This window comes from Panulirus ornatus, chromosome 15 (assembly GCF_036320965.1).
Source record: "Panulirus ornatus isolate Po-2019 chromosome 15, ASM3632096v1, whole genome shotgun sequence".
NCBI classification, from domain to species: Eukaryota; Metazoa; Arthropoda; class Malacostraca; order Decapoda; family Palinuridae; genus Panulirus; species Panulirus ornatus.
Window position 1 is genome coordinate 11,923,384 of NC_092238.1, and position 72,089 is coordinate 11,995,472.

Sequence of the window (72,089 nt, forward strand, 5' to 3'; positions counted from 1 at the left end):
CGAATAGAAATCTGTGTCAAAGAAAATTTGAAAGCTGAACTACTTTCTCCTGGATGATCTCCAGCAGTTAGGGGTGAATTTTACCACTGCTATTACAGGCTACATGGTACTTACGCGTCTATCCCTTTGCAACAGGATGAGTTACGTAGTACTTACTGGTTCTATAACAGTGAGGTTAAAAGATTTATTGGCATGCAAAACCCTTTCGTTAGATTGCAAACAAAACAATCAACTGAAAAATATTATATTTAGTTAGTAAACGTAAAAGCAGTCATCCTCCAGCTCACAGAATGACATCTAGTGGTGCAGCATATCTCATGAAAGACTCATGTATGGCTGATTGCTTTGCTGCAGTATTTGGACAACTTAAAGTAGGGGTGTTAAGTCTTTTTACATCTTGAAATTTCAAGTTCTTTGAATTAGCGGCTCCATATGAGTATTCAGTTTTATCTTGGTGAAGGTGTTAAGGGAAACTCCTTACTTTGGTTATCTAACTGATAGAAAAAGAAAAGTAAGGGTAAGGTTTCAAAAAATTTTTCTCATTACAGGACATTAGATTGTCACACCCCATGGAGACGTTTTTCAAGGCCGACTCTTTCAACATAACGGGTGCACTTGTGAATTCTACGTTACCCGGTAGAATCAATCTTGTTAATGCTGGCGACTTAGTGCTTCTTATCTGTGAAGTCCATGTCCTGGCCAGTGCACAGACTGTCTTTAACATTACCAAGAAAATGTTCTTTGATCTGGAATTGATAATCTCGGTTATTAAGTCCACAACACTACTAATAACGCTCCGTTTCTCAGTTTCGGGGGCAAAATATAAATCTTGATTGTTTACGTTTAAAGGTGTCTTAAGGTGTCGGTTGACAAAATGAAAATATTTGATAAGCACATGAAATACTACTTAAGGTATAGTCCAGTAAACATATTGAATGCGATGAGTTACGTTGAGTAACATGAGTAAGACCAGCCACACTGTTGTCAGGACCTACTACACTTACGTTATGAGGTCTGGTATTTGATTACTCCCTTCCTGCACTCGTAACATTATCAAGGTCCAAAGTAAAAGCTTTTGAGATAGCTCAAAACACGATGTGACAAGTATGCAGGAGCTCTGAACGAAAACGGATAAATTATAAATGTAAACACACCTCCAACCCTTAGTTAAAAATTTAATCTCTTCTTCCCTGGTTAAGACTCTACAGAGGTAAGGGCTGCGCTTTTTAAGAAGCAGACGGAGTCAGTCCTTACTGGGTGGACACAGTTACAGCACATTTGGAAACACAATGTACAACAGTCTTAGGTTCCTGGGTGTTTACTTTGACCTACTACATAGACGCAGGAACGGATCTACCAGTTCCAGGATTTGTCTCTGATCCCTCCAAAGGCCTTCCTGTTTTTGTCTTCCCATTATTAGTCACTCACCAACAAATCCTTAAAAAAATTATAGTTAAAATCACATGCTTTACTTATCTTTCGTCAAAACATTCTTCTAAATTCTGTGGTATATTTTACTAATGGTCCTGTGACCCAACAGTCCCTGTGTGCTGCTGCATCATCTTTTTATTCTGCTCTTGCCTCCACTTTGTAAATGACAATGTCTCCACATGACAGATGGAATTGAATGATCTTAAAATGAAGACTGTGAACATGCTACAACTCTTAATCATTACGTAGTGATACACGCTGATTCTGAAACCATTACTGAAACTTCGAAGCACATCAGTCCTACTATCAATTTTATCCAATTACAAATATGATTTTACAGTTTTGCTATTAGGATTTGCAGGATGTATGCGCTATATTCAATTGGGTTTCTATCCATATGAGCCTATACAAAAATGTGGGTGCTGACAACTTAGCCTAACAATGAACGCTCCGAAAGATGGTCAAGAACGAATCTGAACGAGGTTCGAATAAACTGAAACGAAGATTGGAGTCGGGTTGGAGACGTTGTCTGCCCGGACATAAACAAGTGACCCAATCCTTTGTGACTTTTCTCCAGCGGTCGCCTAGATATTTATCACCACCACCAGCCTTTTGTGACAGAATAGCCATGGTAAGAATCGCCTCAAACACCGTTCTCGCTTGGGCTATTCTTACTCTATGGGAGCTTATCTGAATCAATGAACACCAAATGACGGTAAGAAACGTAAAAACTGTGACCCTGTTTATGGACATTTTCAGTTATCATCAAAACAGTGTGATGTGTGATGATTTACATTGTGAAAATGAGTATTACTTAATCATTTTGCCATAGTGAGTGGAGCAAAATATGTTGAGATTATCTTTGTTTCCACAAAGTAGATTTCTTGTTCCAGTGTTATTGCTACTTGCATTATAGTTGTGAATAAGTCAGGAAGGTGACAGAGTTACAGGATCACAATTGGTACATAAGCCACTTTGAAAATCTTACAGTGGAACGATTCATAACGACTGATCCTGCATTTTTTGTCTTGTTTTACTTTTTTTCATTGTATAATCTGCTGTCATTTCTTGCTATAGTATAATGTCACTTTATTCTAACAAATGTCTTATTTTGATAGTAATCATGTTTGTTTATGTTTTTGTAATTTTCATGTGCTACTTGTAATAAGTTTATTATTTTGGTTCCTTTCAAAATCTTAATTTTTGATCAATTCCAGGGTTTATTTCGGTACTTCCATATCATGGTATTAGTGTATGACAGCCACTTTTTAATACTGTACGTTAAGATTATAAAGCTAACATAATAGTTGGTTGTTGCAAAGATTGATTATTGTTTTCGGTATATATATATATATATATATATATATATATATATATATATATATATATATATATATATATATATATATGTGTGTGTGTGTGTGTGTGTGTGTGTGTGTAATTCTTTTGTACGAACTGGGAGGGAGTTTCACACAAGTGGGGCACCATCTATTAAACCATATTATCGCTATCACAGAAATGTTTAAACTTCTGTATGCTATCAGCATATATTGTTTCTTCATGCAGATTACTCCATTAATCCACGATTCGCAAACTTTACTACTTTTATATCCTTACTAACAAATTTAGTTCATGTTTTGGCCTCTGGTTATTGTATCCCCGTATCTTTCTGAGAATTGTGCACAATTTACATCGCCATCAAGCTATTTATTTGATAACGTAAAATGTGATCAGGTCATCTCACTGTTCTCTTTCCATGGTGGGCAAATTTAAGGCCTTTGGCCTTTACTTGTAACTCAGCTCTCATAATACATAATACTTTATAAAACTTTTTTTTATTTTTGTATTGTCAACAGAAAAACAACACTAACATACAAAGTTACAGCTTCAACTACACGTGGCAATTAAATTATTGTGTGCAAAAAACGAAATTAGGGATACTTAGCACAGTTCCAGCTTAGGAATACCTTAGAAATATGCTCTGTATTTAAGAAAAATGCATTTCAATGGACTTTTTTTTACTGAAAGTAATTTTGATTGGGGAGTGAGACTTTTAACATTATTTGTATCCAATAATAAATATTAGTGGGGAGGGCTGTAATGTTCAGGGAAAAGTAGGGACCAAAATCAACAGAACCTATGAAAACTTCATGTACCTTACATTGGGTGAAAACTGAATGTTATGATGTATTTTGCAGTCAGTTGTTGAGATGATTTTTTGCCACGTTCACTGTGTTTACCTTCCTCTTCTTGTATCCTCGATGGCAGAGAGAAGATAATATTGTTACTGACATACTACGAATATATGGAAATCAAGGTATAGGACGGTGTTCACAAGTTCTTTGATAACTAACATATTCCGACTTGTGTGGAAATTAAGGATTTCTCTGTTTTGATGAGTTCATATGATTTTAGATCTCATTGACCCAGCACTTTTTTGTAATTATACCCCTCCCCCGGCAATTATCACATGAGTCCGGTGGGGGATGCTCCAAATCTCGCTCTCCCAGTTTTGATTATGTAAGTCATAATTTATGTAGATCCATTAATAATTTCTGTTCCCCAAACTGGAACTTTACAGCAACGGTAAAGTGTAATCCTGCCCTCTGATAGGAGATGCGATTTATAAATGCTCGTCATTTAACCATAAGCAGTTAAAAATCAGAAACACCAGATTTCATATCGTAGTTGATTGTAAGATATAACATTTCATAACTTAGAATAGTTTCTTTTTTTTGTCCTGTTCTTATATGAATATTTTAAGGGTCAACGAAATTAACGTGCAAGCAAATTCTGATAATAGATTATAAGGACATTGCTTAAGATGATATGGGAGGTGTTGAGTCTGAGGAATTTTTGGAGACAGTCCAACATTGTTTTCTACACACCACGTTTCCGAGGGGACCAAGGGTGATAGCATATTCGATTTGTTACTGACAAATGCAAACAACTATATAGATGAAGGTGAGGTGGTAGGACAGTTAGATAACAGTGACCACAAGGAAATCAGATTTGATATAATGAAGGATGTGAATAGGAGGGAGAATGAAATGTTCGTTCCAGACTTTCGTACAGGCAAACTTTGCGGGGCTACGTAGATACCTTGCTTGTGGTTTATTAGATGGGACTAAACGAAGGTGGAAAGGTCAAACGAATCAAGCTGTGCTGGTGGTGTGTGGTCAGGTCAGTGAGGTGACTCAGATCAGCTAAGCGGTAGTGTCAGGTCAAGTGTGGGTGAGAAAAGTTCCAGGAAACAATGAAAAAGGGACAAAAATTGAATATCCCATGTAGGTAGGTACAGGACTAACAATAATGACCCAAAATGACTAAATGATGGAATAAAACGCTAAAGGTACAAGGTAAACCCGTGGGGAAACAGTTTATGGATCAGCTAACTTAAATTAAGAGAATGGTAAAATCAGAGATGAGGAAGGCTAAAAACCATGCCGAAGGATTTTTCAAATATACAAAACGAAGGTTAGGGAGAAAATTTGAAACTGTTGATCAGGGTAAGAGTTATGGTATACTTAAGACTTAAGTAAGGCTTTTGACAGAGTACCTAATGAGCGTCTGTTTAGAAAAATAGCGGCACACGGCATTGGGGTTTGAGTATTTAATTGGATTAGGGCGTGGCCCACTGACAAAATAGAGGGTACGCATCAACTGAGTTATATTGGACTTGGGTAATGTAGTCAGTGGTGTTCCTCAGGGATCAGTCTTGGGCCCGCTCTTATTTGTTATATATATATATATATATATATATATATATATATATATATATATATATATATATATATATATATATATATATGGGAATAACCAGCGACATGAGTAAATTTGCTGGTTACAAAAATAGGCTGTAATTTGATGAAAATTCACTGAGTTTGCAGCGGGACTGAAATAGAATTATCAGAGTGAGCGGGTACATGGAAAATGAAATTCACCATAGATGAATGCACAACAATTAGTGTGGGTAAAGACATGAACAGTGATTACAAACCGGACTTTATCATTAATGGTAACATAGAATGCGAAAAAGATTTATGGATACTGATGAGCAAGGATCTTTAGCCGCGGCAATAATGTATAAAAGTGTGTATTACGGCTAATAGGCTGCTAGGGTTCATTTATAGGACTGATAGCAATAAACCTCCCAGAGTATTATTGTAGCGTTATCTTGCGTTGGTGAGACCACATTTGGATTATGCGGTACAGTTTTGGGCTCCATACTATGCAGTTGATATAGATTGTTTAAAGAGAGTACAAAGGCGAATGACAAAAATGATACCCGGAATTAGAAACCTCACCTATGAAGAAAGGTTACAAAGACTGAATTTACGATCACTTAAGAGGAGTGCTAGAGAGGATATGATTGAAGTTTTTGAATGGGTGAAGGGCATTAATAAAGGTAACATGAACAAAGTTATTAGAATGGCGCCATCGGATAGGTCACGAAAAAATGGATTTAAATCAGAAAAAAAAAATCAGGCTGGATGTGGTTAAATATTGGTTCGGGAATAGGGTGGTAGATTTATGGAACAAGCTGCCAAGTACTTATGGCTTTGCTATCTACACTCTGATCTGTTACCTTCCCCTTGATGACCTACACCTATATGATTAACAACTTGCTTCTCTATATACTAGCCCCTTCTCAGTAGTTAGTTCCCTGTCACCCTATACTAACACTTAGCAATAGTAAAAAAGAAAAAAACTTGAAACGAAGGATGGATGTGTTTATGGGTTCAGGCGGATGGTTGCAGGGTGGACAGACTCAGGACCTGCCTAGCATGGGCCAATAGGCCTCTTGCAGTGATTTATGTCTGACAAACTTATCTTCGACGGCTACAGTTGCCGTGGAATTCGATTTTCGCCACATTGAAATTTGAAACGAAAACAAGTTTATCGTGAAGTGTATTTCTTACTCCGCGAAGTTATAGTGGCATCGATGTGTACATAAATTTAACATGTTAAAGTCTCTTTACGTGCGAGTCGTAGTAGCGTGCATGTGATATGTAGCCGAGTTCTGAAACTTAAAGAAGTTGGTATGCTCATAGTCATTACTAGTAGATGCGAATTTTGCGTCGATTAACTCAATGTTTGTATGATTTATCGTAATTTGTTTGATATTTTGCTGATCGTTTCAAAAATAACCATTCATTGAGGAAATGAGTACCTTCGAACGTAAAGTTTGTTGTTTGGAGCCGTGAATAACAAAGTTGTAGGGGGCTTTTTTTTTTGGGGGGGGGGGGGGGGACATCAGGTACAAAAAAACTATATGTATCTTTAGCGGGTGTTCTTGTAAGAGTGTTGGAGTGATATAGCTGAGATAGGGCCATGGAAACCATGAAACATCAACAGTGCTTTATTGGTTAGGATATAGAAGGTGAGGTAACAGAGGGCCATGAACTACTGGAGATGCAAGATAATGATGTAGAGATGAAAATGAAATAGAATAAATATGGTAGGTCGAGTAATACGAGACAGGCTGGTACGGGTCCTGTTATGCTGATGATGGTAAGAGACGTCTGATGAAGCTGGACCACGTAGAAGTGCATGGCTGCTGAGTCGACGTGGAGCTACTGTAGATGAGTGTGACACCTGTCGCGGTTCCTGGAGTGCGCAGCGGCTGGCGTTTAGTGCTTGGGTTGCAGGAGTGCTACGGGCGTGGCCGTAGGTCCCTTGTTACAGTTGCTGCTCGTGACGGGCGGAGGCAATGTCCCACGCGAGTGCTGTTGGAGATGAGCCACCACAATGAAACCTGCCAGGAAGATGGAACATCAGAAAGTCATGTTGTGACATCTACAGACGAAGGAGACTTCTTAAGGATGGCTTGAGTTTAGAATCACATCGCCAGGACTTCAGGTACCGGAATGGTACACTCGTTGTCTAGTGGTGAGTCAACTGCTTGACAGCCTTCCTGCGATGATACCCTGGTATATAATAAGCTTCGAGGCCAGGTCTGGGAAGGATAACTATTCCCAAACGGAATTAGAGACGTCGAAGCCGTATGTCAAAAGCTTTGCTTACCTCTCTACATGCTGTTGGACTCGGGGTTAAGTCCATAAGAGCGGCGCCTCAGATGGAAATAGTCTCTTCATTTATACAGTGGCAATTTTTGATCTGCTACCGCCGAACACCGAATATGGATTTCAGGGATTGATATTGCAGGTGCGCCCGATGGTTGGGCCACTCCTCCCGGGATTATTAGGTCAGATAAGGTCACACGCAGACCCCTGCCAAGCACTAGTCAAGGCGCCGTCATTAAAGTGACCTTGTCGGGCGACAGGGGTTGCTACACTGCTCCCCTTCTCTCTTACTTTTTTTTTTTTCAAGAATAAGGCTTGGATGTTGATGAGGCAGATGGTATAGTTAGCTGATCGTACAGTGCTGGCGGTAGTGGTGGGAAATCGGGTAGTGATTCTACGATACCCCCCCCCCTCCCCGGGTCTCGGCAGACTTATCGTCCATCGCTTCCAAGTTTGTTCTAAAGAGCCATGTCAGTTGAAGACGTTGTTACACGAGGCCCTTGCATGTTGAAAGAGACGGCCAGCTAGAACTAGCAAATACAAGACTTTCCTATGAGAATTTCCTACAAGGTATTTTTCCTGCGATGTGTGGCGGAGGATGGAGAGAGGGCCTTTGCTTTGCTATCCTTTTCTCCAGCTGCTCATAAGGGTTTTTTTTTTTTTTTTCTTCATTTTAAAGCATTATGGCAGGACCCCGTCGCTTGTACTTTGGGTCTGGGTATCTATGTAACTGCCGTATTACCTATCCTGGGCACTTGGGTTAGACATTGTTCAGTCTAGATACAGATGAAACATAAATCTTATGCAAATTTGGTAGACACAGCAAAGATAAAAGTAGTTTCAGCGGGATGAATTTGGAAGCTGAATCCAACTAGTTAGTCAGCTTATAGTCCATCATAATATGTGTCCACCCTATCCACGAGTTTTGATTTAGCCAACTGTGAAATTTTTCATTTTCAATTTACATTTTCAACCTCTAAAAGATGGAACAGAAGGAGGAGCCAAGCAGGGAGTGCTGCTCCTTATTGAAGGCTCAGGCATGGGTGTTTGAATGTGTGGATGTAACCAAGATGAGGAGAGATGGGTAGTATGTTTGAGGAAAGAAACCTGGATGTTTTGGCCTTTGTGTGAAAAAAAAAAAAGCTTAGAGGTAAAGGGGAAGAATGGTTTGAAAATGTCTTAGGAGTAAAGCCAGGGGTTAAAACAAGAGCTAAGGAAGAAGAAGCACTCTTCCTGAAGCCAGAGTTGTCAGAGTGTGTGAAAGAACACAAGGAAGTGAATTCTGGACTGATGTGGGTAAATTGAAAGTGGATGGCAAGATAGGGTGATTATTAGTGCTTATGCACCTGGCCATGAGAAGAAAGATTATGAGAGGCAAGTGTTCTTGGAGCAGTTAAGCGAGTGTGTCAGCACTTTTAATACAAAAGAGCACCAAACTACTGGCTTCCCACTTATTCAAAACACCAGCAGCAGCAACCAACTATCACTACATCTTCCCCTTGCCTCCGCATCAGCAAACTTCACACCTAACAATCCCCCACCCCTTGCAATTACTGTTTTCCGGGTATTAGGGACAAGTGATTGGAATGTGAAGGTGACTTATATGGCAGTAGAGTGTATAATTGAGGGGCATGGGGTATTTAGTATTATGAATGGAAATTGTGAACAGCTTGTGGAATTATGTTGAAAAAGGCCTGGTTATTGGAAATACTTGGTTTAAAGATAGGGACATCCACAAGTATACTTATGATAGCAGAAAAGATGGTCAGCAAGCATTACAAGATTACACACTAATTAACAGGCATGTAAAAAGGAGACTTTTGGATGTAAATGTGCTCTGATGGGCAGCTAGTGGGTTGTGTTATCAAAATCTTGTGGAGGAAAGTGAATATTTGCAGAGGTTTTAGGAAAAGAGGAAACAGTATCAGTGAGAAGAGAGTCATGAGAGTGAGTGAGCTTCAAAAAAGACTTCTGAATAAATAACAGGAGAGAATGAGTGTATAATGGTTAAAGGTGAGAGTAAATGACTCAAGGGGAGTGTGTGAGGGATGATAGTTATTTAAGGAAGCAGTATTGGCACATGTGAGAGATGTTTGTGGCATGTGAAAGGTGGGAGGTGAGTAGATTAGAAAGAGTAGTGAGAAGGGTGTCTAGGTTGGGGTAGTATGTGAAGTAAAAGAGTCATGGAGAGTGGTTTGGTGAAGAGTTAAGTAGTGAAAGCCTTATGTCGGATGAAATGTGGCAAGGTGGATGTTATTGCTGTTGACCTTATTAAGAAAGGGCATGATGACTGGGTTGATGATGGGTTTGTTAGGATTTTCAGTGTATGTATGGAGAATGGTGAAGTGCCTGAGGATTGGCAGAATGCATGTATAGTGCCATTTTATTTATGGAAGGGGGATAAAGGTGAGTATTAAAATTACAGAGGTATAAGTCTGTTGAGTGTACCTGGTAAGTTGTATGGGAGGCTAGTAACTCGAGAGGATGAAGGCATGTATAGAGCATCAGATGAGGAAGGAGCAGTGTGGTTTCAGAAGTGGTAGAGGATGTAAGGATCACGTGTTTGCTTTAAGAAATGTGTGTGAGAAATACTTAAAGAGATGGATGGATTTGTATGTGGCATTTATGGATCTGGAGAGAGCATATGATAAGGTTGATTGAGATTCTTTATGGAAGGTCTTAAGAATGTACACCATGGGAGGAAAGTTGGTAAAAGCAGTGAGAAGTTTTTATCAGGGTTTAAAGTATGTCCACAAGTAAAAAGAGATCAGAGTGAATGGTTCCAAGTGTAGGTTGGTTTGTAGCAGGGGTGTCTGATGTCATCATGATTGTTTAATTAGTTTATGGATGAGGCGGTGAGGAAGTTGAATATGAAAGGCTTGGAGAGAGGGGTGAGTATGCAGTTTATTGGGGATGGGAGGGCCTGGGAAGGAAGTCAGTTGTTGTCTGCTCATGGTACAACACTGGTGGCAGATTTGAGTGAGAAACTACAGAAGTTGGTGACTTAGTTTGGGGGAACATGTGAAAGGAGGAAGTTGAGAGTTGATTTAAATGAAAGCAAGGTTATTAGGTTTAGCACGGTTGAGGGACAGCTTAGTTGAGGTGTGATTTTGAATAGAGGAAAAACTGTAGGAAGTGTTTTAGATTCCTGGAAGTGGACATGGCAGTTAATGGAACCATTGAAGCGGATGTAAGTCATCGGGTGGATGAGGGGCTGAAGCTTCTTGGAGTGCTGAAGAATGTGTGGAAAGAGAGATCAATATCTGAAAGGGCAAAAATGTGTGTTTGAAGTTACAGTAGTCTCAACAATATTATATGGATGCGAGGCGTGTGTGGAGGAGGGTTGAGGTGTTGGAATTTTTAGGTTTAGAAGACAAAACGAGGTGTAAGGTGTTTTGATCAAGTAAGTAATGAAAGGGTAAGAGAGAGGTGTGGTAAAAAAAAAAGTGTGGTTGAGAGATTTTGAGGAAGGTGTATTGAAATGGTTTGGACATATGGAGAGAATTGTTGAGGAAAGGTCGACAAAGAGGATGAATGTATCAAAAGTGGAGGGAGCAAGGAGAAAGGAGAGACCAAATTGGTGATGAAAGGATGGATTGAGAAAGATTTTGAGCAATTGGGGAGTAAATATGCAGGAGGGTGAAAGGCATACACAGATTAGATTGAAGGGTTGACATGCAGTATATGGACTGAACTAGGGCGTATGAAGCATCCGGTGTAAACCATGGAAAGGTCTGTGGGGCTTGGTTGTGTACAGGGAGCTGTGGTTTTAGTGCATTACACATGAAGACCAAAGAATGGTTGTGGGCAGATGGAGCCTTTCTTAATCTGTTTCTGGCACTAGATTGCTAACAAGGGAAACTGTGATCAAGTATGAAAAGAAAAAATAGTGCAGTTATCATATAGCTTTTGAGAGATCTAATCATTGTACCATGTGTAATGGTGTGAGATTAATTGATATATTGTTATATTAGCCACAACAATTTCTTGATGACTTTAAGAACTAATTAGTGTCAGATGTTCCTCTGCTAAAGTTTAAGCTTCAATCTTCACTTAGTTACAGGACTGGGTAACGATTTATGGTGTATTATTATTGATTTCTATAATCTTTGAAATGAGAGCAAATTTTCTATAGTTCTTTGTGTGTGTGTGTTTACCATAAAACCTCATAAATCCTTCATCAAAAAGTCAAATAACTTGTAACACAACAAGGTAAAGGCTAATGGGGGTCTGTGGTCCAAATATAACAAAGACAAAGGACAAGGTAAAGGCCTGAAGTGTTGCAACGATTATGCAAAAGATAATTCATCCTTGTATGAAGTATTGCTCGCACTGAAGGCCTGTTCTCTCATCTCTGGGAGGGTGTAGTTCTGTATACTTACATAGAGATTCTGATTCAAGGCAGTCTAACTTGATTTGCCCAATTTCAAAACCTGACCTACTTTACCTGTGCCACAGTGTTGGTTCTCTTTCCTTCCTCTCTGCATATTTTTTCAGATACTGTTTTCAGGAGCTGTCTGCTTGTGTATCCTTGGTATTAATTAGGACTTACAATACTTGGTAAGGCACAGCATCACATGATTATATGTCGCAGTTATGTTGTGGTGTCATCTCCTATCCTTACACATATCTTATTATATCTTTCCAAATACCTAAGACCTGCCCCTTTCCAGAAGTTAAGTTTTCCAACTTAGATTAAATTTTTCCATCTCTTTTGCTTCCCTTATTAGCCTTTTTTGATATTTCATTTAAATTCTAGCCTTAGTGAGAACTCTGACCTGAGCCTTTAGCAAAAGGCATCCAATAATTTTCCTTAAACCATTTGGGTGAAGAAACTAAACAATGTAATGAAGAAGATGTAGTACAAGAATTGTGGCCAGAAACACATAAAATATACTCATTATCCCATCATTTTTGTTCTAGAAATAATAATGCTTTTAAATACATAATTAGTAGTACTCTTATATTAGTAAGAGATCTGAAGCTAACATTCCTAAATCTTTAAAACTAACTTCAAAAGATAAAGCAGTAAATCTTGTCAACTAGGATCATAAACTTAATAGGTTACTTTTATTTGTAACTTCAGTGCTTTCTGAAGCCTAAGATACCATGTAACTGCAACTATGAAAGCAAAATAAACGCTTAAGAATATTGTAATCCATATCTTCAGTGGACTGTTATTGTACTTGAGGAGAAAAATAGTTTCTAAATCACCTTCAACACTTTGCTTCCTCTAGTAGCACATCACACAACTATTCGGTTCTCCTCTTGACCTGAAATGAATTACTGCAATTAATAAGTAAGGTCTGACTCCCCGCACAGTGATACACTAGTTAGGTTATTGTTTTGATGAAGGGGCTCCTTTGTCAAACACATTACAGCCATTAGTAAAGCTGCATAAATTTTAAAGTAATAAGCTCATTCACTGTTTTTGCCTACCTCTCCTTCATATCATTACTCAGCGAGACTTGCACAAGCAGACAGTGTTGAAGTTTATAATGCTGTTAGCCAATGGTAGTCAGGAGAAATTGGGTTAATAACTACCCAATTCAGTTACCTATTCACACAGCATGGAAAGAGAGTTTTGCACTCTTGGGAGGCCATCTCTTGAACTTTCTTTTAAATCTATACTTTAAAAGAAGCATTTCTTATATTTGTGTACTGTGGGCAGTGATAGTTTCCTTGTTAAGTGTATTCCAACATTCTACCACCCTTTTGCTAACAAAGTACTTCTTTCAGTCCTTTCAACAGGTTTCTTGCCTAGTTTCTTGTCATAGCCTATAGTTACCATGGTATTGCGTTTTATAAAGAACTGTTCACCGTCGTCTTCAACCAGTTGGTTTAAAACCTGGATGGTGGAATTGGTTCACCCTTCTCCTTTCCTCTATGGTGGGTAAATCTGTAGCCCATTGCCTTTCATTTGTAACTTGGCCCTCTTAGTTCAGATGCCATGTTAGTTACTATTCCCTGGAATGTGACAATTAGATCTTTGTTTTTTATATAGGTGTGGTGTCCAAAGATGTAAGTCAAATCCAATTTTGGTTTATGTTGTGACTACCTTATATCAAACATTTCCATACTGATACACTATTGTTTGCTGGTATAATGTTGACAACTGTGTCTCTTTCACACACACAATCCTGTAGCATATTTCCTCCTGGGTGATAATCTTACCAAATTCCTCTTCCACTTTGTTCCATCTTCATTACTTTGATCTTACTCGAATTGAATTTCATCATTGATTTATGACACCAGCTTGTCCAACTTCCCCTGTAAGTTGATGCAATTACTGTCATTTTTTGTTTCTCTTGTGACCCTGGTATCATCCTTAAAAGTGTAGTCCATTAGAGAAATGTTATACATACACGAAAAATAGAAGTGAACCCAAGATAGAGCTCTCCAGCATGCCATTGATGACCACAGCTTATAATGGCAATTTTCCTCTGACCTGTGTCCTTTGCTCTTTTCTCTGATCGTAGTTGGAGTTTACTGTCATAGAAGAGAATCTATAACGCATAACCTTCTTCCCCTGAATCTGGATTGTCTGCCATTTAGGTACTTTCTCTTTTGTGAAAAATCATCAGTTTCCTTTATGAGTATCTTTTCCACTGTTTTACTGACCACACTTATTTGGGAGATCTGCATGTACTTCAACATAATTCCCCCGTCACCTTTATAAAATACAGGCTGTCAACAATGTATGTTGTGGTTGAACAAATGCCTTTGCACATTCATTCAGCACTTGTGTAATGGCTTCTTCCTAAGATACCAGCTGGTGATCTACTAATCAATACTTAGAGTGGCCTGGCAAGTGCCTCTGCCCATTCATTCAGCACACATGGGGAGATTTCATCTGGACAAAAAGTCTTTGGAGTCAGGATTCTAATATAACCTTATAAGTCATAACTTCTTCCCCATCCCACCTTGCCAATGTTGGGGATTTGTTTCCTCCAATGTGAAAAAGAAAATTCAACTTAGCCTTCAAGTCCACAGCAATTCTTCCCTCTGAGTTTCTTATCTGATTAGTGTCTCTTTAACCTATAATTTGCTTATGATGAAATTATGGAAAAGTTTTGGCAAGTGTTGTACCTTGTTCATAGTACTTTCAAAAATTCCTTTGCTTCTTATTTTGCAGTAGTAATTTGTTCCTCTCTTATATCTTTCATGTGCTGGCTAGCTACAGTGTTGCCTGCATTTCCTCAGTACATCTCTATGCTTTTCACTTTATGATATTCTTTATTGAACCATGCCTCTCTCCTTTTCAAGTGACCACTTCATTATAGATTTCACTGAAAATTCTTTACTGTTGGTCTAAACTGTGTTTAAAAATCTCTCCTTTCCCAACTGAAAATCCCAAAAGAACTGGATTAGCTCTATATTGTTGCTAAAATTATATTTCCTGTTTAGGCCCTTTCCACTCTCTCATCCTACTGTTGTGTCCTCTTCATTAAGATGCTCAAAAGAGAGCACTGTAATATTAGATCACTGGTTCTTGTATGCTCCATGACATGCTGATATGGGTAATTCACCTGTACATGTTTCAGCTATTTTTGTCTCCATGACTCTCTACCTACATAAGGGACTATGTTTCCCTATCCTATTTCCTTGTAACTGAAATCTCCTATTATCAAGATTTTACAGTCTGTAAGGAGGAAGTATGTTGCTTCTTCCTTCACCAACTGACAAGAATTGTTTATTAACAGCATCGCATTGCATATTTTTCATAAACTGGGTTATTGTAATGGGGGATTTGAATGCAAAGGTGAGTAATGCGGCAGTTGAAGGAATAATTGGTGTACATGGGGTGTTCAGTAGTGTAAATGGAAATATTGAAGAGCTTATAGATTTGTGTGCTGAAAAAGGATTGGTGACTGGGAAACCTGGTTTAAAATGAGAGATATACATAAATACATGTATGTAAGTAAGAGAGTTGGCCAGAGAGCATTATTGGATTACGTGTTAATTGATAGACACATGAAAGAGAGACTTTTGGATGTTAATGTGCTGAGAGGTGCAACTGGAGGTATGTCTGATCATTATCTTGTAGATATGAAGGTTTTCAGAAAAGAAGAGAAAATGTTGGGGTGAAGAGAGTGGAGAGTAAGTGTGCATGGGAAGGAGACTTGAGTAAGGAAGTACCAGGAGAGACTGAGTGCAGAATGGAAAAAGGTGAGAGCAAAGAATTTAAGGGGAGTGGGGGGAGGAATGGGTTGTATTTAGGGAAGCAGTGATGGCTTGTGCAAAAGATGCTTGTGGCATGAGAAGCTGGGAGGTGGGCAGATTAGAAAGGGTAGTGAGTAGTGGGATGTGAAAGAGAAGAGCGAGGCATTTGGATGATTTTTGCAGGGAAATAGTGCAAATGACTGGTAGATGTATAAAAGAAAGAGGCAAGAGGTCAAGAGAAAGGTGCAAGAGGTGAAAAAGAGGGTAAATGAGTGTTGGGGTGAGAGAGTATCATTAAAAGTTAGGGAAGATAAAAAGATGTTTTGGAAGAAGTTAAATAAAGTGTGTAAGACAAGAGAACAAATGGGAACATCATTGAAGGGGGCTAATGGGGAGGTAATAACAAGTAGTGGTGATGTGAGAAGGAGATGGAGTGAGTATTTTGAAGGTTTGTTGAATGTGTTACATGATAGAGTGACAGATATAGGGTGTTTTGGTCGAGGTGGTGTGCGAAGTGAGAGGATCAGAGAGAATGGTTTGGTAAACAGGGAAGAGGTTGTGAAAGCTTTGCGGAAGATGAAAGCCGACAAGGTGGTGGGTTTGGATGGTATTGCAGTGGAATTTATTAAAAAAAGGGGTGACTGTGTTGTTGATTGATTGGTAAGGATATTCAATATATGTATGGCTCATGGTGAGGTGCCTGAGGATTGGCAGAATGCATGCATAGTGCCATTGTATAAAGGCAAAGGTGATAAAGGTGAGTGCTCAAATTACAGAGGTATAAGTTTGTTGAGTATTCCTGGGAAATTATAAGGGAGGATATTGATTGAGAGGGTGAAGGCATATACAGAGCATCAGACTGGAGAAGAACAGTGTGGTTTCAGAAGTGGCAGAGGATGTGTGCATCAGGTGTTTGCTTTGAAGAATGTATGTGAGAAATACTTAGAAAAACAAATGGATTTGTATGTAGCATTTATGGATCTGGAGAAGGCATATGATAGAGTCGATAGAGATGTTCTGTGGAAGGTATTAAGAGTATATGATGTGGGAGGCAAGTTGCAAGATGCAGTGAGAAGTTTTTATTGAGGATGTAAGGCATGTGTACGAGTAGGAAGAGAGGAAAGTGATTGGTTCCCAGTGAATGTCGGTTTGCAGCATGGGTGCGTGATGTCTCCATGGTTGTTTAATTTGTTTATGGATGGGGTTGTTAGGGGGTGAATGCAAGTGTTTTGGAGAGAGGGGCAAGTATGCAGTCTGTTGTGGATGAGAGGGCTTGGGAAGTGAGTCAGTTGTTTTTCGCTGGTGATACAGTGCTGGTGGCTGATTCGGGTGAGAAACTGCAGAAGCTGATGACTGAGTTTGGTACAGTGTGTGAAAGAAGAAAGCAGACAGTGAATGTGAATAAGAGCAAGGTTATTAGGTACAGTAGAGTAGAGGGACAAGTCAATTGGGAGGTGAGTTTGAATGGAGAAAAACTGGATGAAGTGAAATGTTTTAGATATCTGGGAGTTTATTTAGCAACGGATGGAACCAAGGAAGTGGAAGTGAGTCACCGGGTGGGGGAGGGGGTTAGAGTTCTGGGAGTGTTGAAGAATATATGGAAGGCGAGAACATTATCTCGGAAAGCAAAAATGGGTATGTTTGAAGGAATAGTGGCTAACAATGTTATATGGTTACAAGGCATTGGCTATAGATAGGGTTGTGACTCACTTCCACTTCCATGGTATCATCTGCTGCTAAGTCCACTCCCAATATCTAAAACACTTCACTTCCTCCAGTCTCTCTTCATGTAAATTCAATTCCCAAATTACTTGTCCCTCAACCCTACTGAACCTAATAACCTTGCTGTTATTCACATTTACTCTCAACTTTCATCCTTTGCACACTTTACCAAATGCAGTCACCAACTTCTGCAGTTTCTCACCCAAATCAGCCACCAGCGTTGTATCATCAGCAAACAACAACTGACTCGCTTCCCAAGCCCTCTCATTCGGACGAGACTGGATACTTGTCCCTCTCTCCAAAACTCTTGCATTCACCTCCCTAACAGCCCCATCCATAAACAAATAAACAACCACGGAGACGACGCAACTCTGCCGCAAACCGACATTCACTGAGACCTAATCACTTTCCTCTCTTCCTACTCGTACACATGCCTTACTTCCTTGGTAAAAACTTTTCACTGCTTCTAGCAACTTACCTCCCTAACCGTATACTCTTAACACCTTCCATAAAGCATCTCTATCCACAGTATCATGTGCCTTCTCCAGATCCATAAATGCTACATACAAATCATCTGTTTTTTAAGCATTTCTCACATACATTCTTCAAAGCAAACATCTGATCGACACATTCTCTACCATTTCTGAAACCACACTGCTCTTCCCCAGTCTGATGCTCTGTACATTCCTTTAGCCTCTCAATCAAAACCCTCCCACATGATTTCCCAGGATATATATATATATATATATATATATATATATATATATATATATATATATATATATATATATATATATATATATGTATCATTTTTTTCTATTTTATTTTTTTCATTATACTTTGTCACTGTCTCCCATGTTAGTGAGGTAGCGCGAGGAAACGTGACAAAAGAATGGTCCAACCCACCCACATACACATGTATATACTTAAACGCCCACACACACACATATACATACCTACACATTTCAATGTATACATACATATACATACACACACATATATACACATGTACATATTCATACTTGAAGCCTTCATACATACCCGTCACCACCCCTCCACGCATGAAATGGCACCCCCTTCCCCTGTGCGCACGCTGTCATGTGTAATGCACCGAAACCACAGCTCCCTTTTCACGTCCAGGCCTCACAAAACTTTCCATGGTTTATCCTAGACGCTTCACATGCCCTGGTTCAATCCATTGACAGCACGTTTACCCTGGTATACCACATTGTTCTAATTCACTCTATTCCTTGCACGCTTTTCACCCTCCTGTATGTTCAGGCCCCGATCACAAAATCTTTTTCACTCCATCCTTCCACCTCCAACTTGTCTCCCAATTTTCCTCGTTCCCTCCACCTCTGACACATATATCCTCTTTATATATATATATATATATATATATATATATATATATATATATATATATATATATGTAAGTTCAGTATATATATATATATATATATATATATATATATATATATATATATATATATATATATATATATATATATATATGTAAGTTCAGTATATATATATATATATATATATATATATATATATATATATATATATATATATATACAATGATTGTTTATATTTCATTTTATTATATTTTGTCACTGTCTCCTGTGTTAGAGATAGCGCAAGGTAACAGACGAAAGAATAGCCCAATCCACCCACTACACATGCAAATACATAAACGCTCACACATGCACGTATGCTTACCCATGCATTTCATATACATATACAGACATATACATATATACACATATACCTATTCATACTTGCTGCTTTCATCCATTTCTGTCGCCACCCCGGCACACATGAAATGGCACTCACCTCCCCTGCGTGCATGGAAGGTAGCGCTAGGAAAAGGCTACATTCATTCACTGTCTCTAGCTGTCATGTGCGATGCACTGAAACCACAGCTCTCTTTCCACATCCAGGCCCCACAAAACTTTCCATGGTTTACCCAAGACACTTCACATGCCCTGGTTCAATCCATTGACAGCACGTCAACCCCGGTATACCACGTCATTCCAATTCACTCTATTCCTTGCACGCCTTTCACCCTTCTGTATGTTCATGCCCCAATCGCTCAAAATCTTTTTCACTCCATCCTTCCACCTCCAATTTGGTCTCCCACTTCTCGTTCCTTCCATCTCTGACACATATCCTTTTTGTCAATCTTTCCTGACTCATTCTCTCCATGTGACCAAACCATTTCGATACACAATGTAGCATTGTTTTATGTTTTATGTATGTATTATGACATGATGAAGGTCTGTCTCTAACTTAATGCTGTCTTTTCGCATTCCCTTCTTGCCACTGCATAGTGGATGCTGAGCGCACTAGGCCTTGGTTACCGAACTTTGCCAAAATATCGTATTTTTTTATTTTTTTTTTTCTATCCCCCCTCCGAAAGAATGATGAATTTATAGCCCAACAGTCCATTGCTCCACAATTAGCTATATGAATATTAGCTATAGGTCCGTCGATAAAGATTTGTACAGTCATAAAACAGATATATGATATATATATGGTAAGGTTTCAAAAGGTAATCTGAATACCAAGATTTCTAAAGTTATTTAATAAAAATGATAAAAATCGAAATATAGGCATAAGTAGTTGAAAAAGAATAAGGCGGTCTCTTCAACAGGCACCTTCGTTATAGGAATCAGAATTCAATCTACCTTGCTTACATATTTCTTGAGGGCAGTGCCTTTATTTATCCTAATGGTGAACTACCAGATCCTTAAGCCCTCACTGCTGAAACCTCCTCCAAAAGACCTTCAATACTCTGTAGGAGAACCATAGAACAAGCCCCGCCACCAGCACCATTCCCAGCAGGAGTAGCAGAAGAACGGGAAGTCTCAGACCAAAAACAACCTCAATCCTTTCTCCGTATCCCACGGGCACTCATTGCATGTCCAGCAACCCCTGCAGGGCCATGACGTTCCTCACTACATAGAAGAAGGTGACTATAACATTCAGGTCGGGGTCCGCCATGTGTGGAGGTTCGTCAAACTGCAAGTCCAGGGGAGGAGGGCAAAGGACCCCCAAGAAAAGCACATTCAGGGCATAGGCCTTTGCATGCCTAATCTGCAGGTTCCTTGTTAGTTTCCACTGGCGGAGGATGAGCACGGGTGTCAGCAGTGACATGAGGAGCACTAAAACCTTGAAATAAAATATCAGCGGAAAAACGTTCTCTATAACGCTGTGTTGCCTCATTCCTATAAGTATGCTGGTCATTCTTTGTTGTAATGATTATTATTCCCTGCGTATCATACATACTCATATCCCAGATGCAGAATAATCTGGTAATTTAGTTAAGTTTAGCCATGAGTATTGCTATTTTCTTGGTTTCTTAACATTTCCATTTTGTATTGATATAGTTATGTTCGGACACCGCAAATGACTCGACGTAGTGAAGATGAGTATCATATAGAGTCAAACTGTACGTGGACTATGGGGGATATAGTTCCACACTGTAGCCATTTATCTGTTAAGGCATTATGTAATGCGTTGATATAATTTGTTAGTGTTGTGTGTAGGTGATGACATTATGTTATTCTGTTTCTTCTATTTATTTTTGTTTCCATTAATCAGCGGCCTAACGTTGTTTCATAAAGATAATTTTGACATCTCCAATAGTAGTAAAGGGCAAATGCTAGTTCTGTCGAGGGTGCAACGAAGATGCCGTTCACCTGATACAAAAAGGGTCAGAGCAAAGGCCAGTGGTGCCGAAGATGTGATAAAGATGCATCAGACCTGACCCATAGAAGTCAGGGAAATGAGAATGGTCTTGATCGTCATCACAGTTAGCAAGAGCGTCTAGGGCACATATATATCACACAGAAGGAGATTGGTCCACCTGATATGGCAGCGGCATCATACACCGATGCGAGAATGTCACAAGACGTGGTGTCCATTGCTCACACATGTCACATGAGGATGACTTTCCTATTTGCCAAGATACTTTCGTCACAAATTAGTTAAGGATACTTGGGCCTTTCGACTCCTGGCTCAAGATGTGGATGAATACAAGTGATAAACATTTCAACGATGCTCACCAAACGTCTTGATCCTTGACACTTCGTGGTTGTCAAGGCCGCGGTTTACTTTCCCGGTGAACAGTAGACGATACTAGAGTGTTGTACAATTGTTCATAAATGAAATATACCATCTAGGGCGGGGATGGCCCGGAAACGTAGTTTGCTGTCAAATCAGGACCTTTAACTATTCCCATTGACTTGAAAGTATAATATTAGAGCTAGCCATACACTGTGCAACCAGTCGCCATCTATGGTGTTTTATGATATGCAACGTCATAGCTGATATGATTGAAATTGATTTTATGGTTGAGTTCTCATAGTCGCTTTTAGGATGCCGGTACATTGGAGAAGGTTGGTGGGGTGATCGTAGCAAAGTATTGTCCATGGAGATATATCGCTAACACACACACACCAAATAAAAGAAATCATACCTAGGTGATACGATTTGGTTCCCCTTTGTATGCATACAATGTTTGAAGATTCAAGGCTTGAATAATAGTCCTGTTTCCCACCAGAATATGCTGTTTTCTCTTATACGCAAATTGAACCCAACAGAGAAAATGGTCTTACCTCAGAAGAGAAGGGATGACTCGGAACGAGTAGACAAAATGGACCTGGGATTTTGATATTTATCTATCGTTCATTACCCTAATTAACAATTTCTGTGAAAGGGTCCTGGTGTTATCCAGTATCACCACATAGGAGACAGTAGTTTACCCAAGGAAAGTCAGAAAAGAATTTTGTAAGGCATTCCAGTCAGTTTTGATGAGGTGCTAGTATTTACATTTAGAGGGGGCTGCCGGAGGGGAGGTGCCGTTAAAATAGATAGTTATGAGAAAGTGGTCAGATGAACCGACTGAGGGCGAGATGTTTGGTTACAACAGGAAGATAGAGGTGAAAAACAGGTCCTGAATATTAGGAGAATGGTCACAGCGGTTAGGAATGCCGTTAAGGTAGGAGATAATTTGCTCCAGATCATTGAGAGTGGAGAACGTGAGGGCTTCAATCCCCCTACAACCCGCATGGGGGAATTCATTCATTCCTTATCTGAACGCTGAAATCTCCTAAGCAGAGGCTCTCGACGTGCAGGTGAGAGGACGCCGCGGTCTCATGGCGGGAATTCAGATAGTCCAGATCAGTGAGAAGACTAATGAAATTTGCGCGTCTAAAATCAGATATTTTTTTTTTTTCGCGACTTTCGTGTCGACCAGCATTATACGTTATGTTAAAATCTCTTGTACCAAACTATTCTCCCATTTCAATATCGTGAACAAGAGCCTCGTTTGTAGCTGAAACTAAATATATGTAATATGTTATCATCGCTTTGGCGATGGTAAGGTGTCATGGAGCTCCTGTTGGAGATATTTTATTTTTTCGGGGAATGGGACTCGTGTGTCTTTCAGGTTGGAATATTTTTTCGTATTTCATGAAATTGGAAAAATATAAATATATTAGGTTTCCTTATAAACAAATTATCAGATATTCTAAAAGAAAATATATCCATAAGTGTATATTTCGATGAACTAGACCCTCCTTTTCTGAATAAAATGATACACAACTCATGTCTATAAAGTGCCCGTTTTTAATTTACGCTATTCTGCTGGCAGGCATGTGAGGATCTCCAGGAGCACAGCTGTCAGGCATGCGAGGATCTCCAAGAGCACTGGTGCTAGGCTTATGAGGATCTCCAAGAGCACAGCTGGCAGGCATGTGAGGATCTCCAAGAGCACTGGTGCCAGGCATGTGAGGATCTCCAAGAACACTGCTGGCAGGCATCTGAGGATCTCCAAGAGCACAGCTGGGAGGCATGTGAGGATCTCCAAAGAGCACCCTCGAGCATATGAAGTAAGATGTATGGTAATTTTGGGAGTGTTTTTGCCACAAACAAGTATGATTGCCGGGGATTTCATCGCTGATATGTATCATCTTATAAGACTGTTACACTTTCAAAAATTCTTACAAAACGTGAAGATGTAGGTTTAGTACGGGCCTCCTTGACATGTCCACATAGCTTGAACAGTCTATGAAAAAAAAAGATATAGTGGTGTTTGCTGACAATGTATGTGATGCAATGAAAGGGTCATTTCGTATGGGGAATTCAGGTTTTGAGATTGGTAATAAAAGTTACTGATTTATATGGAGAATGGGACACAATTTAGATAGAGAATGGAGCTTAATATAGATGGAGAATGGGACATCATTTAGATAGAGAATGGAGCATGATCGTGGTTTGGGAAGAAAAATACCTCACAGACCAGTCACATTGTGTTCTTGCTGAAGAAGACGGTGTAAAAGCTTTATCGGTGTCCATCGGTCACAAGGCCGCTCAGTGAGCATTCCTGAAGGGCGAGTCTCATGTCTCTCGTCAGGGCTGGTGTTACATGACTTGTGAGGACTGCCTTGGTCGCCCCCCCCCCCCCCCACACACACACACACACACACCAAGTAGCGAATTATAATGTTCCATGCTAGAAGGGCTAATGAAGCAGCGTATCACTAAGGTGTGAATTAGGGCGGCAGCAGGTAGTGAGCCTTTATCTAACTCGCTCATGCCATCTGGGGTGTAAATTATGACCACAGTCCAGGTGGGCTTTTGCAGGATATGAGTGTGTGGCACCCAGGTCTTGGCCAGAATTCTACGTGAACTAAAGGGTGTATCGTGGAACAACACTGGAACATCACTGAAGTTTGGGGATGTTTTGTTCATAACGCTACCTCACTAATGCGGGAAATGGCAAATAGTATGACAGAAAGATATATATATATATATATATATATATATATATATATATATATATATATATATATATATATATATATATATTTATATATATATATATATATATATATATTTTTTTTTTTTTTTTTTTCATACTATTCGACATTTCCCGCGATAGCGAGGTAGCGTTAAGAACAGAGGACTGGGCCTTTGAGGGAATATCCTCACCTGGCCACCTTCTCTGTTCCCTCTTTTGGAAAATTAAAAAAAAAAAAACAAGGGGGGAGGATTTCCAGCCCCCCCGCTCCCTTCCCTTTTAGTCGCCTTCTACGACACGCAGGGAATACGTGGGAAGTATTCTTTCTCCCCTATCCCCAGGGATAATATATATATATATATATATATATATATATATATATATATATATATATATATATATGTATATATATATATATATATATATATATATATATATATATATATATATATATATATATATATATTTCTTTTTCTTTCTTTTAAACTATTCGCCATTTCCCGCGTTAGCGAGGTAGCGTTAAGAACAGAGGACTGGGCCTTTTTTGGAATATCCTCACCTGGCCCCCTCTGTTCCTTCTTTTGGAAAATTAAAAAAAAAAAGAAAAGAGAGGGGAGGATTTCCAGCCCTCCGCTCCCTCCCCTTTTAGTCGCCTTCTACGACACGCAGGGATTACGTGGGAAGTATTCTTAATCCCCTATCCCCAGGGATAATATATATATATATATATATATATATATATATATATATATATATATATATATATATATATTCGTTTATTTATCATACCTGACCGCCGCGCGCGCGCGCGCGTGTGTGTGTGTATGTGTGTGTGTGTGTGTGTGTGTGTGTGTAAATTTAGTTATTTCGGAATGGTTGATACCTCTGGTATATAGGAATATAGAAGTATCTGGTAAACCATTTAGGGAAGTTAGTTCATCCAGTTATAAACACACTCATATCTTGGTAGTGTCATTGCCTAAAGAGGAGAGCAGGTGTACCAACACATGTATAACACATGTGTGACGACTAATATTTATTGACTGTACACCAATTCATGGCAGGAATGGAATTTTCCTGACCCTTCTCAGGGGCTCTTGACCTTAATACTCCCTCCCACTCCATCCCACCCGGTCAGAGTTTGGGATTGTGTGTGAAATAAAGTTGGGAGTGAATGTAAACAAAAGTAGGGTAAAGAGTTGCAGCAGGGGTGAGACGCTCTTCCTTCCCAAGTGAGGCGTTTCAGTCTTTTGTAGTCTGCTTTTTGTCCCTGTCTGTTGCCACTGAGAGGAAATATCATGTACCTTCCTCTTCTCTTTATCAGACATTAATGTTAACCGAGAACGTTTTGTAGTAATGTTTCGTCATTTTTTCCATTGTGGGAATTTATTGTTCATTGGGCATTTAACAATCTCGATTTGGAGCTTAGCAAATAATGAATGAAATGGCATCTAGTTTACCTACCCAGTTTTTTTTTTTTTTTTTTTTTTGGGGGGGGGGGGGGGGGGCATTGGCATTTAAGACAGAATTACCGTGTCCGCAAAACACCATGTCCACCAGAAGAACCTGGCCTCCCCCCTCACAGTACCACAAAAATAAACAAATTAAAACGTCACACTTACAATTTAGTACTATTTCACGTCTTTGGCCTTCATTACCATCTGCAAGCGTCTGGGCATGGAATTGGCCAGGTTTCTGAAATCTAGGTTCAGGTTTTGGGTCCGTAGGGTCTTGATCTCCTGAATGAGGAGAGGCGCTGTTGAGGTGTTGCAGGAAGCAAGCTTGACTTTCATCTGGTTCCAGCAGTTCTCGATTGGGTTAAGGTATAGGAGGTTCTTAGAGATTCCAGCAGTTGAATATATATATTTTTTCTCTGGTAATCAATTCATCACCTCTCTAGCCTTATGGCAGGGGGCACTATCCTGCCTAAATTGACTACACTCGTGAACCTCGTAATAGAGAAACAGATGGTTCTCTAACACTTTAACGTATTGCTCTCCATTCATTATAGTTTCTTTTTCACGTACGAGCTACAACCCTCTCTTACCCATTGCACCACTAAAACAACCACTGTGAAACGAGATTAATACCGGCTGGCATCCTCCGTTCTTCTCACCTTCCCTTGCCTTACTCCACTGTTGCTCACTTCGGTCCTCGTATATCCTTGCAAACGAGAGTCGCTTGCGATTCATTTCCTTCGTAAGCTGGGGTTTGGCATCTGGCTTGTGGGAGCGAATGTGAAGGTCCTTTTGCAGGCGATGTTGAATGGTTCTTTACGAGAAGATTCGTAGAAGTTTTGGATGGCTTTTCCTGAGTTTGGCGGCTGAGATGCGAAGTTGCTTCAATACTTATAGATCCAGAAGTCCTCCTTGGGCGACCAGGGATAACTTTTGATAGTGGGACGACGTTATTAAGGAGGCCATGAGCACTGGCAAGCAGCCACCTGATCATGCGTTTTAAGTGACCATTGCACCTGGACATGTCACGTGAACTCACATTTTCTTGCTTTCAAGCGTGAATTCGGGCTTACATCTCCTTAGAAAGGTAAGAGCCAGCCATTTTGAAACACAGATGGAAGAAAAGAAGTGGCAGCTAAGAGGAGTAAAGAAAGAACATCTTTCCCTAGAGATAGCCTGAGGTACACTGAGGCGGGTTGCTGGTGCTCAGGCCGTTAGAAAAACTAGTCTCAGAGACCAGATGGACAGTCTAAGACACAACTATCTTCCCTGTGTTGTCCGATGATTAGTTGAATCTATCAAAACATTATGAGACTCGACTAGTGACAACATGTGGGTTGGTATACCTGATTAGTTGGATGTTTCGGGTTCCCATTCGGATAATCTTTTGAAACATTTGAGTACGATCACTATGCATGATTTGGAAACCTGACTGCAGAACAATATTTAATATGGAACGACGTAATTTTAAGGGCAATCATAAATCTGAAAGGTGTTTACAGATGAGACGTCGAAATGACGTTATCACTTGATAGTTTTACGTCATATGATTCATCGCCCGGGACAGGTTCATGTTAGCGGTATGGTGACCGAAGCTTGTCGAGCACGTTCCACATCTGTATTTCACTATACCTTTACCGTCTGTCAATGGTGAACTGGCAACTTGTTACACGGGTACCAGTCTAGCCACTTGCACTTATGTGTCACAGACGCGTGTGTGTGTAGATTGGCTCAGCCGTGAAGGTTTGACCAAAATCAGGGAAGAGATGGTTGGGTCTTGGATTGTACGTTGATTTCAACCTGAGAGCCATATTACTTATACCAACAATGAACCTTAGCGGTGTATCGCCTTTGAAGATATATATGAGGGTGGATTTTTTTTTTTTCGGTCACGTTAAAGCTGGATAGCGTATCCCTCAAGATTCTTTTGCTAAGCATTTTAAATTGAATGAAACATTTCCCTATCCCAATGCTAAGCTAACGAGTCAGTTCAGTGTAGTCACCTGCAGCAAGTTTGTCCTGTCCCCTTTACCAGTTGTTTTCACCTAGATTTGGGAAGCATTTGAAGATTCATCTTGAGTTATGGATTGAATCTTGTAGGCGATGATGGGGAGAACAATCGTCGAGGAACAAAAAATATGAACTGTAGAGAATTGGGTTGAGAACGAGAAAACAGCATTTAGGTGTAGTCAATTACGTCCAAGGATACGGAGAACATGGATATGTATATCTCAATTTATGTGTACTGGGTCTCACAAGAGTGGGTCATGGGGGTATGACTGCTGGAGACGGGAGGACTTGGGGAGAGGAAACCTAGACGCGTATGTCCAGCTGGTTGAGTCACTAGTAATGTCTTTCGTCATAGATGTCTCCCACTTTTTATGCCAGAGGAAGGTATTCACTCATACATGCACGAAAAAAGATTCTGCTTTTCGGGTTAAAGTCACAGTGGAGATGAGAGAAAGAAAACAGATTATAATACCTCACAACGCTACAGCATAACCTTGAGATCATAAACTAATAGTTGTGACCCTCAGCCTTGTTCTAAGGAGCCTGAGAGGAAGGCGTTTGGTGTGAGCAGGAGTAGTCTCTGAGGAAGTACGCAAGGGATTCTTTGAGCATGAACATTCCTCTGCACGGGCACGTCTCTGAATGAAGACTTCTCTGTATCAATAATCAGACACGACTACTTTTCAGCAAACTTACTTTTCCCATAATGCTGGCCAAGAATGGTGATCTACCTGACGTGGTTTACATCAAAATGTTTGTGGTGCTCAGCTGACGCAGAGACATTTCAAAGCTTGAATTTAGAACCCACGGTGCATAATCAGTGTAATGATCCCCAGAGCAGCAGCCACGAATTTTTGTGCTGAAGGATTTGTATCTCGGTGAAACAAAGTTGAATGCGTCAAAATGTTTTATTTGAAGGCATTCTATCGTTCGTCATAGGAGTGTGACCGCTCGTTCAACAGAATAGAATTGATTTCTTAAGCTTCGTTAATGAGCCGTGAACTATCATGAGATACAGACGAAAGAACGCGTCACTCATCTAGCGGAGATTCATGTACAGCTAGACCTTTCAACCGTTACGTTACGAACGATGCTGATTTTTCACATAAGGCCACAGGGCAGCCAGTGACCAATACAACATTTGCGGCATCCGCTGTGGCCTGTCCGCTAACTGCATAAATTAAAAAGAAATACTTTTTTACATGTAATTATTTAATTTCTTTCCTTTATTGGGTGGGGGGGAAATGAAACATGAAAATTCTAGATGTGTGTACACGCAAAAATTAAACTGTGATATAAAAAATATTGTGAGTGGGGATGATATGACGGAGGGCGAGGAAGGGGAGCGGCTGGTGCCGCCCTCCACACTGAACTCACTCGGCAACGGTTATAATAGTGAAGCCAGCAGCGAGGGTCGCTCCCTGACACCCAGTGTCGCTGCGTCTCCCTACCCATCCACTTTCCATTTTCCTGTAGCACTTGTTTAAGGTGTGAAAAGTTGCTGTGGGCTGAATCCTCTTCATTCTGTGGTAGTCTTCTCATTTACGTCTGTCTGTTTGATGATCGCTTGTACGTAAAGCTCACCACCTGTAAACTACATCTAGCAGGTGTAGTATTACTGTTTACACAAATAGACTCACTAGGGATTTTATGGAGTTGAAATAGAAATACTAACGAAAACTTCGAGAAAAGAGAAACCCGAATAAAGGGAAGTACACCTGACTGAAAGGTATTTGTTATATGCTTGTAACAACAAGAGATAAGGATGAAATGAACGTGATTCCATATCCTCTTAGCATTGATTTCATAAAGGGTATATTGCCGTCAACCAAAACACATAACGTGGCTGACTTATTGGAACACAGCATATTGACCTGTGAGACCTTAAAGAATGTACATATTCATAATGTTACATCTAATGAGATTGGAACCCCTGTCCCCCTTAGTGTAAATGATATGATCCTGACCTGGACTTCAGTGGCATGAGATATTGCCACTGCCGTAGGCCTAGTAGCTCCTATGGAGGCCGCCAACAAACTAGCCATTAGCATAGCCTGTAGAAGTCCATCACCGGGAAATATATATATATATATATATATATATATATATATATATATATATATATATATATATATATATATATATTTTTTTTTTTTCTTTTTTTTTTTACTTTGTCGCTGTCTCCCGCGTTTGCGAGGTAGCGCAAGGAAACAGACGAAAGAAATGGCCCAACCCCCCCCCCCCCATACACATGTATATACATACGTCCACACACGCAAATATACATACCTACACAGCTTTCCATGGCTTACCCCAGACGCTTCACATGCCTTGATTCAATCCACTGACAGCACGTCAGCCCCGGTATACCACATCGCTCCAATTCACTCTATTCCTTGCCCTCCTTTCACCCTCCTGCATGTTCAGGCCCCGATCACACAAAATCTTTTTCACTCCATCTTTCCACCTCCAATTTGGTCTCCCTCTTCTCCTTGTTCCCTCCACCTCCGACACATATATCCTCTTGGTCAATCTTTCCTCACTCATCCTCTCCATGTACCCAAACCACTTCAAAACACCCTCTTCTGCTCTCTCAACCACGCTCTTTTTATTTCCACACATCTCTCTTACCCTTACGTTACTCACTCGATCAAACCACCTCACACCACACATTGTCCTCAAACATCTCATTTCCAGCACATCCATCCTCCTGCGCACAACTCTATCCATAGCCCAGGCCTCGCAACCATACAACATTGTTGGAACCACTATTCCTTCAAACATACCCATTTTTGCTTTCCGAGATAATGTTCTCGACTTCCACACATTCTTCAAGGCTCCCAGAATTTTCGCCCCCTCTCCCACCGTATGATCCACTTCCGCTTCCATGGTTCCATCCGCTGCCAGATCCACTCCCAGATATCTAAAACACTTAACTTCCTCCAGTTTTTCTCCATTCACACTCACCTCCCAATTGACTTGACCCTCAACCCTACTGTACCTAATAACCTTGCTCTTATTCACATTTACTCTTAACTTTCTTCTTCCACACACTTTACCAAACTCAGTCACCAGCTTCTGCAGTTTCACACATGAATCAGCATTTATGGATTTGTATGTAGCATTTATGGATCTGGAGAAGGCATATGATAGAGTTGATAGAGATGCTCTGTGGAAGGTATTAAGAATATATGGTGTGGGAGGAAAGTTGTTAGAAGCAGTGAAAAGTTTTTATCGAGGATGTAAGGCATGTGTACGTGTAGGAAGAGAGGAAAGTGATTGGTTCTCAGTGAATGTAGGTTTGCGGCAGGGGTGTGTGATGTCTCCATGGTTGTTTAATTTGTTTATGGATGGGGTTGTTAGGGAGGTAAATGCAAGAGTTTTGGAAAGAGGGGCAAGTATGAAGTCTGTTGGGGATGAGAGAGCTTGGGAAGTGAGTCAGTTGTTGTTCGCTGATGACACAGCGCTGGTGGCTGATTCATGTGTGAAACTGCAGAAATATATATATATATATATATATATATATATATATATATATATATATATATATATATATATATATATATATATATATAATATTTTGTCGCTGTCTCCCGCGTTAGCGAGGTAGCGCAAGGAAGTAGACGAAAGAAATGGCCCAACCCACCCACATACATATGCATATACATACACGTCCACACACGCACATGTACATACCTATACATTTCAACGTATACATATATATATATATATACATAGACATATACATATATATTACATGCACGTAATTCATACTTGCTGCCTTTATTCATTCCCGTCGCCTCCCCGCCACACATGAAATGACAACCCCCTCCCCCCGCATGCGCGCGAGGTAGCGCTAGAAAAAGACAACAAAGGCCACATTCGCTCACACTCAGTCTCTAGCTGTCATGTATAATTAACCGAAACCTCAGCTCCCTTTCCACATCCAGGCCCCACAAATCTTTCCATGGTTTACCCCAGACGCTTCACATGCCCTGGTTCAATCCATTGACAGCACGTCGACCCCGGTATGCCACATCGTTCCATTTCACTCTATTCCTTGCACGCCTTTCACCCTCCTGCATGTTCAGGCCCTGATCGCTCAAAATCTTTTTCACTCCATCCTTCCGCCTCCAATTTGGTCTCCCACTTGTCCTCGTTACCCCCACCTCTGACACATATATCTTCTTTGTCAATCTTTCCTCACTCATTCTTTCCATGTTACCAAACCATTTCAAAACACCTTCTGCTCTCTCAACCACACTCTTCTTATTACCACACATCTCTCATACTCTTTCATTACTTACTCGATCAAATCACCTCACACCACATATTGTCCTCAAACATCTCATTTCCAACATATCCACCCTCCGCACACTCTTTCTATAGCCCATGCCTTGCAACCATATAACATACCCATTTTTTGCTGTCCGAGATAATGGTGGGGACAAAGAATTCTACATACGTATTACCTCCGTGTCGTACAAGGCGACCAAGAGGAGCGGGAAACTCCCTTCCCTTCTTGTATTTCAATTTCTGAGAGATGGAACAGAGGAACGAGCCATGTGAGGAGCGCTTATCCTCCTCAGAGATTCAGGATGGGGTATCTAAATGTGTGAACTGAGACGATAATGAAGAATTTCAAATTTGGCGGGAGTTTGATTGGTGCAGTATTGGGGAGTAGTTCTGTTTTTCTTTGGTAATGCTATGTGATATATTTTCCTTGAAATTGTATAAGATAAACACTGTTACTCTATATTAGATTTCAACTTGCATATATCGTGGTTATTGTTGGTAGTTGTGATATAAAGAATTAGTATCTGGAGAACTGCTGGGTTGAGTACTAGGATCAGTGGTGTTTTTGTTGATACGTGGAAAAGGCATGGCTCCACTGTGCTAGTGATTTTATGTAGCAACAAAGACTTGTGCATGTGAATTTGGACATTTTAGACTGAACAAAGGTATATTTAAGTATCATGTATTGATCTTAGATTAATTATGGCAGCGAATATTAGGAGTATAGGCTATGTAATCGGTTAGTTATGTTGAGTGAAATTAACGGTTATCTGGTCACCTCATCATCGTGGTATATATCTACCTGGCCTGGATGTCATTGTGGTAATATTTCCATGTATGGGTTTCAGTCGGTGGTAGGAGCGGTCTGTTGCCTTGACGGGGTTTCCAATGGTGGGAGGTACCGTGTAATCTAAGGCTGTTCTGTTACGTACTGTTATGTGCTATATAACTATATTTTTCTACTCAGTTATCTATTACGTATGATATTCTTGTTAATAGAAAGATTTTGAATTATGCATTGGACTGAAAATGGTCCGGGTGTACTGTTTAAGTGAATTACATTAGTGTACCAGTAGGTATTTCATATGTTGAAACTATTCTGCTCTAGGTTTTGTTAATTAATATTATGTTTTTGTTGCATTTTGAATACTTTTAGTTCTGATATGAATTTTGCAGATTAAAACATCAGTAAAGTCCCAGGAACAAGGATATTCTGAATATGAGTGAAACAATGCTCCAGAGTAAAGGGAAAAATGGTTTGGAAATGTCTTCAGTGTAAAGTCAGGAGTTGGTGTGATGGGAAAAGCTGAGGGAAGGGTAACAAGCTAGACTTATAGGAATGTGTGGAAGAGTGTAAGGAGATCTCAAGACTGATATAGGTAAAAAAGAAAGTTGATTGTAAGAGGTGGGTGAATAATGGTGCTTATGCACCTGGACCCGAATAGAAAGATGAGAGGCGAGTGTTTTGGGTGCCACTGAGTGGGTGTGTCAACAGTGTTGATGCGAGGGACTGGGTATTAGTGATGAGTGATTTGAATGCGAGTCAGTAATGTGGCAGCTGAGGGTATATATTTTAAGGCACGGGATACTCGATATTTTGAATAAGAATGATGAGCAGCTTGTGGAGTTGTGTGCTGAAAAAGTATTGGTGATCGGGAATAAGTAGTTTAAAAAGAGGGACATAAGTACATAAGTATACGTAGTTGAGTAGGAAAGAGGTATTAATGGATTACGTGCAAATTGGAAAGCGTGCAAAAATGAAACTCTTGGATGTAAATGTGTTTAAAAGGGACAGCTGGTGATATGTCTGATCATTACCTGGTGGATGCAAGGGTGATTTTTTGTTGAGGTTTTCGGAAAAGTCGAAATGATATAAGTGTGAATAAGGTGATGGAAGCAAGTGAGCTTGGAAAAGAGACGCGTGTAAAGAAATTACTGGAGAGATTGGTTACAGAATGGCAAAAGATGAAAGTAAACAAAGCAATGGGAGTGAATGAGGAATGGGAGATATTCAGGGAAGTAGGACTGGTAAGTGCTAGTGAAGTGTGTGGCTTGCGAAAGATGGTAGGTTGGCAGGAGAGAAAGGGTAGTGAGGTGGTGGGATGACAAAGTAAAATTACTAGTGAGAGAGCAGAGAGGCGAATGGGCGGTACTTCCCCGAAATGAGTGCAAATTATTGGGAGATGTACAAGAGAAAGCGGCAGGAGGCCAAGATGGATGAAAGGGGAGTGAGCAGTTATCAGTAAATTCTATGGAAAAAAATCTTTTGGAAGGAATTTGATACTTTTAGAAAATAAAGAAAAAACTTGAACATCAGTGAAGAGAATAGATGGGGAAGTGGTAACAGTTAGTGATGAAGTGAGGAGGAGATAAAGTGAGTGTTTTGAATGTTTGATGAATGTGATGATTGGGTGGCAGATGTACGGTGTTTTGGCTGGGGGAAGTAAGAGTAATGGAAAGTGGTTTGGTAAATAAAGAGGCGGTGAAAGCCTTGGGTAAGAAATGTGGTAGGGCGAATGAAGTGGATAGTACTTCAGTACTAAAGATGAATTTCTTAAAAAGGTTGGTTAGGAATTTCCGTGTATATATGGATTATAATGACGTGCTTGAGGGTTGACGGAATGCATGTAAAATGCCACTGTAAAAAGGCAAGACGTACGAAGATGAGTGTTAGAAATACAGAAGTATTAGTCTGTTGAGTATACCTGATAAGTTGTAAGGGAGGGTGTTGATTGAGAGGGTGAAGGCATGTGTAGAACATCAGACTGGAGAGGACTCGTACGGTTTCAGGAGCCGAGAAGGATGTGTGGATGTTGTGTTTGCTTTGAATAATGTGTGTGATAAATGATTACAGAAACAGAAGGATTTGTATGTGGCCTTTATGAATCTGGAGAGAGCATACGATAAGGTGTTTAGAAATGCCTTGTGAAAGGTCTTTCGATTATGTGGTGCGGAAGGTAAGCTACTATCAGCACTAAGAAGCTTTTATCAAAAATGCGAGTAGGTAGAGAAGAGAATGAGTGGTTTCATGTAAAAGTTGTTCTGCAGCAGGGGCTTGTGATGTTACCATTGTAGTTTAATTGCTTTATGTTATGGAGAAATTGGCGAGTATGCAGTCTGTAGGTATAAGGGGACCTGAGGAGTGGGTCAGTTGTTGTTTGCTGATGACAAAGCACTGGTGACAGATTCGATTGAGAATCTGCATAAGGCTGGTGTCTAAGTTTAGGACACAAAAATTGAGAAAATATGAATAAAAGAGAGGCTATTACGTTTAGCTGGGCAGGGGTACAGGTTAGTTGGAGTGTGAGTTTGAATGGAGAAAGATTTGGAGGAAGTGAAGTGTTTTAGATAACTGGTTGTGGACATGACAGCAAATGGAACTCAAGGAAGCTGAAGTGTCATAGAATGGGGTCAGGTAAGAAGGTTCTGGAAGAATTGAGGAATGCGTAGAAAGAGAGGTCGTTACCTGGGAGGGCAAAAATGGGTATGTTTGAAGGAATACTAGTCCCAGTAATGTTATGTGGATGCGAGGCATGGCCTATAGATAAGGCTGTGCGGAGGAGGAAGGAACAGAGAAGGGGGCCAAGTGAGGATATTCCCTCTGAGGCTCATTCCTCTGTTTTTAATGCTACCTCGTTAACGCAGGAAATGACGAATATGTAAAATATTATGTATATATATATATTATATATATATATATATATATATATATATATATTTATTTATATATTTACTTATACTTTGACGCTGTCTTCCGCGTTAGCCAGGTAGCACAAGGAAACAGACGAAAGAATGGCCCAACCCACCCAAATATGTATATACATAAACGTCCACACACGCACATATATATACCTATACATTTCAAAGTATACATATATATATACATACACAGACATATACATATATACACGTGTACATAATTCATACTTGCTGCTTTATTCATTCCTGTCGCCACTCCGCCACCCATGAAATGACAACCCCCTCCCCCCGCATGCGCGCGAGGTAGCGCTAGGAAAAGACAACGAAGGCCACATTCGTTCACACTCAGTCTCTAGCTGTCATGTATAATGCGACGAAACCACATCTTCCTTTTCACATCCAGGCCCCACAAAACTTTTCATGGTTTACCCCAGACGCTTCACATGCCTTGGTTCAATCCATTGACAGCACTTCGACCCCGGTATATCACATCGTTCCAGTTCACTCTATTCCTTGCACGCCTTTCACCCTCCTGCATGTTCAGGCCCCGATCGCTCAAAATCTTTTTCACTCCATCTATCCACCTCCAAGTAGGTCTCCCACTTCTCCTCGTTCCTTCCACCTCTGACATATATATCCTCTTTGTCAATCTTTTCTCACTCATTTTCTCCGTGTGACCAAACCATTTCAAAACACCCTCTTCTGCTCTCTCAACCACACTCTTTATTTCCACACATCTCTCTTACCCTTTCATTACTTACTTGATAAAACCACCTAACACCACATATTGTCCTTAAACATCTCATTTCCAACACATCGACCCTCCTCCGCACAACTTTATCTATAGCACCACGCCTTGCAACCACATGATATTGCTGGAATCACTATTCCTTTAAACATACTCATTTTTGCTTTCCGGGATACTGTTCTTGCCTTCCACACATTTTTCAGCGGTCCCAGAACTTTCGTCCCCCTCCCCCACCCTGTGACTCACTTCCATGGTTCCATCCGCTACCAAATCCCCTCTCAGATATCTAAAACACTTCACTTCCTCCAGTTTTTCTCCATTCAAACTTACCTCCCAATTGACTTGTCCCTCAACCCTACTGTACCTAATAACCTTGCTCTTATTCACATTTACTCTCAGCTTTCTTCTTTCACACACTTTACCAAACTCAGTCACCAGCTTCTGCAGTTTCTCACCCGAATCAGCCACCAGCGCTGCATCATCAGTGAACAACAACTGACTCACTTCCCAAGCTCTCTCATCCACAACAGGCTGCATACTTGCCCCTCTTTTCAAAACTCTTGCATTCACCTCCCTAACAACCCCATCCATAAACAAATTAAACAACCATGGAGACATCACGCACTCCTGCCACAAACCAATATTCACTGAGAACCAATCACTTTCCTCTCTTCCTACTCGTACACTTGCCTTACATCTTCGATAAAAAAATTCTCACTGCTTTTAGCATTTTGCATCCCACACCATATATTCTTAATACTTACCACAGAGCATCTCTATCAAATCTATTATATGCTCTCTCCAGATCAATAAATGCTACATTCAAATCCATTTGCTTTTCTAAGTATTTCTCACATACATTCTTCAAAGCAAACACCTGATCCACACATCCTCTACCACTTCTGAAACCACACTGCTCTTCCCCAATCTGATGCTCTGTACATGTCTTCACCCTATCAATTAATACCCTCCCATATAATTTCCCAGGAATACTCAGAAAACTTATACCTCTTTAATTTGAGCACTCACTTTTATCCCCTTTGCCTTTGTACTATGGCACTATGCAATCATTCCGCCAATCCTCAGGCACCTCACCATGAGTCATACATACATCAAATAACCTTACCAACCAGTCACCAATACAGTCACTCCCCTTTTTTTGATAAATTCCACTGCAGTGCCATCTAAACCCGCTGCCTTGCCGGCTCTCATCTTCCTCAAAGCTTTTACTACCTCTTCTCTGTTTACCAAATCATTCTCCCTAACCCTCTCACTTTGCACACCACCTCGAACAAAACACCCTATATCTGCCACTCTCATCAAACACATTCAACAAACCTTCAAAATACTTACTCCATCTCCTTCTCACATCACCCCTACTTGTTATCACCTCCCCATTAGCCCCCTTCACTGATGTTCCCATTTGTTCCCTTGTCTTATGCTCTTTATTTACCTCCTTCCAAACCATCTTTATATTCTCCCTAAAATTTAATGATACTATCTCACCCCAACTCTCATTTGCCCTCTTTTTCACCTCTTGCCCACTTTCTCTTGACCTCCTGCCTCTTTCTTTTATACATCTCCCACTCATTTGCATTATACATATATGTATATTGGAAAGGATCACAATTTTGCACGTGATCAAGTATATTCCTGTAAGTCTACAGGGAAAATGAAACACGATAAGTTCCCAAGTGCACTTTTTGTGTAATAATTACATCATCAAGGGAGACACAAGAGAAATATAACAATCAGTTGATATACAACAAAGAGACGTAGCTAGGATGCCATTTGGTAAACGTGATTGTCCAAGACAGACAATGAGGGTATCATAAGCTTATTATGTTGACAAGAAGGTGAATTGTTTACAAATTTTATCTATGATAAAGTTATTCAATTTGTATAGACCTTCACTAATATTAAGGTTATAATTCTTTGTGTATTTAATGATAGAAGATTCAATGATATTTCTCGTAGTACTGGGGTTAGAGTTAATAACTGAGATGGCATTACTCCAGTCAATACAATGATCATAGCTTTTAAAATGATTAAACAAGGCATTTGATTCTTGTCCTGTTCTTATACTATATTTATGTTGCTTAAGTCTAACAGAAAGATCCTTACCAGTCTGCCCAACATAAAACTTATAACGATTTCTACATGGCACTTTATAGATGCACCCAGGAGAATTTTCTCGTGAGTTCCTGATTAAGATATTCTTTATAGTATTATAGTTGCTGAAGGCAACACTTGCATAAAAGGATTTAAGCAACATGGGAAGTAAAGTAAAACTATTATTAAAAGGGAGAACTAAAGGATTCTTGGTGTCAATGGGAGGTTTGGGCTTAACTTTATAAAATGATTTCTTTGCTAACTTAAGGAATTTATCAATGAAAGATCTAGGGTACTTCAACTTAGATCCAATAGAATATATCTTCTCAAACTCATCATCAATAAACTTTGGCCTGCAAATAAGTAATGCCCTAAGGAACATAGATTGAAATGATGACAATTTAACTCTGTTGAGATGAGTAATAATGGATATATGAATATGTGAAAGAAGAAAGTTAAGAGTAAATGTGAATAAGAGCAAGGTCATTAGGTACAGTAGGGTTGAGGGTCAAGTCAATTGGGAGGTAAGTTTGAATGGAGAAAAACTGGAGGAAGTAAAGTGTTTTAGATATCTGGGAGTGGATCTGGCAGCGGATGGAACCATGGAAGCGGAAGTGAATCATAGGGTGGGGGAGGGGGCGAAAATCCTGGGAGCCTTGAAGAATGTGTGGAGGTCGAGAACATTATCTCGGAAAGCAAAAATGGGTATGTTTGAAGGAATAGTGGTTCCAACAATGTTGTATGGCTACGAGGTGTGGGCTATGGATAGAGTTGTGCGCAGGAGGGTGGATGTGCTGGAAATGAGATGTTTGAGGACAATGTGTGGTGTGAGGTGGTTTGATCGAGTAAGTAATGTAAGGGTAAGAGAGATGTGTGGAAATAAAAAGAGTGTGGTTGAGAGAGCAGAAGAGGGTGTTTTGAAATGGTTTGGGCACATGGAGAGAATGAGTGAGGAAAGATTGACCAAGAGGATATATGTGTCGGATGTGGAGGGAACGAGGAGAAGTGGGAGACCAAATTGGAGGTGGAAAGATGGAGTGAAAAAGATTTTGTGTGATCGGGGCCTGAACATGCAGGAGGGTGAAAGGAGGGCAAGGAATAGAGTGAATTGGATCGATGTGGTATACCGGGGTTGACGTGCTATCAGTTGATTGAATCAGGGCATGTGAAGCATCTGAGGTAAACCATGGAAAGTTGTGTGGGGCCTGGATGTGGAAAGGGAGCTGTGGTTTTGGGCATTATTGCGTGACAGCTGGAGACTGAGTGTGAACGAATGGGGCCTTTGTTGTCTTTTCCTAGTGCTACCTCGCACACATGAGGGGGGAGGGGGATGGTATTCCATGTGTGGTGAGGTGGCGATGGGAATGAATAGGGGCAGACAGTGTGAATTGTGTGCATGGGTATATATGTATGTGTCTGTGTGTGTATATATATGTGTACATTGGGATGTATAGATATATTTGCGTGTGTGGGCGTGTGTGTGTGTACATTGTGTATGGGGGTGGGTTGGGCCATTTTCTTTCGTCTGTTTCCTTGCGCTACCTCGCAAACGTGGGAGACAGCGACAAAGCAAAATGAAATAATAATAAATAAAAATGAGCATACATCGGTAGATTTTCTGTATATGTTAAACTTAAACTTGTTTCCTTGCCTATGGATCATGCAATCTAAAAATGATAACGTACCATTATTTTCATTTTCTACAGTAAATTTGACGGAAGGTACTAAATTGTTAAGTAAGGGGAGAAATGTTTGTAAACTTTCATTTGTTGGCCAAACACAAAGAACATTATCTACAGAGCTAAATCAAATTGTGTTAGAAGGTAAGATATCCTTTAGTAATTTTGTTTAAAAAAATTCCATATAAAGATTACTTACTACAGGTGAAAGAGGGTTACCCATTGTCGTACCAAATTTTTTAGCATAATATTCTCCATTGAATTGAAACTCACAGTCTTTTATACACAATTTTATCAGTTCAGTGAAAACAGACCTTGAAACAGGTAAATGAATATCATCCAAAACATCAAATAAATGTTCTAAGAGGTCATCAACTGGAACTTTTGTGAAAAGTGAGGAACTTTAAAGCTAACAAGTTTGAAATCAAAATTAATACTGATATTGTTAAGCTTGTTAACTAAATCTACATTTTTCATGATATTAGAATTTGATATCTTACCCACTAAAGGGCTTAATAAAGAAACTAAGAGTCACATATGAATTGTCAATTGGTATGGCACTGGGTAGCCCTCTTTCACATGTGCTAAGTAATCTTTATATGGAATTTTTTAAAACAAAATTACTAAAGGATATCTTAAATTCTAATGCAGTTTTGTTCAGGTATGTAGATGATGTTCTTTGTGTTCGGCCAACAAATGAAAATTTACAAACATTTCTCTCCTTAACAATTTAGTACCTTACATCAAATTTACTGTAGAAAATGAAAATAATGGTATGTTACCATCTTTATATTGCATGATCCATAGGCAAGGAAACTTAGATTGCATGATCCATAGGCAAGGAAACAAGTTTAAGTTTAGGATATATAGAAAACCTACCAATGTATGCTCATTTATCCATTATTACTCATCTCAACATGACAGTTAAATTATCTTCATTTCAATCTATGTTCCTCAGGGCATTATGTATTTGCAGTCCAGAGTTTACCAAATGGCGTCCTAGCTATGTCTCTTTGTTGTATATCAACTGACTTATATTTCTCTCTTGTTTCTCCCCAATGATGTGATTATTACACAAAAGTGCACTTGGGAAGTTATCGTGTTTCACTTTCCATGTGGACTAATAGGAATATACTTGATCTCGCACAAAATTGTGATCCTTTCCAATATATATATGAATATATATATACATAAGTATACATATGTAGGTAGGAGGGATGGCCAGAAAGCGTTATTGGATTATGTGTCAATTGATAGGCACGCGAAAGAGAGACTTTTAGATGTTAATGTGCTGAGAGTTGTAACTGGAGGGATGTCTGATCATTATCTTGTGGAGGCGAAAGTGAAGATTTGTAGAGGTTTTCAGAAAAGAAGAGAGAATGTTGGGGTGAAGTGATTGGTGAGAGTAAGTGAGCTTGGGAAGGAGACTTGTGTGAGGAAGTACCAGGAAAGACTGAGTACAGAATGGAAAAGGTGAGAACAAAGGAGGTAAGGGAACTGGGGGAGGAATGGGAAGTGATGGCTTGTGCAAAAGATGATTGTGGCATGAGAAGCGTGGGAGGTGGGCAGATTAGAAAGGGTAGTGAGTGGTGGGATGAAGAAGTAAGATTATTAGTGAAAGAGAAGAGAGGCATTTGAACGATTTTTGCAGGAAAATACTGCAAATGACTGGTAGATGTATAAAAGAAAGAGGCAGGAGGTCAAGAGAAAGGTGCAAGAGGTGAAAAAGAGGGCAAATGAGAGTTGGGGTGAGAGAGTATCATTAAATTTTAGGGAAATAAAAAGATGTTTTGAAGGAGGTAAATAAAGTGTGTAAGACAAGGGAACAAATTGGAACTCCAGTGAAGGGGGCTAATGGGGAGGTGATAACAAGTAGTGGTGTTGTGAGAAGGAGATGGAGTGAGTATTTTGAAGGTTTGTTGAATGTGTTTGATGATAGAGTGGCAGATATAGGGTGTTTTGGTCGAGGTGTTGTGCAAAGTGAGAGGGTTAGTGAGAATGATTTGGTAAACAGAGGATAGGTAGTAAAAGCTTTGTGGAAGATGAAAGCCAGCAAGGCAGAATAAAAAGATGTTTTGGAAGGAGGAAAATAAAGTGCATAAGACAAGGGAACAAATAGGAACTTCAGTGACGGGGGCTAATGGGGAGGTGATAACAAGTAGTGGTGTTGTGAGAAGGAGATGGAGTGAGTATTTTGAAGGTTTGTTGAATGTGTTCGATGATAGAGTGGGTATATGTGTCAGAGGTGGAGGGAACGAGGAGAAGTGGGAGACCAAATTGGAGGTGGAAAGATGGAGTGAAAAAGATTTTGAGCAATCGGGGCCTGAACATGCAGGAGGGTGAAAGGCATGCAAGGAATAGAGTGAATTGGAACGAGGTGGTATACTGGGGTCGACGTGCTGTCAATGGATTGAACCAGGGCGTGTGAAGCGTCTGGGGTAAACCATGGAAAGTTCTGTGGGGCCTGGATGTGGAAAGGGAGCTGTGATTTTGGTGTATTATACATGACAGTTAGAGACTCAGTGTGAACAAATGTGGCCTTTGTTGTCTTTTTCTAGCGCTACCTCACGCACATGCGGGGGGAGGGGGTTGTTATTTCATGTGTAGTGGGCTGGTGGTAGAAATGAATAAAGGCAGACAGTATGAATTATGTACATGTGTATATATGTATATATCTGTGTGTATATATATATATATATATATATATATATATATATATAATTATTGAGATGTAAATGTATATATATTTGTGTGTGTGGACATGTATGTATATACATGTGTATGTGGGTGGGTTGGGCCATTCTTTTGTCTGTTTCTTTGCGCTACCTTGCTAACGCAGAAGACAGCGACAAAGCAAAATAAATAAATGAATAAATAGATATATTATTAAATTTTAGGGAGAATAAAAAGATGTTTTGGAAGGAGGTGAATAAAGTGCGTAAGACAAGGGAACAAATACGAAATTCAGTGAAGGGGGCTAATGGGGAGGTAATAACAAGTATTGGTGATGTGAGAAGGAGATGGAGTGAGTATTTTGAAGGTTTGTTGAATGTGTTTGATGATAGAGTAGCAGATATAGGGTGTTTTGGTCGAGGTGGTGTGCAAAGTGAGAGGGTTAGGGAAAATGATTTGGTAAACAGAGAAGAGGTAGTAAAAGCTTTGCGGAAGATGAAAGCCGGCAAGGCAGCGGGTTTGGATGGTATTGCACTGGAATTTATTAAAAAAGGGGGTGACTGTATTGTTGACTGGTTGGTAAGGTTATTTAATGTATGTATGATTCATAGTAAGGTGCCTGAGGATTGGTGGAATGCTTGCATAGTGTCATTGTACAATGGCAAAGGGGACAAAGGTGAGTGCTCAAATTACAGAGGTATAAGTTTGTTGAGTATTCCTGGTAAATTATGTGGGAGGGTATTGATTGAGAGGGTGAAGGCATGTACAGAGCATCAGATTGGGGAAGAGCAGTATGGTTTCAGAAGTGGTAAAGGATGTGTGGATCAGGTGTTTGCTTTGAAGAATGTATGTGGGAAATACTTAGAAAGCAAGAAAGCAAATGGATTTGTATGTAGCATTTATGGATCTGGAGAATGCATATGACAGAGTTGATAGAGATGCTCTGTGGAAGGTATTAAAAATATATGGTGTGGGAGGCAAGTTGTTAGAAGCAGTGAAAAGTTTTTATCGAGGATGTAAGGCATGTATATGTGTGGGAAGAGAGGAAAGTGATTGGTTCTCAGTGGATGTAGGTTTGCGGCAGGGGTGTGTGATGTCTCCATGGTTGTTTGATTTGTTTATGGATGGGGTAGTTAGGGAGGTAAATGCAGGAGTTTTGGAAAGAGGGGCAAGTATGAAGTCTGTTCTGGATGAGAGAGCTTGGGAAGTGAGTCAGTTGTTGTTCGCTGATGATACAGCGCTGGTGGCTGATTCATGTGAGAAACTGCAGAAGCTGGTGACTGAATTTGGTAAAGTGTGTGAAAGAAGAAAGTTGAGAGTAAATGTGAATAAGAGCAAGGTTATTAGGTACAGTAGGGTTGAGGGTAAAGTCAATTGGGAGGTAAGTTTGAATGGAGAAAAACTGGAGGAAGTGAAGTGTTTTAGATATCTGGGAGTGGATCTGGCAGCGGATGGAACCATGGAAGCGGAAGTGAATCATAGGGTGGGGGAGGGGGCGAAAATCCTGGGAGCGTTGAAGAATGTTTGGAAGTCAAGAACATTATTTCAGAAAGCAAAAATGGGTATGTTTGAAGGAATAGTGGTTCCAACAATGTTGTATGGTTGCGAGGCGTGGGCTATGGATAGAGTTGTGCGCAGGAGGGTGGATGTGCTAGAAAGGAGATGTTTGAGGACAATATGTGGTGTGAGTTGGTTTGATCGAGTAAGTAATGTAAGGGTAAGAGAGATGTGTGGAAATAAAAAGAGCGTGGTTGAGAGAGCAGAAGAGGGTGTTTTGAAATGGTTTAGGCACATGGAGAGAATGAGTGAGGAAAGATTGACCAAGAGGATATATGTGTCGGAGGTGGAGGGAACGAGGAGAAGTGGGAGACCAAATTGGAGGTGGAAAGATGGAGTGAAAAAGATTTTGAGTGATCAGGGCCTGAACATGCAGGAGGGTGAAAGGCGGGCAAGGAATAGAGTGAATTGGATCGATGTGGTATACCGGGGTCGATGTGCTGTCAATGGATTGAATCAGGGCATGTGAAGCGTCTGGGGTAAACCATGGAAAGTTGTGTGGGGCCTGGATGTGGAAAGGGAGCTGTGGTTTCGGGCATAATTACATGACAGCTGGAGACTGAGTGTGAGCAAATGGGGCCTTTGTTGTCTTTTCCTAGCGCTACCTCGCACACATGAGGGGGGAGGGGGATGTTATTCCATGTGTGGCGAGGTGGCGATGGGAAGAAATAAAGGCAGACAGTATGAATTATGTACATGTGTATATATGTATGTGTCTGTGTGTGTATATATATGTGTACATTGAGATGTATGGGTATGTATATTTGCGTGTGTGGACGTGTATGTATATACATGTGTATGGGGGTGGGTTTGGGCCATTTCTTTCATCTGTTTCCTTGCGCTACCTCGCAAATGCAGGAGACAGCGACAAAGCAAAATAAATAAATAAATAAATATATATATACATAAGTATACGTATGTAAGTAGGAGAGATGGCCAGAGAGCGTTATTGGATTACGAGTTAATTGACAGGCGCGCGAAAGAGAGAATTTTGGATGTTAATGTGCTGAGAGGTGCAACTGGAGGGATGTCTGATCATTATGTTGTGGAGGCTAAGGTGAAGATTTGTATGGGTTTTCAGAAAAGAAGAGAATGTTGGGGTGAAGAGGGTGGTGAAAGTAAGTGAGCTTGGGTAGGAGACTTGTGTGAGGAAGTACCAGGAGAGACTTGAGTACAGAATGGAAAAAGGTGAGAACAATGGAAGTAAGGGGAGTGGGGGAGGAATGGGATGTATTTAGGGAATCAGTGATGGATTGCGCAAAAGATGCTTGTGGCATGAGAAGAGTGGGAGGTGGGTTGATTAGAAAGGGTAGTGAGTGGTGGGATGAAGAAGTAAGATTATTAGTGAAAGAGAAGAGAGAGGCATTTGGATGATTTTTGCAGGGAAAAAATGCAATTGAGTGGGAGATGTATAAAAGAAAGAGACAGGAGGTCAAGAGAAAGGTGCAAGAGGTGAAAAAGAGGGCAAATGAGAGTTGGGGTGAGAGAGTATCATTAAATTTTAGGGAGAGTAAAAAGATGTTCTGGAAGGAGGTAAATAAAGTGCGTAAGACAAGGGAGCAAATGGGAACTTCAGTGAAGGGCGCAAATGGGGAGGTGATAACAAGTAGTGATGATGTGAGAAGGAGATGGAGTGAGTATTTTGAAGGTTTGTTGAATGTGTTTGTTGATAGAGTGGCAGATATAGGGTGTTTTGGTCGAGGTGGTGTGCAAAGTGAGAGGGTTAGAGAAAATGATTTGGTAAACAGAGAAGAGGTAGTTAAAGCTTTGTGGAAGATGAAAGCCGGCAAGGCAGCAGGTTTGGATGGTATTGCAGTGGAATTTATTAAAAAAGGGGGTGACTGTATTGTTGACTGGTTGGTAAGGTTATTTAATGTATGTTTGACTCATGGTGAGGTGCCTGAGGATTGGCAGAATGCATGCATAATGCCATTGTACAAAGGCAAAGGGGATAAGAGTGAGTGCTCAAATTACAGAGGTATAAGTTTGTTGAGTATTCCTGGTAAATTATATGGGAGGGTATTGATTGAGAGGGTGAAGGCATGTACAGAGCATCAGATTGGGGAAGAGCAGTGTGGTTTCAGAAGTGGTAGAGGATGTGTGGATCAGGTGTTTGCTTTGAAGAATGTATGTGAGAAATACTTAGAAAAACAGATGGATTTGTATGTAGCATTTATGGATCTGGAGAAGGCATATGATAGAGTTGATAGGGATGATCTGTGGAAGTTATTAAGAGTATATGGTGTGGGAGGGAAATTGCTGAAAGCAGTGAAAAGTTTTTATCAAGGATGTAAGGCATGTGTACGAGTAGGAAGAGAGGAAAGTGATTGCTTCCCAGTGAATGTTGGTTTGCGGCAGGGATGCATGATGTCTCCATGGTTGTTTAATTTGTTTATGGATGGGGTTGTTAGGGAGGAGAATGCAAGAGTTTTGGAGAAAGGGGCAAGTATGCAGTCTGTTGTGGATGAGAGGGCTTGGGAAGTGAGTCAGTTGTTGTTTGCTGAAGATACAGTGCTGGTGGCTGATTCAGGTGAGAAACTGCAGAAGCTGGTGACTGAGTTTGGTAAAGTGTGTGAAAGAAGAAAGCTGAGAGTAAATGTGAATAAGAGCAAGGTTATTAGGTACAGTAGGGTTGAGGTAAAAGTCAATTTGGAGGTGAGCTTGAGTGGAGAAAAACTAGGGGAAGTGAAGTGTTTTAGATATCTGGGAGTGAATTTGGCAGTGGATGGAACCATGGAAGTGGAAGTGAGTCATAGTCTGGGGGAGGGGGCAAAAGTTCTGGGAGCATTGAAGAATGTGTGGAAGTCGAGAACATTATCTCAGAAAGCAAAAATAGGTTTGTTTGAAGGAATAGCGGTTCCAACAATGTTATATGATTGCCAGGCGTGGGCTATAGGGTTGTGCGGAGGAGGGTGGATGTGTTGGAAATGAGATGTTTGAGGGCAATATGTGGTGTGAGGTGGTTTGATGAAGTAATGAAAGGGTAAGATAGATGTGTGGTAATAAAAACAGTGTGGTTTAGAGAGCAGAAGAGGGTGTATTGAAATGGTTTGGTCACATGGAGAGAATGAATGAGGAAAGATTGACCAAGAGGATATATGTGTCAGAGGTGGAGGGAACGAGGAGAAGTGGGGGAACAAATTGGAGGTGGAAGGATGGAGTGAAAAAGATTTTGAGCGATCGGGGCCTGGACATGCAGGAGGGGGAAAGGCGTGCAAGGAATAGAGTGAATTGGAACGATGTGATATACCGGGGTCGACGTGCTGTCAGTGGATTGAACCAGGGCATGTGAAGCGTCTGGGGTAAATCAAGGAAAGTTTTGTGGGGCTTGGATGTGGAAAGGGAGCATTATACATGACAGCTAGCGACTGAGTGTGAACGAATGTGGCCTTTGTTGTCTTTTCCTAGCACTACCTTGTGCGCGTCTGGGGGGGAAGGGGGCGTGTGGTGGGGTGGTGATGGAAATGAATAAAGGCAGCAAGTGTGAATTGTGTACATGTGTATATGTGTATATGTCTGTGTATGTATATATATGTATTAATTAAAATGTATAGGTATGTATATGTGCGTGTGTGGACATGTATGTATATATATGTGTATGTATGTGTATGTTGGGCCATTGTTTCGTCTGTTTCCTTATGCTACCTCGCTAACGCGAGATACAGCGACAAAGTATAATATATATCTTTTTCTTTCATACTATTCGCCTTTCCCGCGTCAGTGAGGTAGCGTTAAGAACAGAGGACTGGGCCTCTGAGGAAACATCCTCATCCAGCTCCCTTCTCTGTTCCTTCCTTTGGAAAAAAAAGTATAATATATATATATATATATATATATATATTTTGCTTTGTCGCTGTCTCCCGCGTTTGCGAGGTAGCGCAAGGAAATAGACAAAAGAAATGGGCCAACCCACCCCCATACACATGTTTATACATACACGTCCACACACGCAAATATACATACCTACACAGCTTTCCATGGTTTACCCCAGACACTTCACATGCCCTGATTCAATCCACTGACAGCACGTCAACCCCGGTATACCACATCGATCCAATTCACTCTATTCCTTGCCCTCCTTTCACCCTCCTGCATGTTCAGGCCCCGATCACACAAAATCTTTTTCACTCCATCTTTCCATCTCCAATTTGGTCTCCCACTTCTCCTCGTTCCCTCCACCTCCGACACATATACCCTCTTGGTCAATCTTTCCTCACTCATTCTCTCCATGTGCCCAAACCATTTCAAAACACCCTCTTCTGCTCTCTCAACCACGCTTTTTTTATTTCCACACATCTCTCTTACCTTTACGTTACTTACTTGATCAAACCACCTCACACGACACATTGTCCTCAAACATCTCATTTCCAGCACATCCATCCTCCTGCGCACACCTCTATCCATAGCCCACGCCTCGCAACCATACAACATTGTTGGAACCACTATTCCTTCAAACATACCCATTTTTGCTTTCCGAGATAATGTTCTCGACTTCCACACATTCTTCAAGGCTCCCAGGATTTTCGCCCCCTCCCCCACCCTATGATCCACTTCCGCTTCCATGGTTCCATCCGCTGCCAGATCCACTCCCAGATATCTAAAACACTTTACTTCCTCCAGTTTTTCTCCATTCAAACTTACCTCCCAATAGACTTGATCCTCAACCCTACAGTACCTAATAACCTTGCTCTTATTCACATTTACTCTTAACTTTCTTCTTTCACACACTTTACCAAACTCAGTCACCAGCTTCTGCAGTTTCTCACATGAATCAGCCACCAGCGCTGTATCATCAGCGAACAACAACTGACTCACTTCCCAAGCTCTCTCATCCACAACAGACTTCATACTTGCCCCTCTTTCCAAAACTCTTGCATTCACCTCCCTAACAACCCCATCCATAAACAAATTAAACAACCATGGAGACATCACACACCCCTGCCGCAAACCTACATTCACTGAGAACCAATCACTTTCCTCTCTTCCTACACGTACACATGCCTTACATCCTCGATAAAAACTTTTCACTTATTCTAACAACTTGCCTCCCACACCATATATTCTTAATACCTTCCACAGAGCATCTCTATCCACTCTTATCATATCCCTTCTCCAGATCCATAAATGCTACATACAAATCCATTTGCTTTTTTAAGTATTTCTCACATACATTCTTCAAAGCAACACCTGATCCACACATCCTCTACCACTTCTGAAACCACACTGCTCTTCCCCAATCTGATGCTCTGTACATGCTTTCACCCTCTTAATCAATACACTGCCATATAATTTACCAGGAATACTCAACAAACTTATACCTCTGTAATTTGAGCACTCACTCTTATCCCCTTTGCCTTTGTACAATGGCACTATGCACGCATTCCGCCAATCCTCAGGCACCTCACCATGAGTCATACATACATTAAATAACCTTACCAACCAGTCGATAATACAGTCACCCCCTTTTCTAATAAATTCCACTGCAATACCATCCAAACCTGCTGCCTTGCCGACTTTCATCTTCCGCAAAGCTTTTACTACCTCTTCTCTGTTTACCAAATCATTTTCCCTAACCCTCTCACTTTGCACACCACCTCAACCAAAACACCCTATATCTGCCACTCTATCATCAAACACATTCAACAAACCTTCAAAATACTCACTCCATTTCCTTCTCACCACTACTTGTTATATATATATATATATATATATATATATATATATATATATATATATATATATATATATATATATATATATATATATATATATATATATATATATATATATATATATATATATATATATATATATATATATATATATATATATATATATATACACATACATACGCACATATACACACACACACACACATATACATATATATATACATATGAAAAATGTAAGAAATAATTTAGAAAACTGAAACTTCTAGCTTGAAATGAAATGAAAAAATGAATGTCACATAATGGTTTAACCTCTGGCTACGGAAAAGGGAAATGTATAATTTATTTACACAAACGTCAATAGTAGTTCTCATCAATTTAACCGCTGTATCATACTGCCTGGTGCACTTCTCTTATCATGAAACAGGAATATTGGCTTATGATGTTTCTCAATTTTCTTCATTACACAAAGTACAACCATAGTTTGGATACATGAGGGTAGGTAGTTGGTCATCCGCCATAAAATTTATCTGGACCTCAATGTATATATATATATATATATATATATATATATATATATATATATATATATATATTATATATATATATATATATATATATATATATATATATATATATATATATATATATATATATATATATATTATCCCTGGGGATAGGGGAGAAAGAATACTTCCCACGTATTCCCTGCGTGTCGTAGAAGGTGACCAAAAGGGGAGGGAGCGGGGGGCTGGAAATCCTCCCCTCTCAATTTTTTTTTTTTTTTTTTTTAATCCCTGGGGATAGGGGAGAAAGGTGCAAGAGGTGAAAAAAAGGGCAAATGAGAGTTGGGGTGAGAGACTATCAGTAAATTTTAGGGAGAATAAAAAGATGTTCTGGAAGGAGGTAAATAGGGTGCGTAAGACAAGGGAGCAAATGGGAACTTCAGTGAAGGGCGTAAATGGGGAGGTGATAACAAGTAGTGGTGATGTGAGAAGGAGATGGAATGAGTATTTTGAAGGTTTGTTGAATGTGTCTGATGACAGAGTGGCAGATATAGGGTGTTTGGGTCGAGGTGGTGTGCAAAGTGAGAGGGTTAGGGAAAATGATTTGGTAAACAGAGAAGAGGTAGTAAAAGCTTTGCGGAAGATGAAAGCCGGCAAGGCAGCAGGTTTGGATGGTATTGCAGTGGAATTTATTAAAAAAGGGGGTGACTGTATTGTTGACTGGTTGGTAAGGTTATTTAATGTATGTATGACTCATGGTGAGGTGCCTGAGGATTGGCGGAATGCGTGCATAGTGCCATTGTACAAAGGCAAAGGGGATAAGAGTGAGTGCTCAAATTACAGAGGTATAAGTTTGTTGAGTATTCCTGGTAAATTATATGGGAGGGTATTGATTGAGAGGGTGAAGGCATGTACAGAGCATCAGATTGGGGAAGAGCAGTGTGGTTTCAGAAGTGGTAGAGGATGTGTGGATCAGGTGTTTGCTTTGAAGAATGTATGTGAGAAATACTTAGAAAAGCAAATGGATTTGTATGTAGCATTTATGGATCTGGAGAAGGCATATGATAGAGTTGATAGAGATGCTCTGTGGAAGGTATTAAGAATATATGGTGTGGGGGGGCAATTTTAGAAGATGAAAAGTTTTTATGAGGATGTAAGGAGTTAGTGTGGAAAAAGAGGAAAGTGATTGGTTTTTCAGTGATGTAGGGTTTTCGGCCCGGGGTGTGTGAGTCTCCCTGGTTGTTTAATTTGTTTATGGATGGGGTTTGTTTTTGGGAGGTAAAAGCAAGTTTTTGGGAAAAAAGGGGGGAAGTATGAAGTTTTGGGGAAAAAAGGGGGTTGGGAAGGGAGTCAGTTGTTGTTCCTGATGATCAGCGTGGTGGCGGGTTCATGTGAGAAAAATTTGCAAAAAAGCTGGTGGGCTGAATTTGGTTTTAAAATGTGTGAAAGAAGAAATTGAGATAAAAATTGGGAAAAAGGGGAAGGTTAAATTTGGGAAAGAAAAGGGGTTTAGGGAAAGTCCAAATTGGGGGGGAAGTTTGAATTTGGAAAAAAAAATGGAGGAAGTGAAGTGTTTTTTGATACCCGGGGGGTGGTTTGGGGAGGGATGGAACATGGAAGCGGAAATGAATTTATGGGTTTGGGGGGGGGGGAAAATTCCCGGGAGGTTGAAGAATGTTTGGGGAAAACAAAAACATTTTTTTCAGAAAAACAAAAAAGGGTTTTTTTTTGAAGGAATTTGTGGTTCCAAAAAAGTTTATGGTTGGGGGCGTGGGCTTTGGATAGAGTTCGCAAGGGGGGGTGGGGTGTGGTTGGGAAAGGGGATTTTTTTTTTTTAAAAAATTTTGTGGGGGTGAGGTTTTTTGATCGAGTAAGTAATTAATTAAGAGGGGATGTTTTTGGAAAAAAAAAGAGGGGTTGAGGGGGAGCCAAAAAAGGGTTTTTGAAAAGGGTTTTTTCAATGGAGAGAAAGAGAAGGAAAGATTGAAACCCAAAAGGGGAAAATGTGTCAAGGGCAAAAGGGGGAGAAAATTGGGAGGTGGAAAGTTTGGGGGTTAAAAAAAATTTTAAATGAAAAACGGGGCCCAACATGGGAAGGGTTTAAAGGCGGGGAAGGAAAAAGATTTAATTTGGAAAAGATTTTTGGGAAAACCCGGGGTTTGATCTTTTCAAAAGGGGTTGAACCGGGCCCTTTTGAAGCGTTTTTTTGGTAAACCATGGAAAATTTTGGGGCCCCGGGGTGTGGGAAAGGGGAAACTGTTGGGTTTTTTGGGATTTTTCCCTTTACAGCTGGAAGGGCGAGTGTTTAACCAATGGGGCCTTTGTTTTTCTTTTCCTAGCCTACCCCCGCACCACATTTAGGGGGGAGGGGGGGTGTTTTCCATGTGTTTTTTGGCGGGGGTGGCCCATTGGGGAAATAAATTTAAAAACAGGAAAAGGTTTTAAATTTTCATGTGTAATTTTTTGTATGTGTCTGTTGTGTATTTTATATGTGACATTGAATTTTATGGGGGATGTATATTTGCGTGTGGGACGTTGTATTAATACATGTTATGGGGGTGGGGTTTTGGGGCCCTTTTTTTTCTCGTTTCCTTTTCGCTACCCAACCCCAAAGCAAAACCAAAACGGAAAAAAAAAAAAAAAATAAATAAATAAATAAATATAATATATAATAAGTTAAATTTTAAAAAAGGTTAAAAAGTTTTAAGTAAAAGGGGGATGGCCGAGGGGCGTTTTTTTAAATTAAAAGGGGGTTTAATTTAAGGCGGGGAAAAAAGAGAGGGTTTTGGATGGTTTTAAAGTGCCCGGGGAGGTTTCAATTTGGGGGGATGTTTTTGATCATTTTTGTGGGGCAAGGTGAAGATTTGTATGGGTTTTTAGGGGAAAAAGGGGAAAAAAAAAGTTTGGTTGAAGGGTGGGGGTGAAAAATAATGAGCTTTGGGGAAAAAGGCTTGTGGGGGAAGTACCAAAGGGGAAAACTTTAGTACCGAAAAAGGGAAAAAAAGAGAACAAAAGGGGGGTAAGGGGGAAATGGGGGGGGGGAAAAAGGGATGTATTTAAAGGGGAACCGTGATGGTTTTTCGCAAAAAAAAGGGTTTTTTGGGATGAGAAGGTGGGGGGTTTGGGGTTTTTAATTTGAAAGGGGAGTGAGTTTGGGGGGAAAAAGAAGGGACGATTATTTTGTGGGAAAAAGAAGGGGAAAAAGGGATTTTGGGGTTTTGAGGGAAAAAAATCAAATTTAATGGGAGGGTGTAAAAAAAGAAAGAGACAGGAGGTCAGAGAAAAAAGGGGCAAAGGTGAAAAAGAGGGCAAAAGAAGTTTGGGGGTGGGAGGGTATCATTTAAAATTTTTTTGGAAGAAAAAGATGTTTTGGAAGGAAAGGGAAAAAAAGTGCGGGAAGAAAAGGGGGCAAATGGTTTAAATTCCCGTGAAGGGGGGAAAAGGGAGGGGAAACAATTTTTGGTGATGTGGGGAAAGGGGAGGGGTGGAAGTTAAATTTTAAGGTTTTTTTGGAAAGGTGTTTTGGGTTTTATAGGTGGCAGATATAAAGGGTTTTTTTGGTCCCAGGGGTGTGCAAAGTGAGAGGGTTTGGGGGAAAAAGGGTTGGTAAAAAGGAAGAGGTAGTTAAAAGCTTTGGGGAAGAAGGGAAACCGGAAAAGGGAGCGGGTTTTTGGGTGGTAAAATTTCAGTGGAAAATTTTTTAAAAAAAGGGGGGGCTGTAATTTTTGACTGGGGGGGTAAGGTTATTTAATGTATGTTTGGAAATCAATTGGGGAGGGGGCCTGAGGATTGGGGGGGAAATGCTGCATAGTGCCATTGTACAAAGGGGAAAGGGGATTAAAAGTGAGTGCTCAAATTACAGAGGTATAATTTGGGTTTATTTTCCCCGGTAAAATTTTAAAGGGAGGGTATTGAAATTTAGGGGGGTGAAGGAAAGTAAAAGAGCAATTTAGATTGGGGAAAAAAGCGGGGGGGTTTTAGAAGTGGTAGAGGATGTGTGGATCAGGTGTTTCCTTTTAAAAATGTATGTGAGAAATACTTAGAAAAGCAAATGGATTTGTATGTAGCATTTATGGATCTGGAGAAGGCATATGATAGAGTTGATAGAGATGCTCTGTGGAAGGTATTAAGAATATATGGTGTGGGAGGCAAGTTGTTAGAAGCAGTGAAAAGTTTTTATCGAGGATGTAAGGCATGTGTACGTGTAGGAAGAGAGGAAAGTGATTGGTTCTCAGTGAATGTAGGTTTGCGGCAGGGGTGTGTGATGTCTCCATGGTTGTTTAATTTGTTTATGGATGGGGTTGTTAGGGAGGTAAATGCAAGAGTCTTGGAAAGAGGGGCAAGTATGAAGTCTGTTGGGGATGAGAGAGCTTGGGAAGTGAGTCAGTTGTTGTTCGCTGATGATACAGCGCTGGTGGCGGATTCATGTGAGAAACTGCAGAAGCTGGTGACGGAGTTTGGTAAAGTGTGTGGAAGAAGAAAGTTAAGAGTAAATGTGAATAAGAGCAAGGTTATTAGGTACAGTAGGGTTGAGGGTCAAGTCAATTGGGAGGTGAGTTTGAATGGTGAAAAACTGGAGGAAGTGAAGTGTTTTAGATATCTGGGAGTGGATCTGTCAGCGGATGGAACCATGGAAGCGGAAGTGGATCATAGGGTGGGGGAGGGGGCGAAAATTTTGGGAGCCTTGAAAAATGTGTGGAAGTCGAGAACATTATCCCGGAAAGCAAAAATGGGTATGTTTGAAGGAATAGTAGTTCCAACAATGTTGTATGGTTGCGAGGCGTGGGCTATGGATAGAGTTGTGCGCAGGAGGATGGATGTGCTGGAAATGAGATGTTTGAGGACAATGTGTGGTGTGAGGTGGTTTGATCGAGTAAGTAACGTAAGGGTAAGAGAGATGTGTGGAAATAAAAAGAGCGTGGTTGAGAGAGCAGAAGAGGGTGTTTTGAAATGGTTTGGGCACATGGAGAGAATGAGTGAGGAAAGATTGACCAAGAGGATATATGTGTCGGAGGTGGAGGGAACGAGGAGAAGAGGGAGACCAAATTGGAGGTGGAAAGATGGAGTGAAAAGGATTTTGTGTGATCGGGGCCTGAACATGCAGGAGGGTGAAAGGAGGGCAAGGAATAGAGTGAATTGGAGCGATGTGGTATACAGGGGTTGACGTGCTGTCAGTGGATTGAATCAAGGCATGTGAAGCGTCCGGGGTAAACCATGGAAAGCTGTGTAGGTATGTACATTTCCGTGTGTGGACGTGTGTATGTACATGTGTATGGGGGGGGTTGGGCCATTTCTTTCGTCTGTTTCCTTGCGCTACCTCGCAAACGCGGGAGACAGCGACAAAGTCTAAAAAAAAAAAAAAAAAAAAAAAAAAAAATATATATATATATATATATATATATATATTATCCCTGGGGATAGGGGAGAAAGAATACTTCCCACGTATTCCCTGCGTGTCGTAGAAGGTGACTAAAAGGGGAGGGAGCGGGGGGCTGGAAATCCTCCCCTCTCAATTTTTTTTTTTTTTTTTTTTTTTTTTTTTCCAAAAGAAGGAACAGAGAAGGGGGCCAGGTGAGGATATTCCCTCAGTGGCCCAGTTCTCTGTTCTTAACGCTACCTCGCTAACGCGGGAAATGGCGAATAGTTTGAAAAAAAAATATATATATATATATATATATATATATATATATATATATATATATATATATATATATATATATATATATATATATATATATGTTATCCCTGGGGATAGGGGATTAAGAATACTTCCCACGTATTCCCTGCGTGTCGTAGAAGGCGACTAAAAGGGGAGGGAGCGGGGGGCTGGAAATCCTCCCCTCTCGTTTTTTTTTTTTTTTTCTTTTTTCAATTTTCCAAAAGAAGGAACAGAGAATTGGGCCAGGTGAGGGTATTCCCTCAAAGGCCCAGTCCTCTGTTCTTAACGCTACCTCGCTAATGCGGGAAATGGCGAATAGTTTGAAAGAAAGATATATTTATGTATATATATATATACATTCTTTATTTTTTTCTTTCATATGTGTTTACTACGTCCTGGGTGACCGAGGTAGTGTCCAGAATAGATGAATGACCGTCAGAGTTTAGAATAATCTCCTTTAACTCTCTCTTTTGTTCCCTCTTTTGGAAGGTACTATAGGAGGGGAAGATTTCCAGCCTGCTTCTCTCACCCAACTTGGCACCTTCCACTACATGCAGGAGGCCCAGAGACCCGGCTGAAGTCCCGTTACTCAGAATCCAGCTAAGAACATGGGTTACAGATTGATAACCATTAAGTGAACTTTTGAAAAGCACCAGAGAACAAGAAGTCCCTTGTACTTGTGATTAGGGTGTTTACTTACCATTAGCAGTTGTGTCAGAATGCATGCAGCATATTTCTGATACTGAGTAGCCTTAAATGTTTAATATAATAATATCCGGAGACCCATTGCGTGATCACTGATTATGTTACTGATGCAACCATTTAGATGTTAAGATATTCCAATCATTGCGTGCCTATGTATGTTTGTTATATTATGTGGACCCATGTAATTTTATTTAGGTAGTAAAAGTAGGGTTATTGGCTTTTCCTTATCCTACAGAAAAGTGAGTAGTCAAAAGTATGCTTAGCAGTCCATTGGCTTAGTTGGATCATTAATGTCTTAATTAAGGGGTTTTACTTAAACTATGGCTGTGGACCCCCATGGTTTCACTTGAACATCATCAACCATCAAATAATAATTAGTAAGCACTACTAGTGATACGCAGCAGTATTTTTAATTTTTTCCCTTTTTCGTACTATATATATATATATGTATATATTATTTTTATTTATTTTATTTTGCTTTGTCGCTGTCTCCTACGTTAGCAAGGTAGCGCAAGGAAACAGATGAAAGAATGGCCCAATCCGCCCACATACAAGTGTATATACATACACATCCACACACGCAAATATACATACCTATACATCTCAATGTACACATATATATACACACACAGACATATACATATATACACATGTACATAATTCATACTGTCTGCCTTTATTTGTTCCCATCGCCACCTCGCCACACATGGAATAACAACCCCCTCCCCCCTCATGTGTGCGAGGTAGCGCTAGGAAAGACACCAAAGGCCCCATTCGTTCACACTCAGTCTCTAGCTGTCATGTAATAATGCACCAAAACCACAGCTCCCTTTCCACATCCGGGCCCCACACACTTTCCATGGTTTACCCCAGACGCTTCACATGCCCTGGTTCAATCCATTGACAGCACGTCGACCCCGGTATACCACATCGTTCCAATTCACTCTATTCCTTGCACGCCTTTCACCCTCCTGCATGTGCAGGCCCCGATCACTCAAAATCTTTTTCACTTCATCTTTCCACCTCCAGTTTGGTTTCCCACTTCTCCTCGTTCCCTCCACCTCTGACACATATATCCTGTTGGTCAATCTTTCCCCACTCATTCTCTCCATGTGACTAAACTATTTCAAAACACCCTCTTCTGCTCTCTCAACCACACTCTTTTGATTTCCACACATCTCTCTCACCCTTACATTACTTACTCGATCAAACCACCTCACACCACATATTGTCCTCAAACATCTCATTTCCAGCACATCCACCCTCCTGTGCACAACTCTATCCATAACCCACGCTTCGCAACCATACAGCATTGTTGGAACCACTATTCCTTCAAACATACCCATTTTTGCTTTCCGAGATAATGTTCTCGACTTCCAAACATTCTTCAAGGCTCCCAGAATTTTCGTCCCCTGCCCCATCCTATGATTCACTTCCGCTTCCATGGTTCCATCTGCTGCCAGATCCACTCCCAGATATCTAAAACACTTTACTTCCTCCAGATTTTCTCCATTCAAACTTACCTCCCAATTGACTTGACCCTCAACCTTACTGTACCTAATAACCTTGCTCTTATTCACATTTACTCTTAACTTTCTTCTTTCACATACTTTACCAAACTCAGTCACCAGCTTCTGCAGTTTCTCACATGAATCAGCCACCAGCGCTGTATCATCAGCGAACAACAACTGACTCACTTCCCAAGCTCTCTCATCCACAACAGACTTCATACTTGCCCTTTTTCCAAAACTCTTGCATTCACCTCTCTAACAACCCCATCACAAACAAATTAAACAACCATGGAGACATCACACACCCCTGCCGCAAACCTACATTCACTGAGAACCAATCACTTTCCTCTCTTCCTACACGTACACATGCCTTACATCCTCGATAAAAACTTTTCACTGCTTCTAACAACTTGCCTCCCCCACCATATATTCTTAAAACCTTCCACAGAGCATCTCTATTAACTGTATCATATGCCTTCTCCAGATCCATAAATGCTACATACAAATCCATTTGTTTTTCTAAGTATTTCTCACATACATTCTTCAAAGCAAACACCTGATCCACACATCCTCTACCACTTCTGAAACCACACTGCTCTTCCCCAATCTGATGCTCTGTACACACCTTCACCCTTTCAATCAATATCCTCCCATATAATTTACCAGGAATACTCAACAAACTTATACCTCTGTAATTTGAGCACTCACTCTTATCCCCTTTGCCTTTGTACAATGGCACTATGCAAGCATTCCGCCAATCCTCAGGCACCTCACCATGAATCATACATACATTAAATAACCTTACCAACCAGTCAACAATACAGTCACTATATATATATATATATATATATATATATATATATATATGGTTGGTAAGGTTATTTAATGTATGTATGGTGAGGTGCCTGAGGATTGGCAGAATGCTTGCATAGTGCCATTGTACAAAGGCAAAGGGGATAAGAGTGAGTGCTCCTGAGTATTTCTGGTAAATTATATGGGAGGGTATTGATTGAGAGGGTGAAGGCATGTACAGAGCATCAGATTAGGGAAGAGCAGGCTGGTTTCAGAAGTGGTAGAGGATGTGTGGATCAGGGGTTTGCTTTGAAGAATGTATGTGAGAAATACTTAGAAAAGCAAATGGATTTGTATGTAGCATTTATGGATCTGGAGAAGGCATATGATAGAGTTGATAGAGATGCTCTGTGGAAGGTATTAAGAATATATGGTGTGGGAGGCAAGTTGTTAGAAGCAGTGAAAAGTTTTTATCGTGGATGTAAGGCATGTGTACATGTAGGAAGAGAGGAAAGTGATTGGTTCTCAGTGAATGCAGGTTTGCGGTAGGGGTGTGTGATGTCTCCATGGTTGTTTAATTTGTTTATGGATGGGGTTGTTAGGGAGGTGAATGCAAGAGTTTTGGAAAGAGGGGCAAGTATGCAGTCTGTTGTGGATGAGAGAACTTGGGGAGTGAGTCAGTTGTTGTTCACCGATGATACAGCGCTGGTGGCTGATTCATGTGAGAAACTGCAGAAGCTGGTGACTTGAGTTTGGTAAAGTGTGAGAAAGAAGAAAGTTGAGAGTAAATGTGAATAAGAGCAAGGTTATTAGGTACAGTAGGGTTGAGGGTCAAGTCATTTGGGAGGTAAGTTAGAATGGAGAAAAACTGGAGGAAGTAAAGTGTTTTAGATATCTGGGAGTGGATTTGGCAGCAAATGGAACCATGGAAGCGGAAGTGAATCATAGGATGGGGGAGGGGACGAAAATTCTGGGAGCCTTGAAGAATGTTTGGAAGTCGAGAACATTATCTCGGAAAGCAAAAATGGGTATGTTTGAAGGAATGGTGGTTCCAACAATGTTGTATGGTTGCGAGGCGTGGGCTATGGATAGAGTTGTGCGCAGGAGGGTGGATGTGCTGGAAATGAGATGTTTGATGACAATATGTGGTGTGAGGTGGTTTGATTAAGTAATGTAAGGGTGAGAGAGATGTGTGGAAATAAAAAGAGTGTGGTTGAGAGAGCAGAGGAGGGTGTTTTGAAATGGTTTGGTCACATGGAGAGAATGGGTGAGGAAAGATTGACTAAGGATATATGTGTCAGAGGTGGAGGGAACGAGGAGAAGTGGAAGACCAAATTGGAGGTGGAAAGATGGAGTGAAAAAGATTTTCAGTGATCGAGGCCTGAACATGCAGGAGGGTGAAAGGCGTACAAGGAATGGAGTGAATTGGAACGATGTGGTATACCGGGGCGACGTGCTGTCAGTGGATTGAACCAGGGCATGTGAAGTGTCTGGGATAAACCATGGAAAGTTCTGTGGGGCCTGGATGTGGAAAGGGAGCTGTGGTTTCGGTGCATTATTACATGACAGCTAGAGACTGAGTGTGAACGAATGGGGCCTTTGTTGTCTTTTCCTAGCTCTACCTCGCACACATGAGGGGGGAGGGGGTTATTATTCCATGTGTGGCGAGGTGGCGATGGGAATAAATAAAGGCAGACAGTATGAATTATGTACATGTGTATATATGTATATGTCTGTGTGTGTATATATGTGTATACATTGAGATGTATAGGTATGTATATTTGCATGTGTGGTCGTGTATGTATATACATGTGTGTGTGGGTGGGTTGGGCCATTCTTTCATCTGTTTCCTTGCGCTGCCTTGCTAACGTGGGAGACAGCAACAAAGCAAAATAAATAAATAATAAATATATATATATATATATTTTGTATATCACGAGTCCCCCTCTGTCATTATTAGGTTTCTGCAGCGTTTGTACTCGGGAAGCCGGCCACGTCTGCTGGTCAGGATCATAGGTCATAAAGCGTGTAATGATATATTTGTGTGTGTGTGGAGAGAGTATAGGACAGTTGACTAGTGGAAGAAAGTGCTTGATGTCTTTTGTTGGGGTAAATGCATCATGGGCGTGAATGGTCTTTGGATATATTGAAATGATTTTTGTAGTGTTGTAGGGATAGGTGATATCTGGAACGTAAGAGAGACTTGCGTGTGTGTCTGGGGAGTGTTGCTTCTGATAGGTGTACGTCTGAGTGGGTGCAGTTTAAGACCGAGACCGGAGAGCTGTTGCTTCGTGCTTGGCAGGTTATTTCAAGGTGTATTTGTTTTGTTATATGTGTTGGGGTTTGGCACATCCTTTGGTAGCTACTGCAGTGTGTAGCAGGGGGTATGCTTTTTCTTTCTACTTTGGGGATTGATGGTCAGTTATGGATAAGTGGTTTGAAGGGGACAGGTGTCGGGCTGCGCATGTTGAGAGGTGGACTGTGGTGGGAGGATCTTTGTATTATAGTGTAGTTGTAACTGCATGTGGTTACAAGTATTTTTTCCTCAACAGGTTGTTAACAGGGAATGATTTACCAACTAGAGTGGTAGCAGTACTATTGATATGTTTAAGAATAGTTTATGAATATTTCGCTTTAAGGCCTTGACTAATATTATTTGCGCCTCCTTAGTCAAAAAGAAATGGTTTTCTTGTGATCAACCTCCTGAATAGAGGCAGAACTTACAAAAACATAGGGATAGCTTTGGAGGTAAAATCAAATTTCAGACTATGTTGATTTTGTTTGTGCATTTGCCACTTGGTAACTTGAAAGGTGAGTACAGACTCCTTTTGAGATAGCATTTATTTAGAGCATCTACAGGCACATCCCTCCCTATGGCACCAGGCCAAACATAGTTACCCACCAGTTTGTCTATCCTTGTCTACATGGACTTAGCAAATACACCAAATAACCAGTTTTTTCAACATTGTCATACTGATCCATAATATAATGTATGTTTTCCATGATTCCTGATATTACATTATCAATATGCTGATTAGTGATCTGAAAAGCAATGTTACCAACCACAATACAAATACCAACAAAACATGCACACAGCAGTAGTATGGGGAGATGGATGACAGGTTCTGGTGACGACGACAACGACACCTGGGGCACCACAACAAGCTACTACACATACACACACACACACATAAGAGGCAGGCGGGGTGCCAACTCTGCCTCATGGCCAGAGTAGTTCTATATCACAATATGTACAAATGGCCAACTATTGGGCTTGAACAAGAGGTCTGACTTCTCTTGCTGGTTTCCAGTAAAATCAGTGTTTCATTGGTGCGATAAATGTCAAAATTGTACTCCCAGAGCATTCAGGGCTTTTTTTTCTCGTAAATGTTTTGATATATCAAAACAAATACATTTACCATGAAACTTGACTATTCAATTCCCCAATAGCAGCCTGAGGATTGTGGGAGGATTACAGGTTATATCACTAACATAAATAACAGCAGCTTAAAGTGATTATAATTACAGAAATGCATATTTAGTGCTCTATGATAAAGAACATAAAACTATATAATAAAGATAATGAAATGCAGCAGAAAATCTGAATGGGAATGTTAAGAGTTCTAGAAAAAATCATTAAAGCTTAAGATTAAATTATGGACATGTCTAAAACTTGTAAATATGTATAAAAAATAAAAAGCAGAGAGAATGAATGAAGAAAGGAAAACCACAATGTGTGTTTCCAAGCCAGACTCTCTGCTGTCACATCTCATGGTATACTGGTAACGTCTAATCTAGAATGCCAATGTTAACCCTGCTTCTTGTCATCAGATTTTTCTTTAACTACCTTTTTAGTGAAAAGGCATTGATTATATTCAGGAGAAAGCTTTCAGAGAAGCAGAGAACACAGTTTGGTGCAACACGTCATTTTCTTAAAAGTCTACAGGTTGTATCTTACAAACTATAAGTATTAAAATAGCCTTATCCTATCATGTATACTTTGGTTATATAATTGTATTTCTATAGAATCAATTGGAAATTAAGAACAACATATTTTGGATCAATATCCAAAACAAAGTGTGTAATACATAATCAACAAGTATAACAATCAATTGGATTCCCTATGTATCTCTGTTATCCATGAATGTACTTGAAACATTTTTGATGGAACTTTTATAGATATTACTAATAAGACCTTGGGTTAAATACATTGAAAATATTCCTATCTAACATTTTACTAACACAATGTTCGTACACACAGAGTACAATCTCAATATATAGGGAAATTAGAAACCCCAATTATATTTTGCTACAGGAATGATCCTTCTCAAGTTTCTTTCATATATACATATACAGTATAAATACACACACATACACGCACACACATATCTATATATATATGTATATATATATATATATATATTATGACCCCAGGACATTTCTATAGGCTCCTACAGCTCAAGGCTGCACTACTTTCAGTAGCAGGAAAATGCAGACTACTTTGGAATGAAAAGTTCTTTGAAGAGATGATGCCTCCAATGATACAGCCTAGCCAAAGACAACTTTTCACTTGCAGTGCAACCTCTTGCAGACAAAGCCTGGTAACACACAGACATACATTATACTCAATCGCTGTTTCCTGCGTTAGCAAGGTAGCGCCAGGAAACAGACGAAGAAACCCATCCACTCATATACACATTTATAAATACATACAAGCATATATATAATCATACTTGCTCGCCTTCATCCATTCCCGGTGGCACCCCACCCCACAGGAAACAGCATGTAATCCCAGGTCCTCTTTCACAGAAGGAACCCTTGCAGCTTCAAGGCTGCACTTCTTCCAGTATCATGAAAATGATGAATACTTTAAAATGAAAAGTTCTGAGGAGACTGTACATCCTTTCCTCAAAAGACTGTCACAGCTTCTCGGAAGGCAACTTTTCATTATCAGCGTAACCATGCAGGCAGAGTTCAGTAATACACACACCTTTTTTTCTATTTTCTCCACCTCCAATGATAATCTAGTAGTGACAGGAACACCCAAAGAAATGAATTCATTTGCTTACATTCACACTCTAGCTGCCATATTATTATTATTATCCCACAATATGCTCCTGCAGCTTCTGGCTGTGCTACTTCCATTAGCAGGCAATTGTAAACTTGTTTAGAGTAAGGTTCTCTGATGATTAAGTCTTGCAAAAGGTGATAACTGAGCCAAAGAAGAAATAATCTTTGCTTGGCCCCTTCTTTTGCTCCATCTTTTTGAAAAGTACATATATATATATTTTCATACACATTCACCACTTCCCACGTTAAGAACAGAGCCTAAGAGGGAAAATCCTCAGTAGGCTCTCTTCTCTGTTCCTGCTTTTGGAAAAAAAACTGGAGGGGAGGTTTTTCAGCCCCCACTCCCCTTTTACAACAAGCAGAGAATACGTGGGAAGTATTCTTTCTCCCCTATCCCCAGGGATGATATATATATCTGATGCCTATTCTCTTTTGGAACTCCCTCATGGGGGTGGCTATGGCAATGAAGTCTCCATAACTAGTGAACTCCAGTGCCACTTCTTAGCCTGTAGTGCCTCAACCTTAACAGGTCACTGGCAGAAGGCAAGTCTAGTGCACTGTTTGCAGAGACCCCTACCTAATGACTATCTCTTCCTCTCTATATATAAATATTCTTTCTTACATACTATTCGCCATATCCCGTATTAGCAAGGTAGCGTTGAGAACAGAGGACTGGGCCTTTATGCCACACTGTTTAGAATCTTTTCCACTCCATCCTCCCATCTCCACTTTGTTCTTCCCATTGTCTTTGTTCCCTCCACGTCTGACACACATTTTCTCTGTCAGACCTTCCTGACTTATTCTATCCATACATCCAAACTATTTCAACACATCCTCTTCAGCTTTCTCAACCACACTTTTTATTACTACACCTCTCTCATAATTTCATTACTTACATAACCAAAGTACCTCATACCATTGTCTTTTAAACATTTCATTTCCAACAATCCCATCCTCCTCCACAACCTTTTAGTAATGTTGGGACTACTATACCTTCAACTATACCCCATTTTTGCCCTCCTAGATGACAATCCCTCTTTCCACACACTCCTCAGTGCTTCCAAAACCTTTGCCCCCTTACCCACCCTATAACTCACTTCTGCTTCCATTTGCTGGCATGTCCACTCCCAGGTATCTAAAACACTTCACTTTTCCTCCATTCAAACTAACCTGTCCCTCAATTGTCCTAATCCTAATAAACTTGCTTTTACCTCAATCACTACCCCCCATACAACTTACCCTGGTACACTCAACAAACTTATACCTTTGTAGTTTTAACACTCATGTTTATCATCATTGCATTTATGCACTAGCACTATACACACATTCCACCAATCCTCAGGCACCTCACCAAGATCCAGACATACACTGAAAAATCTGAACTAACCAACAACACAGTCACCCCCTTTCTTAATTTCAACAGCAATACTATCCACTCCAGCCGCATTGCCACATATCATTCTATGTAATGCTTTCCCTTCCTTTTGCTCTCTTCATGAAACCACTCTCTCACACTGCATACCATCCCAACCTAAACACTCTACATCTGCCCTCCTAACATCAAACACATTCAGCAATCCTTCAAAATACTCAATCCATCTAACTTCATTACTACTAGTTACCAGTTCCCTTTATGACCCCTTCACCAATGTTCCTATTTATTCCCATATATTCATATATATATATATATATATATATATATATATATATATATATATATATATATATATATATATAAATAACAACCCCCTCCCCCCCTCATGTGTGCGAGGTAGCGCTAGGAAAAGACACATTCGTTCACACCGAAACCACAGCTCCCTTTCCACATCCAGGCCCCACAGAACTTTCCATGGTTTACCCCAGACGCTTCACATGCCCTGGTTCAATCCATTGACAGCAAGTCGACCCCGGTATACCACATCGTTCCAATTCACTCTATTCCTTGCACGCCTTTCACCCTCCTGCATGTTCAGGCCCCGATCACTCAAAATCTTTTTCACTCCATTTTGGTCTCCCACTTCTCTCCATGTGACCAAACCATTTCAAAACACCCTCCTCTGCTCTCTCAACCACACATCTCTCTTACCCTATTATTACTTACTCGATCAAACCACCTCACACCACATAAGTTTTCAGGTACTCATTCACAACAGCTCTCATTTCCACTCTTTTTCAACCCCAGCACCTTCCTTTTGACCTACCGCTGCTTTTTCTTATACAGCCCCTATCATCTGTACTCCTTCCCAGTAAGTACTATTCAAGTGCCTCCCTTTTCCTCTTCAATTGGGAAATTCATTTCTTTATCTCACCCTCACTCCTCTTTCTAATCTAATCTCTCACACATACACACTGCTTCCCAAAATACTTCCCATTCCCTCATTAACCCTCACCTTTTGCCACTGCACACTTAATCTCTCCAGATATTTCTCCACATAAGTGTCTTCTCTAAGCTCAAAAATTTTCACTGCTCTTCTTGCCAGTATTGTTTCCTCTTTTCCTAAAACCTCTAGAAATCTTCCCCCTTGCCCCCACAAGACTGTGATCACACATCCCACCAGCTGCTCTTCACAGCACATTCACATCAAAAAAGAAAAGTCTCTTCTTTTTACATGCTATTTCATGTGTGGCAGGGTGGTGATGGGAATGGATGAAGGCAACAACTATGAATATGTACATATGTATGTGTAGGCATTTATGTATATACAAGTGTATGTGGGTGGGTTGGGCCATTCTTCCCTGTTTCCTTGTGCTACCTTGCTAACGTGGGAGACAGTGATAAAATATAATGAATAAAAATAAATATCTGGGAGTGGATTTAGCAGCGGATGGAACTGGGATCGTTGAAGATTGTGTGGAAGGTGAGAGCGTTATCTCAGAGCAAAAATGGGTGTTTCAAGGAATAGTGGTTCCAACAATGTCATATGGTTGTGAGGCATGGGCTATAGATAGGGTTGTGCAGAGAGTGGATGTGTTGGAAATGAGATGTTTGAGGTCAATATGTGGTGTGAGGTGGTTTGACTGAGTAAGTAATGAAAGGGTAAGAGAGATGTGTGGTAATAAAGAGTGGTTGAGAGAGCAGAAGAGGGGTATTTAAATGGTTTGGTCACATGGAGAGAATGAGTGAGGAAGAGGATAAATGTGTCAGAGGTGGAGGGATGAGGAGAAGTGGGAGACCAAATTGGAGATGGAAGGATGGCGTGAAAAAGAGTTTGAGCGATCAGGGCCTGAACATACAGGAGGGTGAAAGGCATGCAAGGAATAGAGTGAATTGGAACGATGTGGTATACCACGGTCAACGTGCTGTCAATGGATTGAACCAGGGCATGTGAAGCATCTCGAGTAAATCATGGGTTTTGTGGTGCCTAGATGTGGAAAGGGAGCTGTGGTTTAGGTGCATTACACGTGACAGCTAGAAACCGTGTGTGAACAAATGTGGCCTTTGTTGTCTTTTCCTAGCACTACCTTGCACACGTGTGGGGGGAAGGGGTGCCATTTCATGTGTGGCAGGGTGACGATGGGAATGGATGAAGGCAACAAGTATGAATATGTACAAGTGTATGTCTGTGAATGTATATGTGCGTGTGTGGGCATTTACATATACAAGTGTATGTGGTGGGTGAGTTGGGCCATTCTTTCATCTGTTTCCTTGCACTACCTCACTAATGAAGGAGACAGTGACAATGTAAAATAATGTATAATAAAATAATGGAAAGGGAGCTGTGGTTTCGGTGCATTATTACATGACAGCTAGAGACTGAGTGTGAACGAATGTGGCCTTTGTTGTCTTTTCCTAGCACTACCTTGCACACATGAGGGGGGAGGGGGTTGTTATTTCATGTGTGGCGAGGTGGTGATGGGAATGAATAAAGGCAGACAGTATGAATTATGTACATGTGTATATATGTATATGTCTGTGTGTGTGTATATATATATATGTATACGTTGAGATGTATAGGTATGTATATTTGCGTGTGTGGACAAGTATGTATATACATGTGTATGTGGGTGGGTGGGGCCATTCTTTTGCTGTTTCCTTGCGCTGCCTCGCGAACGTGGGAGACAGTGACAAAGTAAAATAATAATAATGATATATATATATATATATATATATATATATATATATATATATATATATATGAAAGCTGGCACGGCAGCGGGTCTGGATGGTATTGCAGTGGAATTTATTAAAAAAGGGGATGACTGTATTGCACTGAAACCACAGCTCCCTCTCCACATCCATGCCCCACAAAACTTACTATGGTTTACCCCAGACACTTCACATGCCCTGGTTCAATCCATTGACAGCATGTCGACCCCGGTATACCACATCATTCCAATTCACACTATTCCTTGCATGCCTTTCACCCTGCTGTATGTTCAGGCCCCGATCACTCGGAATCTTTTTTACTCCATCTTTCCACCTCCAGTTTGGTCTCCCACTTCTCCTCGTTCACTCCACCTCTGACACTTATATCCTCTTTGTCAATCTTTCCTCACTCACTCTCTTCGTGTGACCAAACCATTTCAACACAACCTCTTCTGCTCTCTCAACCACACTCTTTTATTACTACCAATCATCTCTCTTACCCTTTCATTATTTACTCGATCAAACCACCTCACACCATATACTGTCCTCAAACATTTCATTTCCAATGCATCCACCCTCCTCCGCACAACCCCATCTATAGCCCATGCCTCTCATCCATAAAAAATTGTTGGAACCACTATTCCTTCAAACATACCCATTATTGCTCTTAGAGATATCATTCTTGCCTTCCACACATTCTTCAGTGCTCCCAGAACCTTTGCCCCCTCTCCCACCCAATGACTCACTTCCGCTTCCATGGTTCCATCCGCTGCTAAATCCACTCCTAGATATCTAAAAGACTTCACTTCCTCCAGTTTTTCTCCATGTGAAATGTCCAGGATAAACCATGGAAAGGTCTGTGGGGCCTGGATGTGGTTACACATGACAGCTGGAAACTGAGTGTGAACAAATGTGGCCTTTTTTGTCTGTTTTCTTTGCTCTACCTTGCTGAAGCAGGAGGTAGCAATGCTGTTTCCTGTGGGTTGGATAGGGCCAGGAATAGATGAAGGCAAGGAAGTATGAATAAGTACATGTGTGTATATGTCTATGTACATGTTGATATGTATACGTGCTTGTATATATATATGAATATGAGTGGATGGGCCATTCTTCATCTGTTTCCTGGTGCTACCTCACTGACACAGGAAATGGCAATCAAGTATAATAAATTAATAAGATATGAGAGGACCTGGGAAGTGAGTCAGTTGTTGTTAGCCGATGATACAGCTCTAATGGCTGATTCGAGTTAGAAACTGCAGAAGCTCTTGACTAAATTTGGAAAAGTGTGTGAAAGGAGAAAGTTGAGAGCGAAGTGAATAACAGCAAGGTTATTAGGTTTAGTAGGGTTGAGAGACAAGCTAATTGGGATGAAAGTTTGAATGAAGAAAAATCAGGGGAGCAGAGAGAGAGAGAGAGAGACAGAGAGAGAGGTTCTGGGAGCAATGAAGAATGTGTGGAAAGACAGAACGTTATCTTGGAGAGCAAAAATGGGTTGTTTGAAGGAGTAGTAGTTCCAACAATGTTATACAGCTCAGCTATGGGCTATAGATAGGGTTGTGCGGCTGAGCTATGGTCTATAGATAGGGTTGTGAAGAGGAGGGTGGATGTGTTGGTAATGAAATGTTTGAGGACAATATGTGGTGAGAAGGTTTGATTGAGTAAGCAATGAAAGGGTAAGAGAGAGATGTGTGGAAATAAAAAGTGTGGCTAAGAAAGCAAAAGGGTGTGTGTTGAAATGTTTTGGACATATGGAAAGAATGAGTGAGGAAAGATTGACAAAAAGGATACATGTGCCAGAGGTGGAGGGAACAGGAAGCAGGAGACCAAATTGGAGGTGGAAGGATGGAGTGAAAAAGATTTTGAGTGATTAGGGCCTGAACATACAGGAGGGTGAGAGGCGTGCAAGGAATAGAGTGAACTGGAATGATGTGGTATAACAGGGTCGACATGCTGTCAATGGACTGAACCAGGGCATGTGATACGTCTGAGGTAAACCATGGAAAGGTCTGTGAGGCCTGGATGTGGAGGGAGCTGTGGTTTCGATGCATTACACATGGCAGCTGAAGACCAAGTGTAAACAAATGTGGCCTTTTTGTTTGTATTCCTGGCGCTAATGTCTGCGTATGTGTATGTATATGTGGGTATTTATGTATATGTATGTGTTTATGAGTAGATGGGCCATTCTTTGTTTCTTTGCTGGTGCTACCTCACTGACGCGGGAAACAGCGATTATGGAGAAAAACTGGAGGAAGTGAAGTGTTTTAGATATCTGGGAGTGGATCTGGCAGCGGATGGAACCATGGAAGCGGAAGTGGATCATAGGGTGGGGGAGGGGGCGAAAATTCTGGGGGCCTTGAAGAATGTGTGGAAGTCGAGAACATTATCTCGGAAAGCAAAAATGGGTATGTTTGAAGGAATAGTGGTTCCAACAATGTTGTATGGTTGCGAGGCGTGGGCTATGGATAGAGTTGTGCGCAGAAGGATGGATGTGCTGGAAATGAGATGTTTGAGGACAATGTGTGGTGTGAGGTAGTTTGATCGAGTGAGTAACGTAAGGGTAAGAGAGATGGTTGGAAATAAAAAGAGCGTGGTTGAGAGAGCAGAAGAGGGTGTTTTGAAGTGGTTTGGGCACATGGAGAGAATGAGCGAGGAAAGATTGACCAAGAGGATATATGTGTCGGGGGTGGAGGGAACGAGGAGAAGAGGGTGACCAAATTGGAGGTGGAAAGATGGAGTGAAAAAGATTTTGTGTGATCAGGGCCTGAACATGCAGGAGGGTGAAAGGGGGGCAAGGAATAGAGTGAATTGGAGCGATGTGGTATACTGGGGTTGACGTGCTGTCAGTGGATTGAATCAAGGCATGTGAAGCGTCTGGGGTAAACCATGGAAAGCTGTGTAGGTATGTATATTTGCGTGTGTGGACATATGTATATACATGTGTATGGGGGGGGGGGGGGGGGGGGTGGGTTGGGCCATTTCTTTCGTCTGTTTCCTTGCGCTACCTCGCAAACGGGGGAGACAGCGACAAAGTATAATAAAAAAAAAATATATATATATATATATATAATATATATATATATATATATATATATATATATATATATATATATATATATATATATATATATATACATAGAGAGAGAGAGAGAGAGAGAGAGTATCCCTGGGGATAGGGAAGAAAGAATACTTCCCACATATTCCCTGCATGTTGTAGGTGACTAAAAGGAGAAGGAGTGGGGGGCTGGAAATCCTCCCCTCCCATTTTACTTTTTCCAAAAAAAGGAACAGAGAAGGAGGTCAAGTGAGGATATTCCCTCTAAGGCTCAGTCCTCTGTTCTTAATGCTACCTCACTGATGCAGGAAATGGCATGTATGAAAATAAGAGTGAGTGCTCAAATTACAGAGGTATAAGTTTGTTGAGTATTCCTGGTAAATTATATGGTAGGGTATTGATTGAGAGGGTGAAGGCATGTACAGAGCATCAGATTGGGGAAGAGCAGTGTGGTTTCAGAAGTGTTAGAGGATGTGTGGATCAGGTGTTTGCTTTGAAGAATGTATGTGAGAAATACTTAGAAAAGCAAATGGATTTGTATGTAGCATTTATGGATCTGGAGAAGGCATATGATAGAGTTGATAGAGATGCTCTGTGGAAGGTACTAGGAATATATGGTGTGGGAGGCAAGTTGTTAGAAGCAGTGAAAAGTTT

The 72,089-nt window shown here is 40.5% G+C and overlaps 1 long non-coding RNA gene across 2 annotated transcripts; it reads left to right on the top strand.

The window, feature by feature from the left end:
* The first annotated feature begins 1,863 nt into the window (after positions 1 to 1,863).
* LOC139753595 (uncharacterized) lies at positions 1,864 to 57,134 on the top strand. 2 transcript variants are annotated; one of them, XR_011713730.1, is made up of 3 exons: positions 1,864 to 2,146; positions 23,005 to 23,242; positions 56,708 to 57,134. It is a non-coding gene; the product is annotated as an uncharacterized lncRNA (long non-coding RNA). The 2 variants fall into 2 exon arrangements; XR_011713731.1 differs by having other exon boundaries at positions 1,864 to 2,062.
* The last annotated feature ends 14,955 nt before the right edge of the window (positions 57,135 to 72,089 follow it).